This window comes from Peromyscus leucopus, chromosome 11, assembly GCF_004664715.2.
Source record: "Peromyscus leucopus breed LL Stock chromosome 11, UCI_PerLeu_2.1, whole genome shotgun sequence".
Lineage (NCBI taxonomy): Eukaryota > Metazoa > Chordata > Mammalia > Rodentia > Cricetidae > Peromyscus > Peromyscus leucopus.
The window spans coordinates 23,491,798-23,554,624 of NC_051072.1; the positions used below are offsets into that span (position 1 = coordinate 23,491,798).

The 62,827-nt window shown below is 38.9% G+C and overlaps 1 protein-coding gene across 1 annotated transcript; it reads right to left on the reverse strand.

Moving 5' to 3' along the window:
- Positions 1-6,386: 6,386 nt before the first annotated feature.
- On the reverse strand, positions 6,387-42,396 carry LOC114697325 (UDP-glucuronosyltransferase 3A1-like). The gene is made up of 7 exons (XM_037209391.1): positions 42,252-42,396; positions 36,498-36,596; positions 22,741-22,855; positions 14,116-14,647; positions 10,861-11,092; positions 9,356-9,575; positions 6,387-7,833 (listed from the first exon to the last, which is right to left on the reverse strand). The coding sequence occupies exons 1-7, from the start codon at positions 42,343-42,345 to the stop codon at positions 7,557-7,559; spliced, it is 1,569 nt and encodes a 522-aa protein (XP_037065286.1). The 5' UTR covers positions 42,346-42,396; the 3' UTR covers positions 6,387-7,556.
- Positions 42,397-62,827: the final 20,431 nt, after the last annotated feature.

Sequence of the window (62,827 nt, forward strand, 5' to 3'; positions counted from 1 at the left end):
GAGACGAGTTATTGGGGTCCATGCTGGTAGATCAGAGAGACAGAAGAAGCCACAGCTATCTCACCTCGCCGGATCCTCAGCTGGTCTTGTCTCCTCAGACTGGAGGCCTCTGAGTCCTCATCCGGAATTGGTCTCAGCTGAATTACTGCTCAAAAGCCTGAATGCTTAACCAGCCACATGTTTTTACCAGCCAAATGCTTAACCAGCCAAAACCTCTAGTTTCTGGTCCTCACGCCTTATATAGCTTTCTATTTTCTACCACCACTCCCTGGGATTAAAGGCTGGCTTTCTGGGATTAAAGGCGTGTCACCATGCTTGGCTATTTCCAATGTGGCCTTGAACTCACAGAGATCCAGAGGGATTTCTATCTCTGGAATGCTAGGATTAAAGGTGTGAGTGCTACCATTTTCTAGCCTTTGTATCTAGTGGCTGTCTGTTCTCTGACCCCAGATAAATTTATTAGAGTACACAATATTTTGGGGAACACAATACCACACATCTCCTCTCTTTTTGTCTAAAATTAAAGAAAGCTTATAACTAATACAAGAAAACTATCTAATAAGTATATACAATATATACAGACAAAAATTACATTAATGATGTCTAGTCCATTAACATTTGACAGATTCAGATAAAAACTCCATTATATATATTAACAATGTCCAGTCCAGTAACATCTGATAAACTCAGACCAAAAAGTTTTCATTACTTATCTTATTTAAAACAAGTAGTTCCTTTTTAAAAGTAGATTCCATAATCTCCCTTTTTATCTTATCATATCCATATTCTCTTTTTTCTTTTCATAATACATTCAGTAGTCTACCTTTTGTCATTTTTATATCTTCCCCTTTTTCTTCAGTGTAGATTCAATGATCTACCTATTTATCCTATTATTTCTTTACCTTTTTTCTCAGAGTAGATTCAATGATCTATCTCATATCTTATTCTCTTTTTCTTTCTGATTTCTAGGGGTGAAGATATCTTTAGGGAATCTTGAAAAGAAAATTTTTGGGTTAATCATCAAGTCCTGTATCATTTGTCCAGTCTCTGGATAATAGGGAAGTTCAGGGCTTGTTTCAAGTCCTTGTTTGAGTAGTCTGTCAGGCTGGATCATCTCAACTAGTCCTCTCGAAATTGTTCTGATCAGTTTGTAGTCCAAAGTCGATTTTTCCATGGTGTTAATAGGCTTAATGGCTTTATCATAGTCCATGTGGAATCATCATTGTAGGATCCTGTCATCTTTTTGAAGATTTCAAAGTCACTGTTAGGCATGGTCATGGTTTCCTGCAGACTTTTTTTTTTTTTTTTTTTTTTGTGCCTCCTCTGTGGTTTGGAGCAATCACAGTCTGATAAATGTCTGTCTCTCGGAACCATGAACATTCTTCCCTAGAACAGAAAATCTTCACAACAATTTCTCCCCACCATTTGTCTTGCCAAACTTTTCCAAACTGACCTTTGCCGATGCTTTCTTGTAACATGATGGTCCTGGCAATTCTTCTCTGAACCAGCAGCAGTAAACCCTTCGTCCCAGGTAGCAGCATCACCGCAGTCACCAACATGATGAGAAGGAGCTGGCAACGTGGAGCAGTAGCCACTGCTTCCATGGTCCCACCACTGTTTGTGGTTCAGTCCGGGCTAAAGATTCTCCCAAGCCTCCTAGGCCAGCCTCAAACTCGGGGTCCTCCTGCCTCTGCCTCCTTCAGCAAATCCAACCGGCGTGCGCCACCACAACCGGCTGAGTGTAGCTTGGGTCTGAGCTGGGGCTCACAAGGCCACAGGCAAACAGCTTTTTCATGAATTCGTAACACGAACGTTGGGCGCCAGATGTAGCAGGAATCTTAAAAGTTCTTATTAATAAAATCAAACCTGAGACGAGTTATTGGGGTCCATGCTGGTAGATCAGAGAGACAGAAGAAGCCACAGCTATCTCACCTCGCCGGATCCTCAGCTGGTCTTGTCTCCTCAGACTGGAGGCCTCTGAGTCCTCATCCGGAATTGGTCTCAGCTGAATTACTGCTCAAAAGCCTGAATGCTTAACCAGCCACATGTTTTTACCAGCCAAATGCTTAACCAGCCAAAACCTCTAGTTTCTGGTCCTCACGCCTTATATAGCTTTCTATTTTCTACCACCACTCCCTGGGATTAAAGGCTGGCTTTCTGGGATTAAAGGCGTGTCACCATGCTTGGCTATTTCCAATGTGGCCTTGAACTCACAGAGATCCAGAGGGATTTCTATCTCTGGAATGCTAGGATTAAAGGTGTGAGTGCTACCATTTTCTAGCCTTTGTATCTAGTGGCTGTCTGTTCTCTGACCCCAGATAAATTTATTAGAGTACACAATATTTTGGGGAACACAATACCACCACACTGAGCAATATTTTTTTAAGTGCCATTTAAGGCATTTCTGTAATTGTTAAGTGTCCATGTCATTGCATTCAACTTTCTCAAAAACAAAAGATGTAGTGTTGTTGTAATAATTCCTGTAGCTTTAAAGCATTGTTCTGTATAAAAAGAATAGAGGAGAAAAGCAATCTACAGAGCATGGGGCTGCCAGTTAAACTAGGGGAGCTTGAAGCGATTTTGAGGAGAGCATGCTTGCCTTCTCTCCTCTTCCCCTCCTGCCTCTGTTACCTCACTTCATCGTGAGGAGCATGGCCATATCTTATGTTGCCCTCACAAGCATTTACATCATAGGTTTGTTTAGCTTTCTGACTCCAGAAGCAGTGTTCAGTCACTCAGATGGGATCTTAGTTTAGCATTGCACCCAAATAGCTCAAGCTGACATCAGAGACAAGAGCTTAGAGGTGTCTCTTCTTATGGCAGACTAGGTTCAGTGCTTGATCTAAATCCGATTCTATAGGGTCCCTTATGCTACTGGTCTCGCTTCCCCATTTCCTTACCCTCTCCTTCTTTTAACAAAAAAAAAATAATTTATAAAGAAAAGATATTTTTTTCCCTAGAGTTCTAGGGGATGAAGTCTACCACTAAGCATTTCAGTTAGTGACTGGTGAGAACTTCTTTTTCCTTTCAGTGTGGTGCTATGAGCTCTATGTTCTTCAGAAGTCTGTTCTTTATTATTTCTATTAATACTACAACGAAATTAAGTACTGATCCCCATTTTTGCAATTGGACATATTTCCTAATTATCATTAGATAGAGTTTGTAGTACTATGAGAAAATACCATGGATAAAACAATGGGAGGAAAGGGTTTTTTCATCTTACTGTCCACAGCACAGTCCATCACTAAGGGAAGTCCAGGTTAGCACTCACACAGTGCAAGAACATGGAGGCAGGAGCTGATACAGAAGCCACGGAGGGATGCTGTTTACTGGCTTGATGTTCATGGCTTGCTCAACCTACTTTGTTATAGCACCTTCAACCATCAGCCCAAGTTAACCACCCACAGTAGTCTGGGTCCTCTTGTATCAACCATCAATCAAGAAAGTGCACCAAAGGCTTGCTCATAAGCCAATCAACATCTTAGAAGACTAATATAATAGAGCTACTACAGATGTCAACAACAGCCTGACTCAATACAACTGCCATGTGATTTGTATTGTTTGTTTATCCCATTGATGGTCAGATCTTCTGATATTTGCACCTAAAGGATTCTTCTTTGACATAACTGGCATATACTTATTCCTGCAGCAACCTTATTTGAATTGATTCTAGATAATGAACTTGATCTGAGTGAAGCAACTCTGCAGGCTATGAGGATAAACTTTTACCTGTAATAGTTAGGTGGCAGTGGAGGATGTGGGTGGGGGTCCGTTGCAAACTTCTCCTTTCAATAGAATTTACTTGTAAGATATCAGCGTCTTTGGAATTTCTGACTTGAGAGAGAGAGAGAGAGAGAGAGAGAGAGAGAGAGAGAAATCTGCTCAATGTGCCACTCGAGGGCTCCTGTGACTTACACACGCAGTGAAAATCCAGACTTAGTCAAACACAGAGGTTACCTTGAGATCTTGTCACACTGAGCTCCTTAGGTACTGGCAGGCAGTGTTTCAGATGTATGAGGGGAGCACTCTCATTGCTGTACTTCCTCCATCTGACTCTCCTCCTGGACTGGATTGAGTCTCTGGTGTTTTGTTCAGAACATAACTTGCAATACAGCCACTTTGGAAATCAGTGTGGGGGTTTCTTAGAAAACAATCTACCTTGGAAAGCAATCTACCTTGAGACACAGCATTACCACTCTTGGGCATATAGCCAAAGGAAGATCAATCATACCACAAGGACACTTGCACAACTGTGTTCATAGCAGCATTTTTTCATAACAGCCAGAAACGAGAAACAACCTAGATGCCCCTCAAAAGGAATGAATAAAGAAAATATGGTACACTTACATAATGGAGTATTACTCACCTGTAAAAACAATGACTTCATGAAATTTGCAGGCAAATGGATGGAACTAGAAAAAATTATCCTGAGCAAGGTAACCCAGATCCAGAAAGACAAACATGGTATGTGTTCACTCAGAAGTGAATACTAGATGTAAAGTAAAGGATAACCAGACCACAATACACAGCTCCAGAGAAGCTACATAACTTAGGAGGACCCTAAGAAGGATACATGGATCACCTTGGGAAGGGGAAATAGATGAGTCCTTCTGCGTAAACAGGGAGTTGGGGTATGATAAAGGGGAGGGCATGGAGGATGAGAACATTGGGGAGTGTGATGGTCATGTTGGAGGAGGGGAGAGCAAGGAAAAGGAGCCATTATAAGACTAGGGAGAAACCTAATGCTAGGGAAATACCTAGGAATCCACAAGGATGACCCCAGCTAAGACCCCTGGCAATAGGGAAGACAGTGCCGGAACTGTCCTTCTCCTACAATCAGGTAGGTGACTACCTTAACTGTCACCATAAAACCTTCACCCAGTAACTGATGGAAGCAGATGCAGAGACCCACATGCAAGCCCTAGGCCAAACTCTAAGAGTCCAGTAAAAGTGAAAAAGAGGGATTATAGGAGCAATGGGTGGGGGTCAAGATAATAATGGGGAAACCCAGAGAGACAAACGACCTGAACTTGTGGAAGCTCAGGGACTATAGACCAACAGCTGGGGAGACTGCATGGGACTAAACTATGACCTCTGCATGTGGGTGACAGTTTTGTAGCCTGTTCTGTTTGTAGGCTGGCAGTGGGACCAGAATCTATCCCTGGTGCATGATCTGGCTTTTTGACATCCATTCCATATGCTGGGATGCCTTGCTCGGCCTTGATGTGGGGAGAGGGGCTTGTCTTCCCTCAACCAAATGTTATAGGCCTTGTTGACTCCCCATGGGAGGCCTTACCCTCTCTGAGGAGCACATGGGTGTGGGTTGGGAGAGGTGGGGGGTAGCAGGAGCAGGTGAGGGAGGGGGAGCTGTGGTTGGTATGTAAAATAAATAAAAAAATATTATTTAATTAAAAGAAAACACTGATGGAGTACCAGTGGATACATGACTAAAGACAATCACTCCTCTCTCCCAAGATGTATCATCAGAAAACAGCTCACTATTGAGAAGTAGGGCCCCTCTAGTCCCTCCTCCATCTATGCCAGGCTGTTAATGGACATCACTCAGGTGTTTGTTCTTCTCAAGTTCTTTCTTGTTAATTTTGTTTTATTTGTTTCTTTGATTTTCTTTTAAGCTCCTTGAATTTAGATGATGTTTATAATTTTCTTTTAGATTATGCATCCTGGGATTCATACAGAGATTTCTTGTCAGCAAATATTTCTATAGGCCTGATAGGTTTAGGGGTAAAATGTTGCCTTGATCATTTATATCCTGGGAATTGGTCAGGGGATCCCAGCACAGGGACTTTTTTTTTTGTCAATTCAGTGTTATATGTGAGCAGAGCAGATTGGGCAAGAGAATGGTGGGGTCTGGAGGTCGGGTGTGGCTTACGTGGAATGACATCGGGCAGACACAGGGAGCAGGCCTGGTATACAGGAAATGGGTTCTTCAAACCACACATTTTTAAGGGATCTGGATTCCTTTTCATGGGAAATGGTATTTAGAGACTAGAATATATTACCAAGGTCCACTCCTTCCTAGTGAAAGACTACTGCTTTTCTTTCTTATCTTTGTATTGGTCAGATTTAGGGAATAACAGGTTGATTAAGACTATAAAAGTCTCACATCTGTACCTCTGTGTTGAGCTCCTCCTGTCTTTAGCACATAAAATGATGAATTTGGGGTCAGCCCTTAAGCTGAACTATAAGCCCATATGGTAATGTCACTACTCTTTCTAAATCCCCATTTCAAATTCTTCTTTTAGTAGCTATGGAACTGTTCATTGTCATCAAATTATTTGCTTATTTTCTCAACCTATGCAAAGATAATGCATTCTCAAATAATAATCCACACATCTATGAAATACAAATAATAAACTGCAAGGTTATTTGCAATTATCTTTGTCTTTAATATGAGAATTTAATGTGCAAATTAAACTTTCTCAACTGTCATTGTAATAGTTTTTTTCATACTTGTATAGTTATAAAAATGCTGGTGAAAGAAGTGCATTCATTTCTGTATATATTTTATTTTAAGGGTTTAGCTATTTTTCTATTTTAACATGCTTTATATATACAATAGTAGCAAACCTGCAAATCCAGAGGCTGTGTGTAATATGAGCTATGAAATGTGATCCTCATCCACACACTGCAGATATACCATCACAGGACTTTCCCATGTACACTTGGTTTCATAAATAATATTTTATGAATAGCCACACATTGCTTGTTGTCCCTGAACTTCTATCAAATAGGACATTCTACATTTATCACTTCTCTTTCTATTTTCTTACTTAATATCACTGAAGTTGATGCTGAATCAATTTATAAATCTCTAGTTTATTCTGTTTTACTGTTACTCTGTTATTTCTGTTTTAGCTGTTACACCAATAAGTGGATAGAATGTAGTTCCTTTTCCTTACTTATTATAATTTCTCAGACATAGGGAAATAAATCTATCATATCAGTCATATCAAAGATGATTCTCCAAACCCTCCAACTGCATATGAACTATAATTTTGATGTCTACCAAGAAAAATAAGGTTACTTCATTCATATGTTGTCATTGTCAGGCAAACTGGTTCACATTACATTCTAGGAGTGGGTATTCCTACCTAACAGAAAGAGTAGAATGGAGCAGGACAGGCATTCTGAACTCTAAAGAGAGATTATAAGATAAGAAAAATAGAGGATTAATAGAATTTGTCAACTATTTGGGGTTTTTATCTCAAATGATATGAGAAATTAGAGTCAGAGAATAGAAGTCACAGAGAGGATGAAACTGTCATAACACTGTCAATGGCAGAAAGGAGTGAAGAGAAGAAACAGCTGGGAAAGAAAGGATTGTACTAGAGCCAGGCGATACAGGTAGTGGAGTCACCAGTCAGTTAGTGTACTGCATGAGTGTTAGGAAAGAGGCAGAAAACAGTGAGGACAACTGGAGGTCCACCAGTAGGAAGAGGGAAAGAGGAGAACCCTGGGAGTTCCTTGTCTTAGGCAAGGGGCAGGCATGTAAAAAGCCAGAGTTCCCAACATCCTTCCCCAGGTCAAACCTAACATTATGCCTTCTTTTCCTTCCTGACCACACCCAGGAACCTGAGCAACAAGCCCAGCATTTTCTTCAACAGCCACAAGGTGCCCAGAGTGAGCCCCAACAGGAACACTAGGACATCCAGCAGGTTCTGCACATGCCATGGCTGTTGAAAGCCATGGGGCTTGAGATGTGCTCCTCCCCCTGTTTGTAGGATGTGGTCAATCCAGCCCACCAGACGCTGGGAAGGTGTCAGGGGGTGAGAGCGCCTGATGGCCCTGGCAGCCATGGCTGCAGACTTGAACCTATGGGCAGACACAGAGAGAATGTGTTACCAATGTGCTGTGCCAGTAGTTGGGACTTTATAACGTATACACACGCCCCCCCCACACACACACATTTTGTTTCTAGTACATTTCCATAGGTCAGCTTTAACAAAATTGTTAGCATACATTTTTGTTGACACTGTCTACCTGAGTCCCAACTAAAAGTTCAATTTAAAAAACGTTCAATGAAAAGCTAAACAGAAAAACCTAATTCAAGAAGGATCAAAATTAACCCTTGAAGAGAAACATTTTTAATGTCTGTAAGGATTTTACCTATTGTGCTGAAGGTATGCTCACATTAAATATATGTGAACCTGTGTGACATGATGTCTGTCTGATTAAGTGATTGGACATTGAAACCTGAGTATTTAGTCATGTTTGATTGTGAAATCATTGTGCCGGTTGTGCAAGGAATATGTGGGTCACCTCTTTTTGTCTTTGTTACTATTGCATTTGTGCTAGATTTGTAAAAAGTTCCATTATAACAGACCTGTCCTGAGCCCCAGGAACAGAGTAGAAACTGATACCACTGCTTCCTCATGGTACGTGCTTCATATGTGCTAGTGTGGAACAGACAATAATGACACACATGGTGGAGATATTGCAAATCTTTCAAAGTGTTAAAGACAAAGTAGTGCATGATGAGTGACCTCAAGGACAGAAAAAGTAATAGCCAAAAACATGTTCTCCTAAGGACAACGTTGGAGAGATGGTTCTGTGAGTTCAACAAAAAGACCCTGAAGAGGGAAGGTCAGCCCATTAAGGCCATGCAATTGTCCTTGTCATAGTTTGAATGAGAATGGCTCCCATAGTCATATATATTTGAATGTTTTCTTATCAGTTGGTGGACTGTTAAGGAAGAATTAAGAACTGTGACTTTATTGGAGGAGGTTTCTCACTGGCGGGGATCAAAAAGCCCTCGCCAGGCCCACTCTTGCTCATTCTGTCTCCTGCCTGCAGATCAAGATGTGAGCTCTCTTCTATTGCTCCAGTACCATCCTGCAGACACAGTCACCACCATGATGATCATGGACTAACCCTCTGAAACTGTAAGCAAGAACCAAATAAATGCTTTATCTTACATGTAGCCTTGCTCATGGTACCTTTTCACAATAATACAATAGTAACTAAGATCATTAACTTCTGAGTCAATAGAAATTCTTTAGGTATTTGATGATTCAGGGAGATTGGCCACGTAAAGAACATGCCAATGATCTCTCCTGCTTCAACTGAAATTCTATTATAGGTACCCAAAATATGAAAGATCATAAAGATAATGTGACCATAAGAAGTCATCGCACCACATCAGGTAGAAGCATATTCTCAGCTCCTCACCCAAAATTAGGATTATTAGCAAAGGAAAAGCAGGACTTTCACGTATCACACATTTATTATAACACATCCCACAAAATTCTGTTTCATTGATAAACAGACTACACAGTCCAATTAATACTAAGCCTATATTCAGCCTAAGAGACCCCAACCCCATAGAGCTGCATACCTCTTGTCTTCTATGACTTCTTTTAGTGTACGTGCAAATGTCTCTGCCTTGAGTGTCTCTAGCTGAACAGAAACACCAATTTTCTTTGCTTCTACTACAACCATGTTTTTAGCCTGGTCTCCAAAAAAGGGAATCCCGACCATGGGCACTCCATGGTGGATGGCCTCCATTATGCTATTCATTCCCCCGTGGGTGACAAAAAGTCGAATACTAGGATGAGCTGTTGCAAAAGAGAAAGATCATCCAATATGTCACTATCAACATTTCAGATTCCAGGTAAAGCAGCAGATCCAGGAAATGCCAATATGCTGGGGAGAATGAATTTACTGATGTTGCTTTAGAGATTTGCAATGTTCCAGCATGTGATACCCAGCCTTCTCTCTGCAGAGAGATGCCTTACTTCAATCAAAATCTGTCTAAGACCTAGAGCCAGAGACAGCTACAAGGACAGTGACAAGTGAGGCAAGTTTCCTTGTCCTTCTACTCATCCTCATCTTCTCCACTGTTGCTTTCTTCTTCACTTGTCTAACCTTGGCCTTCTCTTGCTTTTCATGTCTGATCTCACATGAAGTCTATATTATGGGTGTTATCTGCTCTATTTTAAGAGAAGCTTACAGAAGGGGATGGTAGACCAGAAAGTTCTGCATTTATAGGTCTTGACTGTTGCTCCATATTGAAAGCTACCAAACATTTCTTATGATCATAAAGAAATCATCCCAAACTATACCTCACACAAAATCTACCAATTTTCCCTAGAAATCAAGTCTTATTCCTATTGTATAACCTATGATTTTACTTAACAGAGACCTATGTGAAAAATTTCCCAGCTTCTTTTGAGTCAGTCTTTGGTACAAACCTCTGATTCAGCCACTGAGTGTAGAAAATATAGGTATCCATAAAACCACATAGAAACAAAACATTTGAAAGGACGTGTCTGTAGGGAATTCTCTGTTGCTACAGAAATCAGTGTTCTCATATTGTATTGTGAGCTTACATGGGTTGGTACTGAAATATCTCCCTATGTTCTCAACCCCACAATACCCATGTTATAAGTGTCTGAGTTTTCAGCCCTTTTCTGACAACTAAGATGTGTCTACATGCTTACATTCATATGTGTCAGTGTGTTTCAAAATACCAATGATTTCTCACATCACTGTGAGAATAGCAGCAACAAATGGTGGCAACCGCCCAAGGAGTAGTTGTAGACCACATATTGGTCAAGATTGTGTTGGAGTGATCAATGGTAAATACTCTTAAGTCAAGGCTACATATCTATTTAGGGAATTGCGATCTGTCTGTGTTGAAAAGGATGAGGAAGTTGTTGCTATGACAAGTCTGGAGCACAGGCTGATTCTCCCAAGTACTCTAGCTCCTTCTACCTGACTGCTGGACATATATCTTCACCTATCAGCAGCCTTTTTTCTGCAACTGCAAGCACTCAGACATCAGTTATCTATTAAGTCCCAAAGCACATTAATGGAAATAAAGAAGTAGGAGGTGTTTACCCAGGAGGTCAGTCTGCGGAAGCCAATCCATGATTTTGACATTTGGAGCCATTCTGACATCTTTAGGCCAATGAGCATCCTTACATGTCCACAGCACCCCTTGAGGGAGGCGAGCAAAGGCACTGTTCATCTCCTTAATAAGTTCTTTGGTCTGATACAGGAATGCTGTGGAGCCCAGTGCCACAAGGACAAAACCTGAGTCTCCAAACTTAATGATAAAATCTTCCAAGTCCTATAATAAACATAAAGAAATTTGAAAAAAAAATGGTTTGTTAAAGCAGTTATGACATGAAACAATACCAGTTGTCAAATAAATCCATGCTTTGGTTGTTTGTGTTCTATATGATAAAACTACTTTCATAGTCCCTGTATAGCTGTGTCTGGGGTAGTTACTGCATTGAATAGCAGTAACTTTGTGTGGTTGATATATTGTGCACCCCAATAAACTTATCTGGGGGTCAGAGAACAGAACAGCCACTATATTAAATATAGGTTTAGGCAGTTGTAGCACATTCTTTTAATCCTAGCATTCTGGAGGCAGAGATTCATCTGGATCTGTGTGAGTTCAAAGCCACACTGGAAACAGCCAGGCATAGTGACACATGTCTTTAATCCCGGGAAGTGATAGCAGGAAGCAAAAAGGTATATAATGCTTGAGGACCAGGAACTAAAGCATTTTTAAGCTTTTAGCTCTTAGTAGCAGTTCAGCTGAGATCTATTTTGATGAGGACTCAGAGGCTTTCAGTCTGAGTAAACAAGATGAGCTAAGGAATTTAAAGATGAGGTTTGATGAATTGTTCTGTTTCTCTGATCATTCAGTGATCACCCTAATACCCGGCTCCAGGTTTGTGTTTATCAATAAGACCTTTTAAAATTCGTGCTACTCCTTTCAGCTCTTATAGATTACTCTTCCAAGCAAATACATACACTAGATATTATTTGAATAACTGATTTCTACTGCTTAAAATGTAATCTTCAGAGTTTACAATTGCTAAGGGCATTCTTTTCTTTAATAATTTGAGATCCTTCCTAACTATTTTTGACATCCTTTGTATTATTTTATCTTCATGCTGGAAATTCAGTAAACAAAATTCCTTCAATTGCTGTGTGGTATAATGTCTTCTCCTCTGATGTTGTTTTCTACCTTTGCTTACAGAGTAATTATAGATTCATAGAATGGCTGGAGAAGTATTCTTTCCTGTGGAAGTGCCACAAATATTTATAGAGGAACTGGCATTAATTCTTAAGTGTTTCACTTAATTCATCACTTAATCCATATTATATCAGACTTCCTTAATGAAAGACTTAATATCGGTCAGTCTAATTTATTCCCATAACTTTAAGAATTTCTATTTTTTCTTGAGTCAGTTATGTTAACACACTTGCATAGGAATATGTCCACTCATGTAGATCACCTAATTTGATGATATATCATGTTTGTATAATTCCCTTATAATCTTTATTGTTTTAAATAATAGTGGATAATTTTTTTATTTAGAACTTATTTTGTTGTTCTTTCTTATTTATATTCTCAATGACTCTAATGCTTTTCAGCATTTTACTCTTTTGATTTTATTGATTCTAATGTTTTCTATTCATTGTTTCAATCATCTACACTTTGATTATTTTAAGCCCATTCTTTCTGCTAGTGTCCTGTTTAGTAATCTCATCATTATTTGTGCCTTATAATGAAGGTTTAGACTATCAATTTCAAATACTTTGTCTGTACTAATAGAGAAAATAATAGCTATGAATTATATTCTATGTCTTGTTTTTATTGCACTCCATTTTTCCATTGTGTTTTGTCTCCTTTCCATTTATATATAATATTTTCAAATGTTCCTCTTGATTTTTCCCTTTGATTTTACATATTGTTGTTTTCTACTCATCCCACTGTGGTAAGAGATGTTTACATTAATCTGAGAATTTGCAAATCTTGGGGTTGTTTTGGGGGGCGGGAAGGGTAACACATGAACCAAGGAATTTGTTTTGTGCATTAGAGAAGATTTTGTGCTCTGCTGTTGTTGGAATGAACACTCAGAACTGGAGAGATAGTTCAGCAGCTGAGAGAATTGGCTGTCCTTCCAGAGGACCACAGTTCAGTTCCCACAGAGCAACCACAAATCTCTGTAATTCTAGCTCTAAGAGATCCAGTACCCTCTTCTGGCCTCTTCTGGGCACTTGCACAAATGTGATGCACACACATACCTGCAGGGCAAGCACTCACGCACAAAAAATCACTTACAAATACATTTTAAGCATGATCTATATATTTCTAATAATTCTATTGGGTCTATAGTATTATTCAAGGTGATAATTTTACTGGATAGTTGTCTAATTCTAAAACTGTAGAGTTGAGTCTTAAGTTATTATTTATTTCTTCTTTAAATTCCTTACATTTTCTTCATATTCTTATTTTCATATTTTGTATATAGATGACATATTTCTCTGTAAGTTAACTATTTCACATTTGAAGTAATATTTTTATAGTTGCAATGTTTGATAGACACAAAGTTTTAAATATATATAGTTTTAAACTTCTTTGAGAGTTTTGATATAAAGTCTGATTTTCCTTATGTTGGCAGTCATCACAGCCACAAAAATTCAATTGGAAATATCAATAATAACTAAAGGAGTTATTCTACCACATCCAGGAATAGAGAGAGACAAAAGAAACTCACATTTTGTACCATCTAACCAAGTATTCAAACTTAGCATGGGGTATTCTAACATTGTACTTTCACAAACCTAAAAATGTAGACTCAGAATTCTTCTGTTGCCTTAGAGTACTTCCTTCCTTCCAGGACATCTTTACCAAGTGACAATTTTCTTCTATGGTGATTTGAAATAAAATGGCCCCCAAAGGGAGTGGTTCCATTAATAGGTATGGCCTTGTAGGAGTGAGTGTGGCCTTGTTGAAGAAAGTGAGTCACTGTGGGGGTAGGCTTTGAGATATCCTACACTCAACTATGCCTGATGTCACAGTTCACGTCCTGCTGCCTATGGATGAAGTTGTAGAACTCTGAGCTCCCTCTCCAATATCATTTTTTCCTACATGGCACCATGTTTCCCACCATGATAATAATGGATTAAGCTTCTGAAACTGTAAGACACCCACATTTTAAATGTTTTCCTGTATCAGTGTTGCTGTGGTCATAGAGTCTCCTTACAGCAATAGAAACCTTAACTAAGACACCATCTAAGCAATGCAGGCCTCCAAATGAAAGATAAACTGAGGGATAAGTTATCACTCACTGGAGGTATTGGTTTAACAGGTTTGTCCGTTAAGCCTCCCACATAGATGATGTTGGGAAACACGGGATGAGCAAAATCCAAGGCAAAGTCAGAGCTGACAAACCACAGCTCTGCTTTCCATGGGAGTTCAGACAAAACTGGCTGAGAGCCTTCTGCAAAATGCTCCTGGATGATGCCGTCATATTGAGAAAGTATTTCTCTTTGCTTCGTGGATGAATCAAGGAACATCAGGAAGTTCTTCACTCTGGCCCAGAAGTACATTTGGTCAGTTAAACTGGAACCAAATCCTGGGACAAAAGACAAAGGGTGTGGTACCCCATAGTCTATAATGCTAAATACCACGGGAAGAAAAGCCACAAATTGTTTCCCAAGTTTCTCAGCGATCAAGAAAACACAAGGATCTGTTGCATCTAAAAAGAGTAAGTCAAATTTCTTCTTTCTTAAGGAGTCCATGATGTCCTTTCTGCTTAATAAGTGACTGCATAAGTCCACAAAATATCCAAAGATCTTTATATTGGTGTGATGGTTAGACCTATAAAAAAATAACAACAAATATTTTGAAGAGCTTCTTAATACTATTTGGAAGACTGTTACATTCAAAGTAAGTATTTCACAGCTAGACAAATGCAAGCCTATAATCCAACACTCTGGAAATGGAGACAGAAGTACCAAAAGTTCAAGGCTTGTCATAGACTTATGACTTTGAGTCTTGCAGGCTGAGCTAAATAAAACCCTAACACACTTAGAATAAATTATTTTTAATATATTTCATGAGAAGAGGCTCTATGGCTTGAATTTTTTTCCTCCTGTTTAATGCTATACAAATTATAGTGTTACTTAATATGTAAAACACATTGCTTTTCATAAAATAAAATATTCTTAATTAAAAATAAATAGGCCCATATGAATTCATTTTCTATTCCTCTCCTTACTACAGGGAGATATTTATTTTCTTCCTAATGATATTTGCTTATCAGAGTTGGGGAGGATATTCCAGGTAATAATGTTGCACCACATTTCCATGTGAATTACAGCTGTTGTTCAAAATCTTCAGCTTTAGTTATTCTGATATAGATATAGCTCTGCTTCCCAAACTACTTCTTCTTGAATCACATTTCCTTTAAGGATCTATTCCTGTCCATCATAGGTGTTGGTTTATTTTCTTCTGCCTTAGAAGCCATCAAGGATTATAGTAGATCTCAAAGAAGTAGAAGCCATCAATGATATAGATCTCAAAGAAGCAGTCTCCATGGGCAGGTGTATAATGCTGTTTACTTCACATTATATAAGGATTTTTTGTTGTTGTTGAGAATCTTGCTCTCTTAACCAATCTGTGTAAGTTGCATGATTACAGCTTTTTATAGTCATCAATGTTAAAGTCATTTTCTGTGGAGACCCAGAGAGGGTTCTTAGTGAGATCTGAGCTTCCTCTGTCCAGCAGGGCTACATAAGGGAATGACTGGACCATGGGCATGGTTAATAGGTGTTTGGAAGGGTCTGCACTTGGTTGTGCAGTGTGCATTGATGGCAACGGAAAGATCTTTTGCCCTGCCCCTTTTTTACAAAAAGCCCTCAGGAAGAGACAGAAAGTGCCATTCGATTTTGATTCAGGTATTTCAGAAGCTATCCTATGTTTCTGTCTTTCTCCTCTCTGCTGTCTTTCTGTCTAAAATGTTTCTCATTCCTCTCTCCTCCTCATAGGAACCCTTTAAAAGGTGGGAGCTGGCCTCCCACAGATGGTGCCTAAACAGGGACTTGGGTGGGGAGGTAGTGAGAGGAGAAAAACCCCATGGAAGCAGTCAGACATGTCCAGTTTTAGATTAAGGTAAGGTGGTGGACTGGAAAGAGATGATCATAGCTTGCCTGTCAGGAGGCAATTAAAATGCTAATGCTTCTTGTCAGTCTGCTTTGAGACCCTTTAAAAATTAAAGCTCATGGCAAGGCAGAACTGTCAAACACCTGGAAGTGGCTTTGGGTGTAGAAAAAGCTTAAGGGCACATAATGAACCTGGGTTTTGCCTGAGATGCAAGTGAAGGAAAGATTGGGCTAATAAAAGTATATCAAGAACAAGACATAGTGGAAAGAGCTCATGGCAGTCTTAAGAAGCACCTTCAAAGAATTAAGAGGAAGGTATTGTACCCTCAGTCACCAAATGAAGCTTAATGGCTGCCTGAGCACTTAGTGCACTGTGTGGAACAGAGGAATGTCAGCTTTGATGACATCATAGCTGCTGATGCTCCTCCAGAGGAGTTGGAGTAAGAGCAGCTGAACCAATGTTTCTGACATTGATGTTCCATCTTGCAGTCTGGGGAAAGCAGGAGACTAATCCTCCCCCCTCCCACTGCTGAGGGGAAGTTTGGAAGAAAGGTTTTGTCACTATTTGGTGTTCAAGTACTAAGAATGTAAAAGCTGGAATGAAATAGAGCCCAGAGCCACACCACTTCTGATTGCCAGCTGTGAAACAATGAGAGGATCCTTGAAGAAACAGTTTCTGAGTCTTACTAGCTGAAAAGAAATGTGGCTCAGTATGGTAATTCCACCTTTACTGTGGGGAGAGCTAATTGAAATTGCTTCTATAGCTGGGAGTGAAGTTTCAGCAACATTTGTTTGAACTTATTTGAATTCTTGCATTCAGGAGAACTGCAATGAAATTAGATAAAAGGACCACTACCACCACCACCAGTGGCTATCCACTGCTGGGCACATTTTCACTGGTTCGGGTATGGCTAGGAAGGTCCAGTGGAAAAGTTGTCTCAGGGGGAGTGGCATTGTCCTGAGTGTTACAGCATTCACCAAATCCTGCAAGCTCTTAGAGACCTGATTTAAAGCTGTTAAGTTCTGTACTTCCCCTTGCCAGAGGCTGATAGTCATGGACAGGTAACATTCTTCTTGCTAGCTTCCAACCTAAGACAGAGTAGTATGCTTGATGGAAAGTGTATCTCAAGGAAGGGTAAGGCTGACGAGAGAAGAATGACCTAAGGCAAGTCTATCTGAGGACTCCGAGGGACCCTCTAAAATATTAAGAAGGGAGAGTTTTGGAGACCCACAGAAGTTTCCTAGTGGGATCTGAGCTTGCTCTAGCCAGCAGGGATGCATAAGGAAATGATCAGACCATGGACATGGTTACCAGGTGTTTGGAAGCTTCTCACTTAACTGTGATGTGTGCTTTAATGGCAAGGGGGAGGTCTTCTGCCCTGCCCCTTGGCATTGTTATAAAAAGCCTTTTTGAAGAGGCAGAAGGGGCTGCTGGATTTTGATCCAGGTCCTCCCAAAGCTATCCGGTGTTTCTGTCTTTCTCCTCTTTGATATCTTTCTACCTAAAATGTTTTTTATTCCTCTCTTCTCCTCATTGGAACCCTTTAAAAGGTTGGAACTGGCCTCCCACAATTTCTTTTAATTCTGCGTATCTTTGCATTAATGATTTATCCCACAAAGGAACTTTCCAATGATAATATTGGAATAACAAGATCATGTTTCAAGTTGCTGCCTAGAAACTAAGCAGTTAGAAAAATAAAATATAAAACCCACTCATTGTTTTCTCTTACATATGAAACCTAAAAATAAGTGTGTGTGTGTGTGTGTGTGTGTGTGTGTGTGCGCGCGCGCATGCGCACGTGCCTTTTTAGGTGATGAAATTAGAAAGGAGGCAATGAGAGTACATAACAAAGTCATCAAAAGAGATACATGTATCATGGAATAGTGCTATGGAGGAAGGAGGGAACCAAGAACAAAAGATACTGGCATTTATGTTTTCTAAAAAGTCAATAGCGAAGCCTATTACTTTATATACAAACTTAACTTTCTAATGGGAAAGATAAATGTGACTGGAAGCTTATTGTTAGAATTTACAACTTCTACTGCTCAAACTGACACTGAAGACTGTCTTCAACTTTAGTCATTGTACTGATGACTCTTGGCTACAGCACTTTTCCCGGGAATTTTCCACATCAATGCTTAGCAGATAAGCAATATGGTGGGTGAACCATACCATCCTATGTGAAAAGATCCACAATATGGAGCCCAGAAGCTGGCTTGCTTTTGCTCACTTGTAACTTCCACTTCAAGTCAAAAGAGCTGTGGTTTGTCTGTTGTGGGAATTCACACTGCTAATGACCTTGGGATATCTGGCCCAATTGAGGCATTTTTTTCTGGTTATGTGACTGTTTAAAACTGAGGAGGGAGTGTGTACTTTCTCTCTCTTTGTGTGGCCAGAGACTAGAGGGCTGTTCAATTCATCCATGGACAAAACAGAAGGATTCTGCAACTGGATCTACCTTATCCTGTATATGTGCATCTGTTTTCCCTTAGCATCCATGAATAAATTGACATATATTCATATATATACTCTTTTAGCTCTCTGATCATTTGTCTGCAAAGGTTCATCTGTCAGAGAGTTTGTGCCCAATATGGCTGTGTAGATACAGTGGGATCTTTAGGAGGACACTTTTGTCCCCATGGGAATAGGAAGAATCAGAGTGCTAAAGATGTCCCCAGAAATCCACAAAAATACCTCCACAATAGACTACTGGCAATGGTCAAGAGAAAGCCTGAGCTGATCTACTCTGTTGATCTGATGGCCGAACACCCCAATTGTCATGATAGAACCCTCATTCAGTGACTGATGGAAGTAGAAGCAGAGATCCATGGCCAAGGCCCAGATGGAGCTTGAGGATTCCAGTTGGCGAGAGAGAGGAGGGATTATATGAGCAAGAGATATTAAGACCATGATTGGAAAAAGCACCGGGACAAATGGCCAGACTAGAGGAAACACATGAACTATGAATCAATAGCTGAGGAACCCCCATAAAACTGGATCAGGTCCTCTGAATAAGTGAGACAGTTGATTAGCTTGAACTATTTAGGAGGCCCTCAGGCAGTGGGACAGGATCTGTCCTTAGTGCAGGAACTGGCTTTCTGGAACCTAGGGCCTATGCTGAGACATTTTGCTCAGCCTTGATATAGTGTGGAGGGGACTGGACCTGCCTCAGCTGAATCTACCAGGCTGAGCTGAATCCCAGGGGAGACCTTGCCTTGGAGGCGGTGGGAATGGGGGAGGATCAGGGGAGAATAATAGGGGGTGGGAGGAGGGAGGACAGGGAAATCCATGGCTGATATGTAAAACTAAAATAATTATAAAATAAAAAAAGAAAATTGGGAATCAATCACTCTCAAGATCCAGCTATACCACTCTTGGGCAAATAACCGAGGAATACTCAATCATACCACAAGGACACATGCTCAACTATGTTCATAGCAGCATTATTTGTATTAGCCAGAACCTGGAAACAACCTAGATGCCCTTCAACTGAAGAATGGATAAAGAAAATGTGGCACATATACACAATAGAGTACTACTCAGCGGAGAAAAACAATGAAAGCATGTGGTTTGCGGGCAAATGGTTGGAACTAGAAAATTATCATCCGGAGTGAGGTAACCCATACTCAGAAAGACAAACATGGTATGTACTCACTCATAAGTGGACACTAGATGTAAAGCAAAGGATAATCAGACTACAACTCACAGCACCATGAAGGCTACCTAATAAAGAAGAGCCTAGGAAAGACACAGGGATCACCCAGCAACAGAATAAGGGATGAGATCAACATGAGCAAACTTGGGGTGAGGGGGTGGGTTAATGGAGGGCAAGGATTGGGGGAAAGAGATCTCTGGGAAGCATGATGTCCTAGCTGGATCTGGAACAGAGTAGGAGAACAAGGAAAGAAATACCATGATAAATGAAGACAAAATGGGAATAGGAAGAATCAGAGTGCTAGAAAGGTTGCCAGGAATCCAAAAAAGATGACTCCACTATAGACTACCACCAATGGTTGAGATGGTGCCTGAGCTGACCTACTCTGATGATTGGATGGCCGAACACCCTAACTGTCATGATAGAACCGTCATCCAGTTACTGATGGAAGCAGATGCAGAGATCCATGGGCAAGCCACAGGCGAAGCACCAGGACTCCAATCGATGAGAGAGAGGAGGGATTATATGAGCAAGATATATCAAGACCATGATTGGGAAAAGTACAGAGACAATTAGCCTATCTAGTTGAAACACATGAACTGAGAATCAATAGCTGAGGGACCTGCATGGAACCGGACTAGGCCCTCTGGATAAGTGAGACAGTTGTTTAGATTGAACTGTTTAGGAGGCCCCCAGGCAGTGAGAAAGGGACCTGTCCTTACTGCATGAGCTGGGTTTTTGGAACCTAGTGAGACACTTTGCTCAGTCTTGGTGCAGGGAGGAGGGGACTGGACCTGCCTGAACTGAAGATACCAGGCTCTGCTGACTCCCCAGGGGAGACCTTGCCTTGGAAGAGGTGGGAAGGAGGGGTAGGTTGAGCGATGAAGGCTGGGAGTTGAGAGGAGGAAGAACAGGAGAATCTGTGGTTGATATGTAAAATGAATAGGAAAATCTCTTAATAAAAAGAAAAGAAAAAATTTTAAATATTAAAAAAGGAAATTAACTAAGAGACAAATCTATACTTGTCATCCATATGGAAGACAAAGGAGGTTCTATAGTCAAGGACTAAATGCCTCAGACTCATCTGTATGACCTAGCCATTGAAAATTTTTAAACAAACATCTGACCATTAGCTGTTAAGTCAATGATAACCAAGCTACAATTCATAGAACCACAGAGGTTAGGTGTAGAGTAAGGGACCACATGAATGGGGAAACTCATTAAGAAAGGAAAATGGACTAGATAGTTATTGGATAGAAGAGAGGGTCTGGGATGGGTGTATCAAGTGGGGTGGGAGGAGAGTGATGAGGGAGGGAATACAGGGAGACACAGATAAAATAAATGGACATTTTAGGAATAGAATTGAAACCTATCATAATAGACACTTGCTAAATGTATACATATATAAAGGTGATCTCAATAAAATTGCCAAATGATGAACAAGACAGAGTCCCAACTCGCCATCTCCTGCCACCAAACGAACTTCCAGTACCATAATTGAGTCAGCCTAATTGAGATTTGGACAAAGGTGTCCCACAGAAGTCCCCTCAAAAAAACAGGCAGTTGCCAAAACTATAGGTTACTCTCCACAAACTGACAGCAAGACTCTATTGCTGAAGACAACACCTACACAGACCATTGAACGTGGAGAAAGTGAGCTGTTGCCTAGATAGAGCTGAGGTTCTAGCATCTTTGGTACAGAAACATACTCTGCACAGTACCAAAATAGAAACATAAACACCAAGCCAGTCACAAAACCAGTGATCTACAATGGTGTCCTGCCTGCAAGATGTGCTAGGCCAATGGAGGCACAAAGCTTGAGAGAGTAACCAACCACTAACTGATCTGACTTTAAATCCACTCCATGAGATGAAACATACCAAACATTGCATGGGTGATCAAGAACCTGAAACTAAATAGCCCAGGGACCTAGGGTAAAACCAAATAATATTGGTCTATAAAAACAAAACAAGAAATGTAGCAATGTAATGACTTCTAAAGGCATTTTGCAATACTGGTAGATAAGGGCCTTGTTCAGACATAATCAGAGAAGCTTCCTGCTATAACAGATGGGACCAAATATAGAGACCCATAGCCAGATATTATGCAGAGTATGAGAGATCTTGGAACACTCAACTCTAACTGGGATGTCTCCATCAATTCTCTCCCTTTGGTGGTTAGGGAACCCAGAGAAATAGGAGGCAGTGAAAGAGCCAGAGGGTATGGGCCACCTCAAGAAAATAAGGATCTCTAAATCAATATGAGGAAAATTTAGTGATTTTTATAGGATTTATGATTATGTACAAGAGTAGGTCTCTGATTCTTGTGCCTTCTCTTGCACTCTTTTCCTTTTCTTTGTTTTTCTTGTCCAAATCGGGTTTGATATTTTTGCTTTGTTTGTTTGTTTGTTTGTTGTTTTTTGAGACAGGGTTTCTCTGTGTACCTTTGTGCCTTTCCTGGAACTCATTTGGTAGCCCAGGCTGGCCTTGAACTCACAGAGATCTGCCTGGCTCTGCCTCCCAAGTCCTGGGATTAAGGGCGTGTGCCACCACTGCCTGGCTAGATATTTTTGCTTTTATGTTATTATATTTTATTATTATCCCTCAGAATATTGTTAGGTTTCTGATAGTGACACAGGGACAGAAATAGAGTGGATCTGGGTGGGAGGATGGTGGGGAGAAATTGGGAGGATAGAAGGAGGGGAAACTGGAATCAGGATATATCATATGAGAAAAAAAACTGCTTTCAATAAAAAGGAAGAAGGAAAGCTTTTAAATGAGTTTAACAGGAAAAGGACCAAAGCATGGTCCAGCCATGTCAAGTGACTTCCTCCATTAAGGAACTTATGTAAGAAGGTGACAAGGTAGATGGAAGAAGGTGGCTCCTCCTTCCCTGAATAGAGAAGTTGACTTCATTGAGACTACATGCACAGATGACAGGTAAAAAACAAGGCCTAGACGACTCATCTCCCACTTTCTATGGATTATCCTATGATTTATCAAGTTGTCAGTCATCCCCCATGCACCACCAAACAAAATCCATCCTCACATCTACCAATTCACCCAGTCATCATTTCTCTTAAACTCACTCAAAACATCATGTGAGCATAATATTTGATTAGCAATATTTGGTTCCAAGAATTGAAACAAGTTACCTGTAATGAACTAATTCTTCTACAAGGAGTTGTCTTCTATTATCAATTTCTTTTTGCTTATCTTCAGATAGATGCCAGTTGATAACCTGGTATGATGTTTTCTCCACTTTAAATTCTAAGAAAACATCAATTGAGTAAAATTTAAATTTATCATAATATACCACACATTATTATGGGGATAAATATAATTAATTTAATTTTATATCAGTGCAGAAATTTGGTTTTTCTTCTTCAGTGATTTTGTTCTTTTGATTCATTCAATTCTGTAATCCAGCAATATTTATTTGTAGTATAAATCTTAACTGATCAGACTAAAAACCTGGAGCCAGATACTGGGGTAAATGCTGAATGATCAGAGAGACAAGGAGCAAGCCACAGCCACCTCTCACCTTGCCAGCTCCTCAGCCTGAAAGGGCCAAGCTCCTTTCTTCTCCTCCCTTATATTCCTCTCTCCACCCAGCCATATCACTTCCTGTCTCCACCTCCCTAGTACTGGGAGTAAAGCCAGGTGAATCCCAAGTACTAGGATCAAAGGCATGAGATCCCAAGTGCTGGGATTAATGGTGTGTGCCACCACTGACTGGCTTCTGTGGTTAACTAGTGGCTAGCTCCACACACTGATCTCCAGCAAACTTTATTTGTTAGAGCACAAAAAATTATCACCACATTTATTGAGACTTTACAACAATACAAGAACATTTATATAGTCTACAGTAATGTAAAATTCTAGCAACAGCTTTCATTTAAAGACACGGCTATTATTTTTCACTTTACACGTGAGAAAGTATAAAGGAAAACAGTCTAAAATTATTCATTACTTTGTCACTATAGTGAGTTAGAGTTTATAGTTAACTATAAGTCAGTTTGACTGCAGAGTCCCTGAATTTCATACAAAAATTAAAATGAAATATGCAAAGTGTTGATTTGCTTGTTTGCCTTTTTGTTGCTGTTCATTTCATGTTTGGAGTTTGGTTATTTGTTTCTTTGATTTGTGGCTGGGTCATGTTTAGGGGCCCCATTGGCTTTCAACTCACAAACCTGTTTCTTGAGGCAGCCAAGCGCTTGGAGAATAAACAGGTGCCAGAACAGAGTGTTGTTTCCATGTTTGTTTGAGGTTTGTTTGAAAATTCAAGGGTTCTAGCTTTTGGCAAAATGCTTGTTCAAAAAAAAGAAAGGAAGGAAGGGAGGGAGGGAGGGAGGAGGGAGGGAGGGAGGGAGAGAGAGGAGAAAAGAAAAAGAAAGAAGGAAGGAAGGAAGGAAGGAAGGAGAGAGAGAGAGAGAGAGAGAGAGAGAAGAAAGAAAGAAAGAAAGAAAGAAAGAAAGAAAGAAAGAAAGAAAGAAAGAAAGAAAGAAAGAAAGAAAGAAAGAAAGAAAGAAAGAAAGAAAGAAAGAAAGGAAAAGAAAGAAAGAGAAAAAGGCCACCATTCTTTAACTGGCCACTCTGGCACTTCTACTTATTACTCATGTGTTAATTAACAGTCTGATTGCAGTATTGAAGTTTAACTCCTGACAATTTCAATCTATATTTCTCATTTACAGGAAAAATCTCAACCCATCCATTCTTGATATTGATAAGAATTTCAAATCAAGGCAAGTAGGCCAACAACAGTATCCTCACATGAGACTCCCTGTAGTTTCTATTAGTATTTGAAGACAGAATATAGGATTGGGATTTCCTTTGCATTGTTGCTGAATCATGTGTCTCAACCCAATCTCATATTAGAATCTCAGACTCAGTCATGATTGTAGATTGCAGCATTCACTATGAATGTGTGTCCTCTGTGGGAGGACTCTCACCTTTGTGTCTGCAAGGGAGTAGTGCTCATAGTAAATAGTTAGGATCACTACCCTGTACGACATAATATCCAATTAATAGATCCAACTGAATATTTATGCCCACTCAACACAGATAACAGTGACACAGGATCCTGGAAAATGCCCTTTATATCCCTACTGATTCCATATCTACAGATAAAAAATGCTATTAATGATGTTGCATGGAAAAGCACCCACAGAATCATTACAACACAATCATAGGTTCACTTTGAGCTTGATTTTAGCCTTAGACCTCTCAAAATTGTCATTGTCTTTGACAATTCTGGTTAGGTCTCTCTGGAGGAAGCTATAAATATGAGAAGCTTAGAATGACACCCATCATCACTGAGGGAAGTCAAGGAACAGTCAAAAGAAGGAATTGGGTGTGCGTCAAGGGTTATAGACGAACATACACAATAATTTTAGAGAAAATTACAAAAGAATTTCCTTACATTTCATACCTCTAAATAAGCAATAATATCAGAGGAATTGCACCAGTAGAAACATTATTAATGGCATTAAGGCACATCAGAACAAAGTTTACAAAGACCCTTGGATATTTTGCTCAGGTGACTCTTCTTAACTTCCAGAGTTTAAATTGTCTGATGCTCTGAATAAAGCTGGCTATTGCATAAGACTAGTCTACCTAATTATTGACTTCATTATACCAGACCCTACTTCCTCTAGAGTGGTAACCACATCAGCAGTGAGTACGTATTGACATGCTTAAGCAAAGTACATGAATATTTATTCTACAAAAGTGTTCTTATGATATGGACTATACCGTGCCCTTATTATTATGATGCCAGCAGTTTCAACAATATTGTTTCAGGAATTGTTTTTTTATAAATCTAAAAATACTGCAAACTTTATTTTTAAATGGAGATAGGGTGTGGTGATATTTTATTTGTATGATAATAAAATTTGCCTGGAGATCAGAGGTCATAGCCAGCCATAAGCAGAACTCAGGTGGTGGTAGCACATGCCCTTAATCTGAACACACAGAGACTCTGCCTGCCATCCTGTAGGCTTCAGCTACCCTATGACAGGTTCATGGCATGTGGGCTTGATCTGCAGCATGGCTGCAGATTCCGACCATAGTACACAGAGGTGTCTCCAAGCCATAAACTGCGGTGCTTTGTAGATTTGGACTTTGCTAGTACATACAAAAAATAATACATGAAAGATTTCTTCGCTACACACTGTTTCTGATAGGTCATGGTACATTTGGCTTCCAGACCCAGAGATGGCAGTAAATGTACCACCATACCACCACCCTGTTGGAAAACTCAGGTGGGCAGAGCCAGCAGCCAAAGCTTCCATTTCAGTTCTAGTAATGATGCAATTTAAAGCAATAGATTCACAATAAGACAGATTTAGATGGAACAAGACTTTAAATGGTTTATAGTGTGTGTAAAAATGTACATGTAGACTTGGAAGAGAGAAGAAAATGAATATAGACAGTTATATAAAGAAATAGTTTTTTAAAAAATAAAGTCTTTAAAGAGATGGTAAAGGTACTACAAAAATAAGCCATGTAAAGATGGATATTACACAGAGAATCGGATTATGTTGTATTTGATATTTTAAACTGCAGGAAGACATTGATGGTAAAGGCTGCTAAATTAAGCCAATATACATATTTTAAAGGTAACTTGACTTCCAAATTTGGATCTAAGAATATGTTGCTTTGGAAAGGAGGGTTTGCTTTTGTTTCCGCAGGAAGCAAGAGGCTATGGATTTGTTCTAGATTGAGATACATCAGATTTGACAAGCCACGGCCCCCTGAAAGGTCTCTAATGACACCATGGCCAAGATGATCCAACATCCAAAAACAGCTTCAAGGCTACTGGCTCAGAAATACAGTGTCACAGACCACTCCAGTCAGGACTTGACCATAATTCTTAATTTTCTCAGGATCCCCATAAGAATATAGCACCCTTTATCAGCATGAAGTAGCCTAGAAAACTTTGCCCACATTCCCAAAAAAAATGGATTGTGGATATTTGGCTTTGTTTAAGTTATTGGTTACAAATTGTTATTGGTCATACTCAATATCTTTCTAAGGAAAAAAGGGAGATATGATATAAATATGATAGCATGAAAGGACACATTATTGAATCTACTTTTAAAGAGCAGCTTGTTTAAAAATGTTTTACATTGCTATGGATTTTAGTTTATTGATACAAATTTAGAGTTAATTTTGTTATACTGTATGTATATTTCTATTCTCATTTAAAGTATTATGTTTCTATAATTCATTTAAATTGTAATGGATAATTAAGAAATACAGAGTAATAATTAGTCTTATATGATAGTCAAACTTATAGTCATGTTAACTTTTCTAGGTATACATACATATAATTCAGTTAGGTAGGCAATCTTCAAAACTTCAAAGACCTATAGAATATGGCATTTAAAATGTTTTAAAAACTTAGACTACTTCTGCTCCTGGAAGCACCTATTTACTTCAAAGAGAAAAATGGGCATTGAATATAGTCCATATGGAGTTTATCTTCTTGGCAAAAATAGCCATTTGGGCAAGAAGCTATTCTTGCCTAGACTGCTTGACAAAATGTTGTATCGACTGGACATGTAGGACCCATATAAAGGTGACCACAGATCTTTGCAAGGCAAGATGGTTCTTCAGGTTCCTGCTTCACAGAAGAAACTGCTAGACATTCTACAAGACTCATGAAAAAATGACTGAGAGACTAGGCCTATAGTCCTAAGATGGATGTGTAGCTAGAGTTTTCCTGCCTTGCCCACAGTCAGGACAAATCTTTGTCACCCGCCAGTCCCACAGCCGCTCAGATCCAACCAAGTAAACACAGAGACTTATATTGCTTACAAACTGTATGGCCGTGGCAGGCTTCTTGCTAACCGTTCTTACAGCTTAAATTAATCTATTTCCATAAATCTATACCTTGCCACGTGGCTGGTGGCTTACCGGCCTCTTCACATGCTGCTGGTCATGGCAGCGGCTGGCAGTGTCTCTCTGCCTCAGGCTTCTTCTTCCCAGAATTCTCCTCTCTCCTTGTCCCACCTACTTCCTGCCTGGCCACTGGCCAATCAGTGTTTTATTTATTGACCAATCAGAACAATTTGACATACAGACCATCCCACAGCATGGATGCCCAAATGTTACATAGGAACTTTGGATGACTGTCCAGGCAGCCAGCTGTCTCTGTCATTCTAGATTTTTGGAAGTTGCTTACAGTGCTCTTCCTATTTACTTAGGTAATATTATATCCTTCTGAAATCATTGATGTAGTTGAAGACTAGATAGTTACAATTATGGCTTTCCTTGGTTATAATAAAAGATAAATTAGATATAATATTTAGACTCATAAACATATAATCGATAAAATATTTTCTTTAATTTTACAAAATACAAATAGACTAGACATTGTAACTGTAATTCTTGCTTGATATATGTAATTATACTGGGTTAAAGTTAAAACCTTCCTTTTGTTTAGAAAGAAAAGGGGAAGTGATGGGGGAATGTCTTTTGTATGCTGTGAAAACATGTTGCTCTGATTGGTTGATAAATAAAGATGTTTGTCCAATGGTGAGGCAGAATAGGGTTAGGCGGGACATTCTAACTAGAGAGGAAGAAAGAGAAAGGCAGAACAGAGGAGAGTCTACCAGCTGCCACCATGAGAAACAAAATGTAAAGATACCAGTAATAAACAAGCCATGTGGCAAAGTATAAATTTATAGAAATGGGTTAATTTAAGATTTTAAGATCTAGCTAGTGAAAAGACTGAGCTATGACCATGCAGTTATAAATAATATTAAGCCTCTGTGTGTTCATTTGGGTCTGAGCAGCTACAGGACTGTGAGGATTTGGGAGCCGGGTATACACAGGAAAACTTTCAGCTATAATAGGGTGGACAAAACATCTTTGGTTTAAAAAGATATTTTCTGATAGATTCTAGTCATTGAAGGCGCATTTTCCTTCCATTTTGGGTAGCATTGTTAAATATTCTGTGTTATAGAGGATCCATAGCACTACTTTTTTGTCAAACTGACTAAGCTAAGTGCTAAGAACTTTAGTATTCATTACTTGCACAACCAAGCCCATCATGGAATGTTTTGGGAAATTACCTTATACTTAAGACTGTGAATACTTAGTCTCACTGAGGAGGGATCAATCTTTATTTTTCTCTAGCTTTATAGTTAGTGACTTTGTAAAAGCATAGAAGGTGCTTATTTGTAGTGAAATCTTTTTTGTGTTAATGCACTCTCTTACCATGCTTGCCCCCATCTTGAAGAAACTGATTCAACAGAATAATAGATGGCAATTGAACACATGTGTACAGATTCAGAAAGGTAGAACTAGATTGAGAGTCTAGGACAATGTACTTCATGTTACTATATGTATTCTTAACTTTATCTGTAGATGGACATGTTTCCCATATAGTCAGGATTCAAATATCTATGAATAAATGACTAGAAATGGGAGAAAAATATTCACTGCCTGTTTTAGGGATATGCTAGCAATGTGTCCATTTCTAATCTTCAAATGTTTGTAGAGACTATAAAGAAGAAATGGCTGGGGAGGGGAATCCTGAAGAATAGTACTGACAGTAGGACATCTGAAAAAGGAAGTAGAGAAAATTCTGAGAATAGCAAAATTTCAATGGTAAAGAGGGCAGAAATTTGGGGGAAATGTGGAGAAGGACTACACAAAACTAAAGATTATACAGAAACCATATGGACATCTACTAGTCTAAAAGTTAATTTTGAAAGAAAAACATAAAACCTAAAAGGGCCAGTAGACAGTTTAGCAGGTTAAGCACTCACTGCCAAGCCTGATGGGCTTAGTTTGATTCCTAAGACTCAGACACTGGAAAGAGAGTTTCAACTCCAGTAGGTTTTCCCATGATCTTCACATGTGTCCACACATGAGCATGCATACACACAATAAGTACACAAATTTAATGTCAAGAACACTCATACAACAACTCTTTACTTTTTTAAATAGAGATGTTATGCTTATTTAGATAATGCTGATCTCAGAAGTCACGGTGATCAAACAAAAATTCCAGTGTCAGATATGGAACAGGTTCCTATGATTTGTTGGTCAGGAAGCCCAGAAGCCCTCAAGATAGCATATGCCATTGCAATTGATCTTAATGGCCCAACTAGAACACAAGACGGTATTTCTAGAGTCACCACAGAGTATGGTTGTCAGGCAGAAGAAAATCAAGCAGGAATTGATTGAAATCTCCTCTACTCTGGCTAGCTTTCATATTGGCACACAGTGCTACACTGGCCTAGGTGGAAAAATCAGGGCTTTTATCTAACGATTGACCTTCCATGTAACAACACTAATACACAGGGAAAATGCGCCCAGTGGTGTAATAGTGGTGGAGCTGTTAGAGAGGTAATCACCCTCCTTGTGACTGAATTTCAAGCCTTTTGTACAGAGGGAAAAAAAAGACCTGTCACTGTAAACCTCATCAAAAGCCCATTGCAAAGGAGGTCTTACAGCCTACAGAGGAAACTACTACTATTGTTTCACTAAATGTTCAAGATTTCAAATGACCTTCCAGATATGTATGATTATACCCATGTATTATAAGCGTTGCTCCCAGCATTCATCTAAGAGCTTGTTTTTACAGCAATTACAATAAATACAGTAAATGCAAAGACTCATGTCTGTTTGATATACTGAGAGTAAATAACTATTGAGTACTTGGTCCTCAAAAGGGCATCTATATCCCTCCCTCTGGGACTCAAGGAACACAGCAGAATAAGGAAAAAAAGAAGATAAGAGCTGGATGGTGGGGAGAAGGGTCATAAAACACTCTCCTTCTGAACAATCCCTGCCTGTTGCAATCATGATCTCACAGGAGCTTGGTCTGCCTACACTGGATCTTACTTTCAATCAGGATGAGGAATGACCCATGCAACTCTGCCCTTCATGGGGGAAAACTGCTGACTGTCCATGGATACTGGGAGAGGGAAGGACATTGCCATCAGTGGTTTGGCCACGAGTGAGCCACCCAACTCCAGAAGATAGCTCCACACCCAGACTCACTCAATGATTGCCCTGGTTAAATACAGTGGTTTTTGATAATATTAAATTCAGTGGTTCGGGTTAAATATTAAATACAGTAAGATTCTCTCTCTCTCTCTCTCTCTCTCTCTCTCTCTCTCTCTCTCTCCCTCTCTCACACACCACACACACACACACACACACACACACACACACACACACACAAGACAAGAATATGGGAGGAAAATTTGCAAGCGGAAGGGAAGTAAATAGGGAACTAGATAAAAAGATAGAAAACATGGAGGAGTAAGTATTTATCAGAATATGCATTACATATGTGCATGAAATTATATAAAAAACTTTCAGGCACTGAACTCCCAGCTACCAATACAGAAAAAATAATTTGTATATAGAAATGTGTTTGTGTGTATCTGTGTGTGTGCATGTATATATAAAAATATTCACAACAGGTTAATTTTAATCACACAAAGCTATAAGTAGCCTGTTCTCTATCAATAGTAACTAAGTAAGTTAACTATGGCAATGCACACAATAGAATATGACTAAAAACCACACAGAATTATTCGCAGACACTATGAATGAACCTTTATATAACAACTTTGTTTAAAACACTACAATAAGAGTATATATAACTTATAATCCAATTTATATAAAACAAAGAAGACAAAAACTAACATAGTAACATTATTTGTTGACCACCAATAGCTATTGAGAAGTAATATGGCCAAGAGCAAAGATTATGAAGAGCCATGGAGGAGAAATCTTCTGTGATGATAAATCTACATGTGTTCAGATATTTAAGTATAGGTAGGTATAGATATAAATATACATGTAAATATATATTGTAATTATGATGACTTTGTCAATAGTAACCCAATAAAATACTTTCCAAAGTGAAATGTGACCAAAAGGAAATAATAGATCTTCTTTGTGTTTTAAGTGATTAAAAACTAAACTAGAAAAACTCTGTGGGGAAAATGTTATTCATTTGTTCATTAGAAAGTACAGGACACTCAGTACTAATAGGACTTTGTTTTCAAAATTCAACTCATGGAGAAATATTCAAATTAGGTCAGGCCTTCTTCCTGAGTGAGAGGATTGGATTCAGATTTTAGGAAGGACCTGATATCTGGCTGGAGTTTACAGAACAGAACAGCAAGGATAGAGTTATGCATGAGAGAACAGAGTGCTATGTTAGAGGGAAGAAGTCCTTCATTGGAGATTTTCAAGAAACAGGTCAATCCTAATATTCCAATCCCTCCTCAGTTCAGCAATGATTAAGAAATAGTCAATGGAACGATATACAGAAGTCACAGATGGTCCCTTGTAGCTAGAGTTTTCTCCAGTCTTGCCTGGCCCACGGCTAGGACAAATCTCTCTCACCTGCCAGTCCCACAGCTGCTCAAACCCAACCAAGTAAACACACAGAGACTTATATTACTTATAAACTGTATGGCCATAGCAGGCTTCTTGCTAACTGTTCTTTTATCTTAAATCAAACCATTTCTAATAATCTATAAATTGCCACATGGCTCATGGCTTACCAGTATCTTAACATCTTATCATGGAGGTGGCTGGCAGTGTCTCTCTGCCTCAGCCTTCCTGTTCCCAGAATTCTCCTCTCTCCTTGTCCCACCTATACTTCCTGCCTGGATACTGGCCAATCAGCATTTTATTTATACAGAACAATATCCACAGCTGTCCCTCTCTATGCGAAGGTCCTTGATTCAACTCTTAATTTACAGAAGAGTTTCAATTGGCTTGGAACAATTAAGAGTGCTATTCTGACTCCTATCAGAATCCTCTCTCTCTCTCTCTCTCTCTCTCTCTCTCTCTCTCTCTCTCTCTCTCTCTCTCTCTCACTCACTCTGTGTGTGTATGTGTGTGTGTCTTTGCCTCTCTGTCACTGCCTGTGTATATGAGAGAAAGATTCTGTGTGTGTGTGTGTGTGTGTGTCTGTCTGTCTGTCTGTCTGTCTGTCAGCTTGAGAATTCTGATATTTAATGATAATGGTATGTTTTAAGATGTAGAACCAACAGTACTGAATCAACTTCACCATACATTTGAAAGTTTCATACATTTCATTCCTATGAACTAAAGTCAATAAACAGAACAAAATGCCTGTGTTCTAATCTGAAACTAAATTCTAAGTTAGTGATATCATCATATCTGCTCTATCTGCTTTTTTAACTAACTACCATGACAAAGAAGAACCAGCCTACTAGAAGGGATGAAGGTTGTCTGGTCAGGCGGAACATATATACAAACAAGTCCTGGCTTGAATATTTGTAGCAAATCACTGAGGATCTCTGCTGTTATTGGACTGGTGCCCCAAAACAAAAACAACATTTAGCTTGATATATGTTCCTTGTGAAAGATGGGGTAGACAGGTATTTATATGTGGCTCAGTTGTTATAGTGCCTGGCTAGTGTATTTGTTTTCAAGAACCATACAAAAATTTATGGCATACATCTATTATCCCAGAACTCAGAAAGTAAAGGAAGTTTGACCACAAAATCAAGGTTATCATTTAATACAAAGAAATTGTGAAGCCAGCCTGGTATACATGGAAACCTTTCTCTAGATGATAGATAGACAGATAGGTAAGTAGGTAGTTAGGTAGATATCTAGATACATAGATAGATACATAGACAGACAGATACATACATACATACATATGCTGTGGGATGTCTTTCTGTACACTGTGAATATGTGTTGCTGTCGTTGGTTGATAAATAAAACTGTTTTAGCCAATGGCCAGGCAGAATAAGGTTAGGTGATACAATTAAATTAAGATGGGGATAAAGAAGGGCAGAGATGGGGCAGATGCCAGCCAGCTGCCAAGGAAGCAGGATGTGTAGAAAAATGAGTTAACAAGTCACGAACCACATGTCAAGGCATAGATAAGAAATGAGTTAATTTAATTATAAGCACTAGCTAGTAATAAGCCTGAGCCGTTGACCAAGGATTTATGACTAATAAAAGTCTCTGAATGAATAATCAGGAACTGGCAGGCAGGAGAGAACCATCTGGTTACATAGATTTCTTTATGGTGAGTGCTAATGTGGTCAAAAGATTAACACATTATGAATAAGGCCTTGGGGATCTGTGAGAGAAGCTTCAGGGAAAAGAGGAGAGGACCTTTTACCTCAAGTATATTTTTTTCCTTGGATTGTTCTTGGACATGATTTCATACTTGCTGCAACAGATACTTAAATTCAATTTATAAGATATGTTATTTTTTGTTGCATGTCAGAACATAGCTATAGAACCCAATCTGGTAAAAGGATATTCCTAGCACTCTCCTCAGGGTATCCTGAATCTGGATATGGCCTTCTGGTGTACTTTTGTGCCTTCCCAGGTATAATCTATACTACATGTTAAAACTGACCTGTCCTGGGAGAGTTCTAGAAAACAGTTACTCTGCTTAAATTTAATACATGATCACTGGTGTCTATTTCCTTGTTTTTCCTGATCATGTATTTCTGAACTCAAACAACCTACTTGGATCATTGTATTGATTGTTACAGTTGTGTATAAAGTACATTGAAACTGAAGTAATATTTTTCTGTAACATTATAGACAGTAGTCTAACTGATTCCTTAAGTTCTTCAAATTCCAGGTCTTGAAGACAGATCTGCATAGGTCAATGAAGGTTGACAGTAAGTGTAAGGAAGCTTGTTATAGAAACGAAAGAACTATAAGGTCAAACCATTCACCCTTCTGTCCTGGCACTATCAAATATTTGCAAATCATGTGAATGTCAAATACCTATATTTCTTCAAGTTGTCTGTCATACAGTTTTTCGGGTTGAATAACCACAGAATTAAGTGATCCAGACAAATAATTAATGTTCACATGTTTCAATACAGAGTTTCAGTTGAAGGTTGGATAAAAATGCTCTAGTAATGTTGTTTCTATATTCACAAATCCACTTAAAGTCTACTGGGAAATAAAAAGAAAGTCTAACCCATTATCACATCTGAAATGTCCAATGTTTATGGAAGTAAAAAGGACCTCTGAGTTGGGACTGGTGACTCATGCCTATAAACCCAGAAGTTGAGAAGCTAGAATAAGAGCATTCCCTGAGTTTGAGAACAACCATGGGTATATGAATATGTTCCATGAAAGCCTGGGCCTGTCTGAGAAAAACTAAGAAAAAGAAAAAGAAAGAAGAGAACACAGGAAGGAGGCAAATAGCAGGGCATGGTGACAGAGAGAGAGAAGAAAAAGAAAATAAAAGACAAAAGAAAATTTAGGTCAACAACACTTGCATCTAAGAATTAAAGACAATTGTTCAACAGACATGGAGGATTTCTTTGCAGACCTTTTCTGCATAGCTTGTTAAAAGATCAGAGAGTCTAGAGCTTTGAGCAATAGTCAAAGGTTATGAAACTAGACAAAACAGGATAAGCATGAACTCCAGTTATGAACCCAGAATATTAAGGCAAATTAAATATATAAATACATCCAATAGCCAGGCGGTGGTGGCTTTTAATCTCAGCACTCAGGAGGCAGAGCCAGGTGGATCTCCGTTAGTTCAAAGCCAGCATGGTCTAAAGAGCAAGATCCAGGACAGGCACCAAAACTACACACAGAAACCCTGTCTCAAAAAAAAAAATACATTCAATAAACAAAGAATTGAAGTCTTCTGGGCTTCTGCCTGAATCTATCAGCAGAGACAGGTGGGTTTTGGTTTACTTATGATTCTCTGTACTCACTAAGCTAAATAAGAACTTCTGATATCATTCTGCAGAGTTTTGGGGGAGCCAGTTATTCTTCAAGAATCTGGAGTTTTCTCAGTCACACATCCTAAACTTTGAGCATAAATAAAAAGATAATTAGAAAATATTTCTTAAATTTTAGGTCTTTTAAAGATAGAAACAGGTTTATGTGGCACTGAATATAGATATCCTTAGATAATTAAAATCCTAAATATGGCAGAATATGTCTAATCAACACTACTTTTAGACATACTTGACATAAAATTTCTCAAAATGATCAATAATGATGTGTAGTGTTGACTGTGAGTGATACTCAAGTAATGGGTTATTTAATCTGTTTTTAATGCCATCAAAAATATCTGATGTTTGTTAATTTATCATGTTCATATTTTACTGAGATGGTTCAGCAGTTTAAAGTGTATACTACTGTTGCAGAGGACCCATGTTCAATTCCCAAAATCCACATTAGGCAGTTCCCATCTTCCAGCTAACTCCAGGTCCAGGTGATTCAACCACTTGGGTTGGCCTCCTTGGGCACTTGTACCCATATGCAGAAATACACACCATAAAACATAAATATACACAATGAAAATAAATATAAACCTAAAAAATTATTTATCTCATAGTTTTAAAGATTAACACTTCAGGATGATTATTGTGTGGAGCCTTGGCTGGATGTCTTTTCACTGCATCATAACACAGAAGGTGATGTGTTTAATATATAGTGAGCACTTGAGCCACACGACAAAAGAGAAGAAAGAGGCCAGAGAAGGAAAGGCTCATTCTTTCATAAACACCTACTCCACTGAGTAAAAATATCTACCTATGGATGGACAATGTAATTCCTTTCCAAGTGTATACCTTCATAGGCCAATCAGCTTTTAGTAGGCCTAATAATTAAGGATCACTAATGTTCAATATAAAAGGTTCTGGCAATCACAGTCAACCTATACCACTATGTAAAATACAGAAGTATATCATATGAGGACAAGACCACAAAGTCTAATGAGATCTCCAAAACTTATACACACACACACACACACACACACACACACACACACACACAAACACACATACCACAATTTATATCTAAATAAGATCAAATACAGAACTTATTTCAAACAGTTCTATACAAAATCTATTATTTTTTATTTAAAGTGACTTAATGTATTAATTGATTTTAAAAGTACCTGGGATAATAAGCTTTTCATTAAGCAGATTAGTCACATTATGTCCATGGTCTTGAAGAATTTGTGACACATGGTTTATCACCACATAGTGGCTTCCACCTAGAAATAAAACATAAGTTCATTTTTGTGAAGACTAATGAAAAGAATTCTGCTTACCATAAATAGCTGACGTAAAGAAATCCAAAAGTAAGTGTAAAGACACAGAAAGCCTCATAATGAATAAATGGAAATCAGAACTTCCATGCCCTCAATTACATTTTAGATGATATCCAGGATGTGAACCCAGAGCTCTGACTACCAAAGATAGGAAGGTAATGCCTGAAAAGATGGCTCAGCAGTTAAAAGCAGTTACTGCTCTCATATAGGACTCAGGTTCCATTCCAAGCACTCACATGATACCTCACAACCACCTGAAACTCTAGTTCTAGGATTTCTAACACCTTCTTCTGGCCTCCATGGTCATTTCATGCACATGATACACTTATATATTTCATGTGTAGGCAAAGGACTCATAATCACAAACTTAAAAATAAATTATTTTAAAAATCTGAAGGTTCTTATATTTTTGGTTGTGAGCCTAGCCTTTAATGGCTGAGCCATATCTCCAGGAATGGGGGGTGGCCTGGGGGGAAGGGGAGGGGGCAGGAAGGGAGAGAACAAGGGAATCTGTGGCTATTATGTAGAACTGAATATTATTTTAAAATAAAATTTTTAAAAAAATCTGAAGGTTCTTGATTAACGAGCTACTCTGCTTGGACAATAGATAGTCTTTATCCTTGATCCATGTACATTTTCCACTGTGTCTTCTCATAACTACATTAATCATTCTGCCTCCTCTTCTAAAATGATCCCTGAGGCTCAGGTGCAGAAGTTGCTTCATCCAGTCATTTTGTTTAATAAATTACCAGAGATGGAAAATACATCACAATAAGATGGCTGATATTTTTTCAGTGAAAGAAATTTCATGGGGAGAGATGCTTATTGAGCCCTTAAGAAATTTCTCTTCTTGGACCTGAGTTTCTACCATTTTGAATAAAGCCATTAAGGGTCATCATGAGGTCTCAACAACTCTGGGTGCTCATGAAGAACATCAGATGCATGAGGAACTGGGGCAACAAATTCTTCAACAATCCTAGGATCTTCAGGAAAGGTACAAGTATCTATAGAAGGATTTTAACTTGGGCTAATGGCTCACAAATAATGACCCAGAAACTTATTATCAAGGAATAATGCTAGTCCCTAGCTTAGGCTTGTCCCACTAGCTCTTATAATTTAAATTAATCCATTTATATTAATCTACATTTTACCTTGTGGCTTTTTATCTTTCTTCCATTCTGTATGTCTGATTTCCCCCAATCTTCTTGCCATCTCTTCTGTACCTTGATTATGTTCCCCATTTCCTCTCTAGGTCTGGAAATCCTGCCTTTACCTCTTGCCTAGTTATTGACAATTTAGCTCTTTATTAATCCTATCACAGCGATATGCCTTTACACAGTGTATAAATATTACACAAGTATCATCAAACAATAGCTTCTCTGTGGCTACAATTTCTTTAGAACAATAGTTTGAGTCCAGAGCTGAAGCAGAGAATGATAAATTAAGAAGAGAAATGGAATTTGTACAACAAAAGCTGGGAGATCAAAGTGATTGGGAGAACTCAGAGCACCATGATTAAAATGGGGCAGAGCAGGAAAAGGTCAGGAAAGTTGAATCTATACATTGTGTGAATCACTCTTTTCATTCACATTTGTGTTGTCTGGAATAACACAACACAGATAAAAGCCTACTACACCCTGATTTCCTGTTCTTGTTCTTATTAGACTTAGAAGGGGTGCCCAGTGAAACAGCCATTCTAATGAGTACTCACAAGAAAGAGCTCATCCTGGAGAAAATCTGAGAATTTCAAACTGCACAAACGGAGCCAGTGAGCCCAGGAAAAAAAGTGAAGTTTCAAGAGTTGGGTCTTCACCTTCATTACATTAAAAAATACCAGCACAAAAGCAGATGGATGAAACAACTTCTGCACCTGAGGCTCAGGGATCATTTCAGAAGAGGGGACAGAATGATCAAGAGTCAGAAGAACATGGAGTTAGCTGTGAGATTGTGTCTCCTAGGAATATCAGAATCTAACTCATGAAGTCTCAACAGCAAGACATGAACCAAATAAGAACAACATAAAAATGCTAAAGTTGATGTAGGGAATCACAGATCCTTCAACCCCTCACACACACACAGCAAAAACAAACACAAATACAGAGTCAACTAAGAAATGGTGAAAATAGGAGAACCAGTCTTACCTAGTGAAGACCACAGTAATTGCTTATCCAATACAAAATTGACACTGTGTTGATATATTTGATCAAACTGTGACACTCCAAGAGTGTTAACAAAGTTAACATTGAATCAGTGGGCAATGTCTGTGACTATATGGAGAATTAGCCATGGAGAAATTGTAAGACCCAGGATATGATAGAGAAGACAGGAAGGAATAGAGGGGATAGAAAGATTTGCAGAGACTTTCAATCTGGGAAACATGGAAAGAGAGGGTCAGCTGATCATTCCTTTGCTGCTTTCTCAATCTATCAGGTTTTCACCCCAGTATCTGACTCCAGAGTTGTTATTGATAATAGAACAATTAAGATAAATGCTTCATATCATCCCTAAAAACATACATACTAGTAATACTATACAGATTGAGCAGGTTATATTTAGTGGTATATGTTATTATGTAGTAACACTATATACACTGAGCAGGTTATATTCGGTACTATATGTGTATATACACATGAATGTATGCATGGGACAACAAATGATGATGAATGAGGCTGTGAATTTGAAAGAGAACATGGAAATATTTTGAAGAGGGTTTGGAGGGAGGAAAGAGAAAAGGAAATGATATCATTATAATCTCAAAAAATAAAAGAAATAATTTTAAAAGCAGGTGGAAAATGGAGTCATGATTTTTAAAAACAGTGCGCAAATCCCCACTGTAACAATACTCATTAGAAAATGATATGTGCCGGGCAGTGGTGGCGCACGCCTTTAATCCCAGCACTCGGGAGGCAGAGCCAGGTGAATCTCTGTGAGTTCGAGGCTAGCCTGGGCTACCAAGTGAGTTCCAGGAAAGGCACAAAGCTACACAGAGAAACCCTGTCTCAAAAAAAACAAAAAAATGGTATGTAAAATTAGATTAAATTATAAAATAAAAAATATAAAATATGGCATAGAGGAAATGTAAAATCACCAAGAATATATCTATACTGATTAACTTTAAAAGCACAGTTTTATGAATTAATTGCTAATATTTTCTTCTAATAAAAATAACTTTATTGTAAAAAAAAAAAGAAAATGTATATGAATTCATTATGGGACATTATAAATGTGAGTTGTAGCCTTGCCAGATGCAGCCCAGTCCCTTTATCCATCTTTTGCTCTAGGAAGAACAGAGCAGAAGATTCAAGCCCATGTCTATAATCTATGTTTCACTCCAGCACTGAGGTACTAAGGCTCCATCTCTGGAAGTGATCTAAGAGGAAAACACTGTCCTTTGTGAATGGTTCAATACAATAATCCCCTTATATTAGCAAACCTCCAAATGTTTGCTTTCTATTATCCTACACAATCAAAAAGTAAATATCATTTAAGGCATACAATACAGAATTATAAGAGCCATCTATCTTCAGAAATGTTGAGAATGTAAATGAAACACAGCAGGGCACAGTAGAATCTTCTCCCAAGTCATCTTTTCAGTTTTACCTTGGAAGAAAACATTCCTAACATTCACACGTTAGAAATTTAGGGCAAGGCTCTGAAAGTTCTGCCACTAACACTGAGGAGACTATTATTTTAGGGTTTAGGAGTACATCTAAATTCTAGTGCCCAGTTCTGTGTAATGATTACTTCTACAGCAGTTGAAAGAAAACTCCTGCTTTACATAATTATCATCTGCCAGGCAGAGGTGGCCCACACCTTTAATTCCAGCACTCAGGAGACAGAGGCAGGTGGATCTCTATAAGTTTGAGGCCAGGTGGTCTACAGAGGGAGTTATGGGACAGCCAGGACAACATAAAGAAGCTCTCTCAAAAGAAAAGAAAAAGAAAAAAAGCACAACACAAAAAGACCACAAAGGGGGAGAGCAGGAGAGTTTGCTCTGTGTTTAAAGTACTGGATCTTCTTCCAGAGGACCCAGGTTCAATTCCAGGCACCGTCAAGGAGGCTCATAGTCACATGTAACTCCAGTTCCAGAAGATCTGATGCCTTCTCAGGATCCCCAAAGTGCCTGTGCACAAAAGTAGCAAACAGACAGACATGCAGGTAAAATACTTCTACAATAAGCACAAATAGGAATATATTTTTATCATCATCTTGCTGAGATAGTGAGTAGTAGTGAAGAGGACCAGATACAGCTAACTTACTGTTCATTGTTGAATCCATAATGTCAATAACTTTGCTCTAAAGTAGCATTAGAAGCCAACGAGGAAATGCTTATAGACGAGCATTCCCTTATGACAGTGACAGCTAAAGGAGGTAGAGTTTGAGATAGATACACAAATTGTAGGCACAAAAGGGTTAGTGACAAGATATCTTAATTTGCAAAAGCTCCTTAGTAATGCTACAGAGTAAGCTCAGATGTCAGAAGTCAGTAAGAGCAGAATCATAGTCCCTTCAGAATGTTCTTCCTTATAATAAACAAAAAAAAAATCTAACTAAGCCTTCCAGCTTCATTTGCTTTTGGTTAACTTTTAAAAATCATTAATTTTAGAGGTCATAAAGTACAACATGTGAGTTTTTGCTGACAACTTGGCTTTGAGTAATATCTATTATGAGTGTATTGTGTTCACACATTACAAATTAAGTGTCTATGTTCTTTTAGCAGAAGCTAGAAGGTTACCTATGTTAAAATCTTGACTCTTTACCAGAAACACTAGGTATCCAAATTAGGATTAAAATAACATAATGCATTCATCAATTCTGCTTTCTTATTCTATCTGTGTCCTTTCCTGTCCTAATCCTTGGGACATCCTATTCAGCTATGAATGCAAACAGGTTAAAAATTGTAAAAAAAAAAAAAAAAAAAAAAAAAAGTTTTCACAAAGCCTATATATGGGTTTGATGTTGTGTGTTGCCTTGGTACTAGTATGTATTTACCCTACCCAACCCTGACTTTTATCACTGATTCATGCATATAAAGCCCTACCCAATTATTATGAGCCTCAGTCCAAAAAACGGAGCATGGATATTTGTGGTGTTCAGAGTAACTTAGAAGTACCTACAATAAGATGACACCCTGAAGACATGCAAACTTCAGTGACTGTGTGCTTATTCAGAAGAACAAGAAATACTTTTGGAAACAAAAATGTTTATGGACATAGCCAAACCCCTGAAAATCAATAAAGGCTCATTGCTCCCTTTTTTGGAAGAATAGACTGATCACTTTGACTAATATGCCTCCCATCTACTCACAATCTAAACTGCTAGTAGAGAAGCCTTTCTTGTATTCCTTACAATACACTACTCAGTCTTCTGCTACTGTTTCCACATCAGATGCTATTTCCATCTACTATTTACCCCCACTCTTTGGTAGAATCCCTTCTGAGCACCATATTTTACAATGCATCTTTCCTCCCTCAGGTTTGATCTAAGCCTAGTTAGAAAATCTCTTGTATGGTCGGTCCACTGCATGCTATTTGCATGAGACATGTGAACCCAGGTATCCTGATCTCATAAGACTCTAATTTCCCAACAAGCACTCACCAACTGTAGATATAGTCAGGATTTTTGCAGCATCCAAGAGAAGAACCTCAAGAAGAAATAAGCTCACTAGAAGCCCAATCCGATGCTCAGCCATCTGTAAATCAAGTGGAGCACAGGCACAGGATGCACAGCTTGAAAACTGTGTGCCACTAAGGGACCCTGTGAGCCTCTGTCACAAAGCACTGGCTGTGCCCTTGAAATGAGGTAAAATGAGATCTTACTCTGGTCTTCCAAATGTCTTCTTGCTCTTTGCCTTGTCTCTGCTGGTCTCTTTCCATTGGACATTCTGTTTCACCCTTCTTCACCAGAGTTGACAGAGGAACAGGTGCTGAGTTAATATTTACCTTGTCCTCTAGCCAAAATATCCTCTTTACTGCCTCTAACTCTCTAAATTGTGAATCAAGGAACCCTGAGGAATCCTGTCAATGACAGTATCTTGAAGTGACATGTAGCATGAACCTTTTACAGGCCCATTCCCTAACTTACAAGACTCTGCCTCCCCTGTCATTTGTCATTTGTATCCTATTGCCATATCTGTAACCCATTATGCCAGGTGCCAGTCTTAAAATCTCTGATAGTGTCAATTGTAAGCGAATGACCCAGGAAAACACCTAAGATTATTGCCCAAGATCTCACTAATCACAAACTCACGAAAATGTGTTAGTGGCCTAAGTGCAGAACTTTACCCCCAAAATAAAATATGTACCTTTCTTTACTTCTTACTCTGTGGCTTGTTGTGTAGCTGGGAGGCTGGACCATAGAGTCCTCCACTACTTCTCCTTTCACTTCCTGTTCTTTTTTCCCAGATTTCTCCTCCTATTTAATCTCTCAGGCTGCCAGTCCTACCTATACTTTCTCTTGCCTTACTATTGGTCATTCAACTCTTTATTGTACAAATCAGACGCTTTAGACAAATAAAGTAACACAGCTTCACAGAGTTAAACAAATGCAACATATCCTTGCATCATTAAGCAAGTGTTCCACAGCATAAACAAATGTAACACATCTTGAACTAATATTCCATAACCTTTCTTCCTTTTGGCCTAAACAAAAATGAAAAGATTTGCCAGGCGGTGGTGGCACATGCCTGTAATCCCAACACCTGACAGACAGAGGCAGGCAGATCTCTGTGAGTTCAAGGCCAGCCTGGTCTACAAAGTGAGTTCCAGGAAAGGCACAAAACTACACAGAGAAACTCTGTCTTGAAAAACAAACAAAAAAGTAAATAAAAATGAAAAGTTTTAACTTAACATAGTAAAATTATACACAACAAAACAGTTATTAAGAATTACATTTACAATATTCAGTCCATGAGTATTTTACAATTTAAAGAAAATATTACATTGTCTATCTTATCTTAGTGATTCTAAAGTTTTATAACTAGTTTATGTTTTAACATAACCGAAGAAAAACTGTAACTATTTAGTCTTTAACACCAAAGACCCCAGAATGAAGGATGACCTAAGAGCAGAGACATCTGGCTTTCTGGACAGTCACCTAAAATTCCTCTGTATTATTGGGGCATGCACCTTCAGCCCAGGCCTACAATATCTGGCAGACTTTTCAGTGAAACAGGAAATTGGAAGGACTCTCCTGCCTTGTATTGGCAATGTTCATCAGTTGCTTTCCTCTGAATCCTGCAGAATATCTAACAGACTCCTCTGTGCAGTGACAATTTTGAAAGACTGTCCAGCCTTGTTTTGACAAAGTTCAGCAGTGACTTTCCTGTGAGTGTTACATGTGCAGTCGGTCAACTCTCAAGGCAAAAGCAGTTTCTTGCCCAAATGGCTAGTCTTACCACATTGAAAATAAACTCTAACTGGAGTTTCTCTGATGCCTATCATCCCTTTATGAAGTAAATTAGTGCTGCCAGGATCAGATTATGTCTTATTGTCATGAAAATCTTAGGTTATTAAATTTCTTAAATGCTATATTCTGTAGGTCTTTGAAGTATTTGAAAACCATCTATCTGTCTAAAATATACCTGTTTAATCATGAAAACATACCAGATGTGACTACACGTTTGATTATTATAAATTAACTACTAAACTCATCTCTTAATTATACGTTGCATTTTTAAATGAGCTACATAAGCACTATACACCAAACATGAGTAGAAGCTTATACATAATGTAACAAAAATAATTGTAAATTTATATCAATTTGTCAAAACCCATTCCAATGCATAACATATGAGATTGAGAGTTGTCTTTTTACCCTATATTTCTATATTCCTGTAAATGTTACAAAATAGACATAACTCACCAAATAACAAAAGACTACCCACCCATCTTTTGGGAATGTAGGCATCATGTACTGTAGACTGCTTCCTGTTGTCTGTAGGTAAAGGCATCTTTAGGGTTCCCTGAGAAAACATGAGGTGACAGCCAAGTCATGGGAAGACTAGCTGTTTCCTATAAAAAGACCAACCTGTGAATAATAGAGATAGAAGAAGGAGAAGAATACCAACTCAAAGGCACAGAAAATGTATTCAACAAAATCATAGAAGAAAACTTTCCCAACTTAAAGAAGAAAATGCCTATGAAGATACAAGAAGCCTATAGAACACCAAACAGACTAGACCCCCCAAAAAAGTCCCCTCGACACATAATAATTAAACAACTAAACATACAGAATAAGGAAAGAATATTAAGAGCAGCAAAGGAAAAGGCCAAGTGACCTATAAAGGCAAACCCATCAGAATAACACCTGATTTCTCAATGGAGATTTGAAAGCCAGAAGGACCTGGACAGATGTAATGCAGACACTAAGAGACCATGGATGACAGCCTAGACTAATATACCCAGCAAAACGTTCAATCATCATAGACAGAGTGAACAAGAAATTCCAAGACAAAGCCAGATTTAAACAATACTTACCCACAAACCAGCCCTACAGAAAGCACTAGAAGGAAAATTCCAACCAAAGGAAGTCAGATACACCCTCAAAACCACAGGCAATAGATAAAGCCACAGCAATAAACCCCAAAGAAGAGAAGTACACACATACTACCACCAAAATAATGGGGATGAACAATCACTGGTCACTAATATCCCTTAATATCAATGGACTTAATTCACCTATAAAAAGACATAGGCTTGCAGAATGGATACGAATGCAGGACCCATCTTTCTGCTGCATACAAGAAACACACCTCAAATTCAAACACAGACACTACCTAAGAATAAAAGGCTGGGAAAAGACTTTTCAATCAAACAGTCTTAAGGAAAAAGCGGGTGTAGCCATCCTGATATCCAACAAAATAGACTTCAAACTAAAATCAATCAAAAGAGATCAAGAAGGGCATTACATCCTCATCACAGGAATGATCCACCAAGATGAAGTTTCAATTCTGAACATTTATGCCCCAAACACAAGGGCACCCACATATGTAAAAGAAACATTACTAAAGCTTAAACCACATATAAAACCCCACACATTAATAGTGGGAGATCTCAACACCCCACTTTCACCACTGGACAGATCTCCCAAATCAAAACTTAACAGAGAAATAAAGGACTTAACTAATGTCATGACCCAAATGGGCCAAATAGATATCTATAGAACCTTCCACCCTAACAAAAAAAGAATATACCTTCTTCTCAGCATGCCATGGAACTTTCTCTAAAATTGACCACATACTTGGACACAAAGCAAATCTCAAAAGACACAAAACAATTGGAATAACCCCCTGTGTTCTATCAGACCACCATGGTTTCAAGTTAGATTTCAACAACAAAAACTACAGAAAACCTACAATCTCATGGAAACTGAATAATGCTCAACTGAATCACCAATGGTTTAAGGAAGAAATAAAGAAAGAAATTAAAGACTTCCTAGAGAATAACAAAAATGAAGGCACCACATACCAAAACCTATGGGACACTATGAAACAGTGCTAAGAGGGAAATTCATAGCACTAAATGTCCACATAAAGAAGTTAGAGAAATCTCACACTAGTGACTTAACAGCACACCTGAAAGCTCTAGAACAAGAGGAAGCAAAGTCTTCCAGGAAGAATAGACGCCAAGAAATTATCAAAGTGAGAGGTGAAATCAATAAAATAGAAACTAAGAGAACAATACAAAAAATTAATGAAACAAAGAGTGGGTTCTTTGAGAAAATCAACAAGATAGACAAGCCCTTATCCAAACTGACCAAAAGACAGACAGAGAGAATCCAAATCAACAAAATCAGAAATGAAAAGGGGGACATAACAACAGACATTGAGGAAATTCAGAGAATCATCAGGTCATATTTCAAAAAACTCTACTCCACAAAACTGGAAAACCTAAAAGAAATGGACAATTTTCTGGATAGGTACCATATAACTACATTAAATCAAGACCAGATAAACTATTTAAATAGTCCAATAACACTTAAGGAAATAGAAACAGTCATTAAAAGTCTCCCAACCAAAAAAAGCCCAGGACCAGATGGTTTCAGTACAGAATTCTTCCAGATCTTCAAAGAAGAGTTAATAGCAATACTCTCTAAATTGTTCCACACAATAGAAACAGAAGGAACATTACCAAGCTCCTTCTATGAGGCTACAATTACCCTGATTCCTAAACCAAACAAAGATACAACAAAGAAAGAGAATTACAGACCAATCTCCCTCATTAACATTGATGCAAAAATACTCAATAAAATGCTGGAAAACAGACTCCAAGAACACATCAAAACAATTATCCACCATGATCAAGTAGGCTTCATCCCAGGGATGCAAGGGTGGTTCAACATACGAAAGTCCATCAATGTAATACACCATATAAACAAACTAAAAGAAAAAAAAACACATGATCATCTCACTAGATGCAGAAAAGGCATTTGACAAAATCCAACACCCCTTCATGATAAAAGTCTTTGAGTGATCAGGAATAAAGGGAACATACCTAAACATAATAAAGGCAATTTACAACAAGCCAACAGCCAACATCAAATTAAATGGAGAGAAACTCAAAGCAAGCCACTAAAATCAGGAACGACGCAAAGCTGTCTGCTCTATCCATACTTATTCAATATAGTACTTGAAGTTCTAGCCAGAGCAATAAGACAACATAAGGAGATCAAGGGGATACAAATTGGAAAGGAAGAAGTCAAGCTTTCCCTATTTGCAGATGACATGATAGTATACTTGAGTGACCCCAAAGATTCCACCAAGGAACTGATAAAGCTTATAAACACCTTCAGCAACATAGCAGGATACAAGATCAACTCAAAAAAATCAGTAGCCCTCCTGTATACAATGGACAAAGAAGCTGAGAAGGAAATCAGAGATACATAACCCTTTACAATAGCCAAAAATGACATAAAATACCTTGGGGTAACTCTAAACAAGCAAGTGAAGGACCTATATGACAAGAACTTTAAGTCCCTGAAAAAAGAAATTGAAGAAGATGTCAGAAAATGGAAAGATCTCCCATACTCATGGATAGGCAGGACCAACAGTGAAAGTGGCAATTTTACCAAAAGCAATCTACAGATTCAATGCAATCCCCATCAAAATACCAACACAATTCTTCACAGACCTGGAAAGAATAATACTCAACTTCATATGGAAAAACAAAAAAACCCAGGACAGCCAAAAGAATCCTGTACAATAAAACAACCTCTGGAGGCATCACAATCCCTGACTTCAAGCTCTACTATAGAGCTACAGTAAAAAAAAAAAAAAAAAAAAAAAAAAAAAAAAAAAGAAAGAAAGAAAAGAAAAAAAAAACAGCTTGGTATTGGCATAAAAACCGACATGTGGACCAACGGAATCGAATTGAAGACCCTGACATTAACCCACACACCTATGAACATATAATTTTTGACAAAGAAGCCAAAAGTGTACAATGGAAAAAAGAAAGCATCTTCAACAAAGAGTGCTGGCATAACTGGATATAAACGTGTAGAAGACTGCAAATAGATCCATATCTGTCACCATGCACAAAACTTAAGTCCAAGTAGATCAAGGACCTCAACATAAATCCAGCTACTCTGAACCTGCTAGAAGAGAAAATAGGAAGTAGTCTTGAATGCATTGACATAGGAGATCACTTCCTAAATATAACACCAGTAGCACAGACACTGAGAGAAACAATCAATGGGACCTCTAAAAACTGAGAAGCTTTTGTAGAGCAAAGGATATGGTCAACAAGGCAAAGTGACAGCCTACAGAATGGGAAAAGGTCTTCACCAACCCCACATCTGACAGAGGACTGATATCCAGAATATATAAGGAACTCAAGAAATTAGACATCAAAACGACTAACAGTCCAATTGAGAAATGGGCTTTAGAATTAAACAGAGAATTCTCAACAGAGGAAACTCAAATGGCTGAAAGACATTTAAGGAATTGCTCAACATCCCTAATCATCAGGGAAATGCAAATCAAAACAACTCTGAGATACCACCTTACGCCTGTCAGAATGGCTAAGATCAAAAACACTGAAGACACTTTATGCTGGAGAGGATGTGGAACTAGGGGAACTCTCCTCCACTGCTGGTGGGAATGCAAGCTTGTACAACCACTTTGGAAATCAATATGGCGCTTTCTTAGAAAACTGGGAATCAATCTCCCCCAAGATCCAGCTATACCACTCTTGGGCATATACCCAAGAAATACTCAATCATACCACAAGGGCACTTGCTCAGCTATGTTCATATCAGCATTGTTTGTAATAGTCAAAACCTGGAAACAACCTAGATGCCCTTCAACTGAAGGATGGATAAATAAATTGTGGCACATATACACAATGGAATACTACTCAGCAGAGAAAAACAATGACATCATGAGGTTTGCAGGCAAATGGATGGATCTAGAAAAAATCATCCTGAGTGAGGTAACCCAGACTCAGAAAGACAAATATGGTATGTACTCACTCATAAGAGGATACTAGAGGTTAAACAAGGATGACTGGACTGCTACTCACGTCACCACGGAGGCTACCTGGAAAAAAGGACCCCAAGAAAGACACAAGGATCGCCCAATGATGGAAAAATGGCTGAGATCTACATGAACAACCTGGACATGAGTGGAGTAATGAACAGCGAGCTTCGAGGGAAAGAGAGCCTGTGGGAGCGGGAGATCCTAGCTGGATCAAGAAAAAAGAGGGAGAACAAGGAATAGGAGACCATGGTAAATGAAGATCACATGAGAAGGTGAGAAGGGGAGGGAGCAGAGAGCTAGGGAGGCCCATGGAGATCCACAAAGATAACCCCGCAAAAGACTGCTGGCAATGGTCGATAGACGGCAGGACTGACCTACTTTGGTGATGGGATGGCCAGACACCCTAATAGTTGTGCCAGAAACCCCATCCAAGGACTGAGGAATCTGGATGCAGACATCCACAGCTGGGCCCCTGGTGGAGCGCTGGGAGTCTAATTAGTGAGAAAGAGGAGGGTTTATATGAGCGAGAATTGTTGAAGCCAAGGTTGGATAAAGCACAGGGACAAATAACCAAATGAATGGAAGCACATGAACTATGAACCACAGGCTGGGGGCCCCCAACTGCATCAGGCCCTCTGAATGGGTGAGACAGTCGATTGGTTTTATCTGTTTGGGAGGCATCTGGGCGGTGGTGCCTGGTCCTGGGCTCGTTGCATGAGTTGGCTGTTTGAATCCTGGGATTTATGCAGGGACACTTGGCTCGGTCTGGGAGGGGAGGACTGGACCTGCCTGGACTGAGTCTACCAGGTCAATCTCAGTCCTCAGGTGGAGGCTTTGCCCTGGAGGAGGTAGGAATGGGGGGTGGGCTGGGGGGAAGGGGAGGGGGCAGGAGGGGGGAGAGCAAGGGAATCTGTGGCTGATATGTAGAACTGAATGTTATTGTAAAATAAAATAAAAGGAAAAAAAAGAACAGGAAGGGAACGAAGTGACTGCCTGGAGCCTCCAGGACAAGGAAGATGTAAGGTACCAGTGAGCCATGAGCCACATGGCCAAGTATAGATTAATAGAAATGGGCTGAATATAAGTGTAAGAGCTAGACAATGATAGGCCTGAGCTAATGGCCAAGCAGTTTAAATCATATAAGCATCCATATGTTTATTTTATAAGTGGGTTAAGGGACTGCCGGGACTTGCAGGACCTGGAGAGAAAACTCCAGCTACAAATACATTTGTATATAATCATGCTTATTTTACAGTCATGCAACTAAAGATACTCAGATAGATGGAAAGGCTTTACTTCTGATCATGTGTACTTCCATATGGGAGTAGCTTTTGAATTAGTGAAAAGAGTAAAGAAAGTACACTTTCACCCAAAATGTCTGAGCACTGTCACATCTGTTGATGACTAGAAATAAAAAAATTAAAAAGTAAATATAGATTCTCTCTTCCTTCCTCTTCTGGAGCTGAGACACCCATCTTCACCTCACCTTCAACATCAGACCTCAGGACTGGGGAATTGGTTAGGTGCATGAAGCACCTGTGGACCTGAGTACAGATACCCAGTACTCATATAAAAAGATAGGCAATATAATCCCAGATCCAGGAAGGTAGAGATAGGTACATCCTGGGCTTGCTGACCTGCCAGTCTAGATAAATTGGCAAGCTCCTGGACCAGTAAAACACCCTGTCGCAAAAAGTAGGGAGAGCAGTATAAAGGAAGACAACTAATGATACCTAGTGTCCTCTGGCTTCCACATACATGGTCACATATGTATGTATGAAGTGTCACACTAATACAGACACACAAACACACATATATTACACACAGATGCCTCTTCTCTCTCTCATGCACATACAAATGCACACACATACTCACACTAACACTCACAGCTACATACACACACATACACAAACACACAAACAAGCACAAAGATATGAATGGGAATGAGACTTCAAGAGGAAAGGAAGTAGATGAGGAGATAGAGAGAATGGAGGAGAAATTGTGACCAGAATGCATTACTCATATGTATGAAATTCCACATAAAAACATTCAGGTACTGCATTTCCATCCACCAAGTTAGAGAAAATAGTTTTTATACAGAAATGTGTGTGTGTGCATAAGTGTGTCTGTGTGTGTATGTATGTGTACAAAACATTTACAATAGGCTATTTTTTTTCACCTGACCAAACTATAAATAGCCTAGATTCTATAAATAGAAAAAGAAATGTATTAACTGTGACAATGCACATAATAGACTATAACTAAGAAACACAATGAATTACTCACAAATATTATGAATGAATCTTTACATAACTTACGTTTAAAACAATACCATAATAGAAAATCTAATTTAAGATCCCAATTTATATAAGGTGCAGAAGATAAAAACAAACATAGTAAAAATATTTATTGACCAAAAATTGCAATTGGAAAATAAGATGGCCAACAGCAAAAATTATGAAGTGTTATATAGGAGAAATCTTCTGTGATGATAAATCCTCATTGTGATCAGAGATAAAAAAAAATATAGACAAATATGTACATCCATATGTATATAATTATTTATTTTAATTATGTTGAGTTTGTAACCCAATAAAATACTTTCCAAAAAGAAATTTGACCAAAAAGAAGCAATAGATAGATCTGCTTTCTGTTTGAAATGATTAAAAACTAAACTAGAAAAACTATCTGGGTAAAATGTTATTTACACGTTGTTCATTAGGAAGTACAGAACACTCAGTACTAACTGGACTTAGTTTTCAGAATTCAGATGATAGAGGAATATTCAAATCTGGTCAGGCCTTCTCCTGGAGTGAAGAACTGGATTCAGATTTTAGGAAGGACGTAACATCTGGCTGGAATTTCCAGAACAGAACACAAAGGACAGAGTGATGCATGAGAGAACAGAGTACTATGTGAGAGGGACAAAGTCCTTCATTGGAGATGAAACAGGTCAATCCTAACATTCCAATCCTTCCTCAGTTCAGCAATGATTAATAGTTAAGTGGAATGCTATACAGAGTGCACACAAAGCCCCTCTCTATGCAATTGCCCTTGATTCAACTGTTGATTTACAGAAGAGTTTCAGTTGGCTTGATACACTTAACAGTGTGATTCTGACTCCTGTGATTCTGACTCTTGTGATCTCTCTCTCTCTCTCTCTCTCTCCTCTCTCTCTCTCTCTCTCTCTCTCTCTCTCTCACACACACACACACACACACACACACACACACACACACACACCTACATTTCTCCCTTAGTTGAACTTTTCAGTAAGAAAATATTCAGAAATAGGAGAAGATTACCTCAGTAATCCAGACTTGGGCTCTCAGATTTCTTACTTCAGTGGGAAGAGCCCAAGACCAAAAGCCTAGAAACTTAGTATTTGGTCTTACCTCTCCAAACCCATCCATGGTGAATTTGACTTTGACCCAATGACTCCATTATCTACTACCTGTGACAGTAGAGATGTGGAATAAACAGTAGATAGGAGAGACCAGAGAACACACAGCCTGAGGATCCACTCAGCATTCAGTGAAGGGTGTCATACTACATCATGGAGGGTATCACATTATTACTGTAACTAATGAGGAAATTCCATGTAATTTATCTGGTAATCAAAGAGGTTTATTTCTGAAATAATGTACAGCCAATGGGGGTTGGTTATAGGATCCGGGAGAGATGAGATATCATCCAGCAGAGAACTCTGGCTTGGTGTCCCATCCAGCTTCCAGGACCATGAGATATCCAGAAGAGGCCAAACACATATGCACCTGGAGTCTTAAGGGGTTACCTCTCAGCCATGCCCCAGGGGCAGGTCAGCCCTAGAAGCAGGTCACAGGCAAGTATTGCAGTTACCCGCTGTCACTCTAGGTACAGTGTTTCAGGATCAAAGGTGGAAAAGCTACCCACTACATCTTCCCCCGTTTGTCTAAATAAGAAAATTCTAACCTAATACAAAACTACTTACAAGAGGGATGATTACCAAATATTGTCCCAGAGGAATGAGGGATAATGACCTATACAAGATAAAACTATACCAACAAGAACAACACCAAAAAAGAAACACATACTAAAATCCATAGGATATTACTGTAATTAATAAGGCATTTCCACATGATTTATCTGATAATCAAGAAGGTTTATTTCTGGGATAACTTACAGCTGATAGGGGTTGGTTACAGGATCCAGGAGAGAGGAGGTACCATCCAACATAAAACTCTGGCTTGGTGTCCCATCCAGCTTCTAGTACCATAAGGTATCCAGAAGGGGCCAAACATATAATCACTTCAAGTCTTAATGGATTTCCCTCTCAGCCATGCCCCAGGGGCAGGTCATAGGCAGGTGTGGAAGGTACCTGCTGTCACTCAAGGGCAGTGTTTCAAGGTCAAAGCAGGAAAAGCTACCCTGTCACAGACTGGCCCATCGGGGGTACCAAGACCAACCTTAAGGGGACCAGAGCTTGGGTAGTCAGGAAGGCAAGGATTCGGCAAATGACAGACAGACAACACACTCAGAAGTGGTTTGAATCTGTTGCAATTTTACTTCTGCAAATCAGTAGTTTATATACAGAAAAGAAAACTATCAAGTCATACAAGGAACAACAAGAGCTTGGCAATAATTCAATTACATCATCTTTAAAAAACAGCAAGCACACAGTTATTAATCGGCGCTAGACATATCCCTTCACTCACAAGAACTTTATGACCCAAAGAGCAGTCTGTGTTTTTTAAACTTAGTATAGTTCCTAGACTTGTGAAGGCTTCTTTGCGGTTGCAGCTGTGTCCTTCATCTTTATCTCAGCCGCTTGCTAGTTTATTATGTACTTATACTTTTCTGGTTCTCATGACCCATTTAGCCAATTTGGATGCTGTAGATCCTCCCTAAGTCTTTCTTTAGTTCTTTTATCACATATCTGTTTTAATATAAAACCTTTTTACCTGTTGGAATATGGACTCTTGTACTTTTTATGTCTGTAAGGGGAAGGGGTTCTGCTGTAGTCCTTAAGTTTTCCATGCTGAACTTCCTCGACAGAGGGGCCCACCATCTGTCTCCTATGAGATAATGTTTTCTGCCATAAATCACTTTAGTTGGGATTCCTAAAGGATTCCTAGTGGGTGAGTGTTCATCCCCTAGAAGTGCCTGAACTATTATATTTTCTATTATCTAGCGGCTTGAGGTCTTTAAGGAATAGTTCATTCTGTTATATCTAAATAAGGTACATGTCCAGCTTCCCCTTTCCTCCATCGTTCACAACCCAAGCAATTATTAATTTTGGCTGTGTTTTATAGATTAATTAGAACATTATCAGAAAAGCAGTTATACAGAACCCATAGCCCAGAGTGCTCATGCTCTGTGAAGCACGTTTCCTTCAAGAAGGAGGCATAACATGGGCACTCTGTCAGGGAGCTTAATCCTGTGGGACACATATCTCCCATCCACTATTATTGACATAATTGTTTATGTCACACGGACGACAGTGGAGTTGGTGTGGCACTACCCACTACATCACATGCCATAGTCAGCCCCAGACATCTTCTCTTTTTATAAATCCATGCTGTAACCTTCATGGAGGCCCCACACTGTGGACTTCTTTTAACTTTAATTATATCACAAAGGTCTCACTTGAAAATGTCGTTAACATATGAACTATGGAATTAAATTCCTAACATAAGAATTTGGGAGGACACATTATAACCACAGCAGGAAACTAAGGATGAACTGGTAAAATGACTTTCCCATAAGTCATGAAGAACAACATGTAGTTGGTTGCATTTTGGTCACTGACTCTTTGGCTCTTTTGGGTGCCCACCACCCAGCTCCCAATATACTTATTCTTTCTTAGGAATATCCTGCCTTAGCTTGGCTCTTTTCTAGCCAGCCTTTCTTATCTTAAATTATCCCATGTACGTTTTGCTTCTGAGCTTTTATATTTCCCTATGCTATGTACCTTTCTCTTACTCTGTGGCTTGCTGTTTACCTGGAGGCTGGACCCTGGAGTCCACCTCTCCTCCTAGCACTCCCCAATCTTTCTTCCCAGATTTCTCCTCCTATTTAATCTCTTTGCCTGCTAGCCCTGCCTATACTTTCTCCTGCCTAGTTATTGGCTGTTCAGCTCTTTATTAGACCAACCAGGTGTTTTAAACAGGCAAAGCAACATAACTGCACAGAGATAAACAAATGCAACATAAAAGGATGTAACACATCTTTGCATCATTAAACAAATATTCCACAGCATCAACAAATATAACACATCTTTAACTAATATTCTTTATCAACAACAGACATTGGACTTTTGAGTCCCAGCAGGATTCTTTTCCTCCACCAAATGTACCAAAACACAAGAATTTCAAAGTATAATTTGCTGGCACATCTTTATGCAAGATCAAAATAGACATTAGGAAGACCAGACACTTGGATCTAGACAACAGTCACTTTTTCTTCTGATACCAGTTCTACCAGGGGTAATGATGGAGCTTGATTCTTGTGGATATGACTTGATAAATTTGGGGAAAAATTACAGCCACACATGGTACTTGAGGTGCCCATATTAACCGTTGTTTTACGCCATTTAGTCACTTAATTCATCAACAAACAGCCAATATTAACTATGTCCTCTTTTCAAAGTACTATGCTAGGATAGAAGCTAGAAGTCTGGGGGTGACTGAGACAATCAAGCTCTTGAATGGCATAGAATCTTGAACTGAATTCTGAAGCCTCTTATTAAAGCAGAACAGGAAAATACAGTTTGAAAGACCTGGGGTTTGGTCGGTTCCCATACAGGTTCCACAGCTGTCAGCCTAAATCTGTAAGTTTCTCTGAGCTTGGTTCAGTTGTCTCTGCAGATTTCCCCTCATGATCTTGACTCCCATAGCTCATATAATCCCTCTTCCATTTCTTTAACTGGACTCCTGGAGCTCAGCCTGGTAGTTGGCTATAAATTCTCTGCACCTGCTTCCATCACTTGCTGGATGAAGACTCTATGATGACAGTTAGGGTATTCACCAATCTGATTACCAGTGTAGGCCAGTTCAGGAACCCTCACCACTATTACTAGTACTCTGCAAGGGACCAGACTGGACCCTCTGCACAGAGGAGACAGCTGTGTAGTTGGGTCTATTTGAGGGGCAGTGTGATCAAGATCTATCCCTGGTGCATGAGCTGGCTTTCTGGGACCCATTACCTGTGGTCGGACACCTTGCTCTGCCTTGATGCAGCAGGTAGGGGCTTGGTCCTGCCTCAACTGAATGTACCAGGCTTAGCTGTCCCCCAATGGGAGAACTTACCTTGTTGAAGCAAGGGATGAGGGGTAAGTTGGGGAGTGGAAAGGTAAGAGGAAGAGAGGGAGGAAGGATGAGAGGGGAATTTATGGTTGGTATACAAAATGAATAAAAAAAAATTTTAAAAAATGTTAAAGATCATTGAAATTGTATGAATGTTATTAATAATTATAAAATAAAATATATTTACAGCTAAAAAAAACATAAAAAGACTTGGGATTCGAGAGGAAGGCAAGAGAGAGTTGAGTTTCCAATAAAGAAGAGCAAGACAATCTCAGAGCTCTGAGATTTGACCAACACATCCAGCAACAGTCTCTAAATAAGATGTCATGATTTCACTGGTATCACAGTACAAATTCATGTGTGTCTGACACTTAAGGCCCCTTTCTGATTCTTAAACCATAGCAGTATAATCTGTCAGGTGGAACTAGGCTTAGGAAGCACTCCCCAATGCTGTGGCCACAGCACCACCATGTGTTGGCTCATCATATGTACAGTTCCCTTGTCAGAGGCACAGTTCGGTCCATTCCTTCAACAAACCTCTGCCAAGTTTGCTAGTTTGGGGCAACAGAGGCACAGACAGCCTTCAAAGCCTGGAATCTTCCTCTAGTCCTGCTACTGAGCTATAGTTCATCTCACCAGGGAAGGGCACAGGTATCACAGCTTTGTCATGGGAACTTTCTGAGATACCAGAGAGGAAATAATGCCTACATTTTACTCATAATAGAAGATAAAAATAATCTGTGCTAAGGCTGTGAATGTACCACAAAGAAACACACTATATATTTTATTTTTCTTTTTTATTATTAAGAAGTTTTCTATTAATTTTACATACTAACCACAGATACCTCTCTCCTCCCCCCTCAGCCTTCCTCCTAATACATCCCCGATTTCCATCTCCTCCAAGCCAAGGCCTCACATGGGGAGTCAACAGAGCCTGGTACCTTCAGTTGAGGCAGGTGCAAGTATCTTCCCTGCACTACGACTGTGTAAGGTGTTCCATCATAGGCACTGGGCTCCAAAAGTCCCACACATGTACCAGGGACAGATCCTGATCTCACTGCCAGGGGGCCCTTTAAGCAGGTCAAGCTACACAACTGTCTCTCCTGTGCAGAGAACATAGTCCAGTCATATGGAGGCTCAGCAACTATTGGTCCACAGTTCATAAGTTCCCTAGTCTGGTTTGGTTATCTCTGAAGGTTTCCCATAATGATCTTGATGCCCCTGGCTCATAGAAACTTTCTTCTCTCTCTTTGACAGCACTCCTGGAGCTTGACCTGGTGCTTGGCTGTGGATCTCTGCATCTGCTTCCATCAGTTACTAAATGAAGGCTCTATGATGACAGTTAGGGTATTGACAAATCTGATTAACAGGGTAAGCCAGATCAGGCAACCTCTCCACTATTGCTAGTAGCCTAAGGTGTGTTCATCCTGTGGATTCCTGGTAACTTTCCTAGCACCCTGTTTCTCTCTATTCCCATGATGTCTTCCTCTATCATGGTATCTCTTTCCTTGTTCGCCCACTCTGTCTCTGTTCCAAGTTGACCATTCCATTCCCTTATGTTCTCATCCCCTACCCCCTACCATTCATTGTCCTCCCAGCCCCAGTTTACTCATGGAGATCTCATCTTTTTCCCCTTGCCAGGGCAATCCATGTGTCCCTCTTAGGGTTCTCCTTTTTAAGCTAGCTTTTCTGGAGCTGTGAATTTTAGTCTAGCTACCCTTTGCTTTACTTCTAGTATCCATTTATGAGTGAGTACATACCATGTTTGTCCTTCTGGGTACCTCACTCAGGATGATATTTTCTAGTTCCATCCGTTTGCCTGCAAATTTCAAGTTATCATTGTTTTTTTACAGCTGAGTAGTACTCCATTGTGTATATGTACCACATTTTCTTTATCCATTCTTCAGTTCAGGGGCATCTAAGTTGTTTCCAGGTTCTGGCTATTATGAATAATGTTTTTATGAACAAAGTTGAGCACCTCTCCTTGTGGTATTTTTGAGTATTTCTCAGGTATATGCCCAAGAGTAGTATAGCTGGGTCTTAAAGTAGATTGATTCCCAATTTTCTGAGAAATCATTATATTGATTTTCATAGTGGCTGTCCAAGTTTGCACTCCCCCCAAAAGTGGAAGAGTGTGCCCCTTGCTCTGCATCCTCTCCAACATAAGCTGTTATCAGTGTTTTTAATCATAGCCATTCTGACAGGTGTAAAATGGTATCTCAGAGTCATTTTGACTTGCATTTCCCTGATCACTAAGGATGTTGAGCAATTTCTTAAATGTCTTTTGGCCATTTGAGATTATTCTATCAAGTATTCTCTGTTTAGCTTTGTAGACAATTTTTAATTGGATTGTTTGGTATTTTGATGTCTAGGTTTTTTAATTCTTTATATATTTTGGATATCAGACATCTGTCAGATGTGGGGTTGGTAAAGATCTTTCCCATTCTGTAGACTGTCATTTTCTCTTATTGACTGTATCCTTTGCCTTAAAAAAAGCTTCAGTTTCAGGAGGTCCAATTTATTAATTGTTGCTTTCAGTGTCTGTGCTACTGCTGTTGTATTTAGGAAGTGGGCTCCCATGCCAATGCATTCAAGACTACTTACTATTTTCTTTTCAGTCAAGTTCAGTGAAACTGGATTTATGTTGAGGTCTTTGATCCACTTGGATTTGTGTTTTGTGCACAGCAATAAATATGGTTCTATTCACAATCTTCTACATGTTGACATCCAGTTATGCCAGCACCATTTGCTGAAGATGCTTTCTTTATTCCATTGTACAGTTTTTGTTCCTTTGTAAAAAATCAGGTGTTCATAGGTGTGTGGATTAATGTAAGGGTCTTCAATTTGATCCCATTGGTCCACATGTTGATTTTTATGCCAATACCAAGCTGTTTTTATTACTATAGCTCTATAGTAGAGCTTGAAGTCAGGGATAGTGATACCTCCAGAGGTTGCTTTATTGTACACGATTGTTTTAGCTATCCTGGGGCTTTTGTTTTTCCATATGAAGTTGAGCATTGTTCTTTCTAAGTCTGTGAAGAATTGTATTGGGATTTTAATGGGGATTTCTGTGAATCTGTACATTGCTTTTTTGGTAAGAAAAGTTAAAGTTAAAGAACTTAAAAAAGTTAAAGAACTTAAAGTTCTTATAATACAGGTTTTCAATTGGTTAGTTAGAGTTACCCCCAAGGTATTTTATATTATTTGTGAGCTATTGAGGAGGATGATGTTCCTCTGATTTCTTCTTCAGACTGTTTATCACTTATATATAGGAAGGCTACTGACTTTTTTTTGAGTTAATCTTGTACGGTGCTATAGGAGTTCCCTGGTAGAATTTATAATGTCACTTATGTATACTATCACATCATCTGCAAATAGTGAAAATTTGATTTCTTCCTTTCCAATTTGTATCCCCTTGATATCCATTGGTTGTCTTATTGCTCTAGCTAGAACTTCAAGTAGTATATTGCATAAATATGAGGAGAATGTCTTGTTCCTCATTTAGTGGAATCACTTTGAGTTTCTCTACACTTAATTTGTTATTGGCTGTTGGCTTGCTGTAAATTGCCTTGTAATGTTTAGGTATGTTCCTTGTATTCCTGATCTCTCCAACATCTTTATCATGAAGGAATGTTGGATTTTGTCAAAGGCTTTTTTGGCATCTAATGAGATGATCATGTTTTTTTTTTTCTTTCAGTTTGTTTATATGGTATATTACATTGACAGATTTTCATATGTCCAATCATCCTTTCGTCTCTGGAATGAAGCCTGCTTGGCCATGGTGTATATTTTTTTATGTATTCTTGGGTTTGGTTTGACAGTATTTTATTCAGTATTTCTGCATCAATGTTCATGAGGGAGATTGGTCTATAATTCTCTTTCTTCTTGCACCTTTGTATGATTTGGGTACCAGGGTAACTGTAGCATTACAAAAAGAGTTTGATAATGTTCCTTCTGTTTGTATTGTGTGGAAAAATTTGAAGAGTATTGACATTAGTTCTTTGAAATTATGGTAGAATTCTGTGCTGAAACCATCTGGTCCTGGGATTTCTTTGGTTGGGAGACTTTTAATGACTGTTTCTATTTCCTTAGGGGCTATTGGTCTATTTACATTGTTTATCTGATCTTCATTTAAATTTGTTATGAGGTATCTATCCAGAAAATTTTCCATTTCTTTCAGATTTTCCAATTTTGTGCAGTATAGGTTTTGAAGTATGACATGATGATTCTCTGGATTTCCTCATTGTCTGTTGTTATGTCTCCCTTTTCATTTCTTATTTTGTTAATTTGGATGCTCTCTCTCTCTACTTTTTGGTTAGTCTGGATAAGGGCTTGTCTATCTTGTTGATTTTCTCAAAGACCCAACACTTTGTTTCTTTGTACTGTTTTCTTTTTTTTCTATTTTATTGATTTCAATCTGCATTTTGATTAATTCCTGGCATTTATTCCTCCAGTGTGGGTTTGCTATTTTTGTTATAGAACTTTCAGGTTTGCTGTTAAGGCACTAGTGTGAGATTTCTCCATCTTCTTTATGTGGGTATTTCATGCTATGAATTTCCTCTTACCACTGCTTTCATAGTATCTCATATGTTTGAGTATGTTGTATAATCATTTTCATTGAATTCTAGGAAATCTTTAATTTCTTTCTTTATTTCTTCCTTGATCCACTGGTGATTCAGTTGAGCATTATTCAGTTTCCATGAGATTGTAGGCTTTCTGTAATTTTTGTTGTTGTTGAAATCTAACTTTAAACCATGGTGGTCTGATAGAATACAGGAGGTTATTCCAATTTTTTGTATCTGTTGAGCTTTGCTTTGTGACCAAATATGTGGTCAATTTTAGAGAAGTTTCCATGGAGTACTGAGAAGATGGTATATTGTTTTTTCATTTAGGGTAGAATGTTCTGTAGTATCTATTAAGTCCACTTGAGTCATAATATCTGTTAGCTCCCTTAATTCACTGCTAAGTTTCTGTCTGGTAGACCTGTCCATTGGTGAGTGTGGGGTGTTGAAGTCTCTCACTACTAGTGTGTGCAGTTTGATGTGCGATTTAAGCTTTAGTAATGTTTCTTTTACAAATGTGGGTGCCCTTGTATTGGGGACATAAATGTTCAAAATTGAGACTTAATTTAGTGGATTTTTTCCTGTGATGAATATATAATATCCTTCTTGATCTCTTTTGATTGATTTTAGTTTGAAGTCTCTTTTCTTAGATATTATGATAGCTACACCACCTTGTTTCTTGGGTCTATTTAATTGGAAAGTCTTTTCCCAGCCTTTTACTCTGAAATGCTATCTGTCTTTGAAGTTGATGTGTGTTTGTTGTATGAGGCTGAAGGATAGATCCTGTTTTCATATCCATTCTGTTAGCCTGTGTCTTTTTATAGGCAAATTGAGTCCATGAGTAGGCAGGAGCTGATACAAAAGCCATGGAGGAATGCTCTTTACTGGTTTGCTGCTCATGGCTTGCTCAAACTACTTTGTTATAGCACCTTCAAACATCAGCCCAAGTTACCCGCCCACAGTAATCTGGGTCTTCTTGTATCAACCATCAATCAAGAAAGTGTACCAAAGGCTTGCTTACAAGCTAACCAACATCTTAGAAGACTGACATAATAGAGCTTCTAACCGATGTCAACAACAGCCTGACTCAATACAACTGCCATGTGATTTGTATTGTTTATTTATCCCATTGATGGTCAGATCTTCTGATATTTTCACCTAAAAGATTCTTCTTTGACATAACTGGCATATACTTATTCCTGCAGTAACTTTATTTGAATTGATTCTAGATAATGAACTTGATCTGAGTGAAGCAACTATACAGGCTATGAGGATAAACTTCCACCTGTAATAGGTGTCAGTGGAGGATGGGGAGGTGTCTGTTATAAATTTCTCCTCTCAATAGAATTTACTTGTTAGATATCAGCCTCTTTGGAATTTCTGACTTGAGAGAGAGAGAGAGAGAAATCTGCTCAATGTGCCACTCAAGGGCTCCTGTGACTTACACATGCAATAAAAATCCAGACTTAGTCAAACACAGAGGTTACCTTGAGATCTTGTCACACTGAGCTCCTTAGGGACTGCCAGGCAGTGTTTCAGATGTATGAGGGGAGCACTCTCATTGCTGTACCTCCTCCATCTGACTCTCCTCCTGGACTGGATTGAGTCTCTGGTGTTTTGTTCAGAACATAACTTGCAGTACAGCCACTTTGGAAATCAGTGTGGGGGTTTCTTAGAAAACAATCTACCTTGGAAAGCAATCTACCTTGAGACACAGCATTACCACTCTTGGGCATGTAGCCAAAGGAAGATCAATCATATCACAAGGACACTTGCACAACTGTGTTCATAGCAGCATTTTTTCATAATAGCCAGAACCTGGAAACAACCTAGATACCCCTAAAAAAGAATAAA

What these genes read in the sequence shown, in the direction of transcription:
- LOC114697325 (XM_037209391.1), bottom strand. Translation starts at nt 42,345, where the DNA reads ATGGCTGAGCATCGGATTGGGCTTCTAGTGAGCTTATTTCTTCTTGAG. An exon ending in TCCGCAGACTGACCTCCTGG is followed by an intron (nt 9,576 to 10,860) that starts GTAAACACCTCC and finishes CTTTTGCAACAG; the next exon opens with CTCATCCTAGTATTCGACTT. An exon ending in GAAGTCATAGAAGACAAGAG is followed by an intron (nt 7,834 to 9,355) that starts GTATGCAGCTCT and finishes GTCTGCCCATAG; the next exon opens with GTTCAAGTCTGCAGCCATGG.